We start from the raw sequence: 72089 nt of genomic DNA on the forward strand, positions 1-72089 counted from the left end.
GCCAAAGTTGGGGGTGGATTTGTTCTTCAGGAACAAACTGGGTCCTTTGGCAGCCTTATAGAGCTTGTTAGGGATGTTAGGCAGAATGGGGCCAAGGACTCTGTGGTCATCAAGTGCCTGGCAAACCGCCTAACCATGCCATCGTGCTGAGCCAAACCAACTATGGAAAAGTCCAGAGAGAGAGGGTTTGACGTATAATGGGAAGACGCACACAACAGTGATGGAGGTGTAGGTATGAGACGGAAGAAAGTTGAGAGGCCTGGCTCTCCACCTCTGCCTGGGGTCTGGACCGCAGGATGAGCGGCAGCTATTCATTTTAATAACTACACTTATTTTCTTCCCTGCCAGGAGCCATTACCATAATTCACACTTTCTTCACAGTACCTGGAGAGCTTTAGTGTGGTTTACAAGGTTTGGATTCAAAAAAAGTCTGGAAAAGAGAGAAATGAAGAGAGAGGAGAGAAATGAACCCGAAGTGTTACGCCTATTTAGAGTATAGCCACACACCAAACAGACAGAGGCAGACTTTAAGTTCAATCAACAACAAAAAATAATAATAATTTACTCCCGGATCAGCCCAAATATGTGTAATTTTTTTTTCTCGGATGGACTTAGAAGATTTGTAAATGACACTGATTTCCAATCAAGTGCAATGAACATGCACTTTCAGACTACAGAAAGGATGCAGTAGTTCAATGCAGTAAACAGACTGATCTGGTTTTCAAGGTAAACTCACTGACTTTCATTGACTTGGTTATTCAGAATTTCCCCTTCTGTGTTCCACAGATGAAAGAACGACTTCGGAATGACATGTTAATGGCAGTTCATTCTTAGGAACTATTTCTTTAAATGTGCCATGAACACTGGGGATATTTTCACCAGGCAGTAGCTTTGACAATATTAACTGCAAGATAGCGCATAGAGTCCACCTCCTTTAAATCACACCGTGAAGAGATAAAACAAGGTTTCCATCCATGCTCGTGCAAATTCCTCTTCCCCATCCTCATCTGTTCTGTCACAGACAGAAGCAGTGGAGCTACACCTCTGTAACAGTCACTCTGAGATGTGACAGCGGTTGACAACCACTTGGCATCTGCTTTAATGTTTACACTGAAGCCTCACCCTCAAGCAGCAAAGCACTAAATTTAACAGAAGATACATAGACCAGAAAGAAAAAACGAGGGGAGAGTTATTGCTCTTATCTCAAAATAGAGAAAGAAAACAGAATAACCTGCTGCTCAAATACCCTGGTAAAAATGCAAAGCAGTGTGGGAAACCTCTGTGTAACGTTATGCAAAGCTGAGTGGGAGATAAGCAATGTCCGTTTACATAACGGCAACAAGCAGCCAGAATGAGAGATACAGCTGTCCGCCGTTTAAAAAAAAACTGTCATAAGCACTCTCAAAGTACAGTCTTACAGGTGGCTGTTTGTTTTGGCTTTTGAAAATTAGTTTATAGGCGAACGATATAGATACCAGGCTTCACATGGAGAAAAAAACGGAAGGCGATAGTAAAAAAAAATAATATTACACTATTTAATACTAGAGTCAAACCTTAGATACAGTCATTTTTTGAAACCCATGGTTAAGGCCACATTTACCCTTTAAGTTAAGCAGCACTTAACCCTGGGTTATTAAGCCCAGCTCCAGAACTTAACTGGTAAAGGTATACAGTTAAATGTGAATTACTAACAAATTTCAGGCTGATATATGAACACGTTTAAACATAAGGATTTAAAAAATTACCCTTTTTAAAGACGAAAAGCTTTTTATTCTATGTTTTTTATAAATTGCAAACCATAGCATCGCTTTTCCACTATGCTCTCCAACCTGATATTTCAGAGAAGAAAGTAAGTCATACAGCCTCAAAATGACATAATAGCGAATCATGACTAGATTGCCATTTTAGGGTACACTACCCCTTTAACTAACACTGAATATTAACTAATATACTTTGGTTAATATTCATGAGACATGTTTGCAGAGATCATGATTCACTTTTTATACTTTTCTCAATAACCTTTGTGTGTATAATTAATCTGACTGCCTCGTTTATAACCTTGTGTCATTACAATCACTGTGTAGCATGTGTCAAGATTATAAAAAAAGGTTTAAAAAAGCAGTTCCATTCTGTAAGGCTAAAATTTGAACATCCAGCTGCTCTACTAGCCTATAGTTAAAATGCTTTAAATACAGGGAATAAATAGTTTGAACAAAGCCAGTTTTTCTAGGCACAGCCATTCTGCATCTGTCTGAAACATCCCAACATAAGCGCAGTTGTAAAGCAGGTTTCCCCCACCCATTGTATGGTTTATAAGTACTCTTTCTTCATTTCTAATCTGCTTTATGAATGGATATGAGCCCTGACACTCAGATCTATTCAACATGGGCTACTCTCGACACACCCCTCAAATGCAGCGTGAAGCCATCGTCTGCTCCACTGCACTCTGACAGCTTTGATGACTGACAGGCGTAAAGAATACTGTAGTGATAGCCCTCCCCACTGACTCGGTTCCCATGCAAGACACTTCATTTAACCAGAGCCCTCCTGGGCTGTTAGTCTTGGAGCTGTTTGGGCTGGAGTCTCCGATTGTGAGCCGCTTTGCTGCTTCATTAAGCTGGAATGAAATCAGAGGAACATTACAGAAATCAGACAGAGAGACTACAAACACATCGGCAGGAAATAAAGGCTATTTATGCTTCACCTGCTCTTTAAAGGGTTAGGACCTTTCCATATTTGGAGTGTTGACAGATGATTGGTTGTGTTGCTGTTGGAGGTGGAGTTTAGGTGCTGTGGCATCATCGCAGGCCACACCCACTACAGTCAGGTGAGCTCATAGAAGTGCTGTCACTCCAACCAATGGCGATGAGAGAAGAGTTGCCAAATCGCAATTGAAGGATTTGAGGTGATGTATAATTGCCCTAGATAGCCACAGGTTTTGTTTTTTGGAAAGAATGAACTGGAGACAAGAAAGAAAGCACATATATTGAAAAGCCTTTAAATGATATATGGTGACACAAGGATTAAAATGCATAGTTAGGATTAGGTGACAAAATGCAGTCAAATGTACTAACTAAATGAGCGTGTTAATTTTCTGAAGTTCTGAAATAAATATTGTATAAAATATACCTGTTGTAAGTTGTATAATCAGGCCTTAGGCTCTGGCCTATTGATAGAAAGCAAAAATACCTAAATGGACAAAAAATATTATGTTCATATAATAAACTCTATAGATTCCAACCATTGTAGGACATAAACTGATTTGGATGTGAGGTGTGGACCAGTCTGACACAGAAACACACTTCACATAGCCCAAAGACATCATACTATCTGAAATCTAACAAAACATACCATGTACACTGATACATTTGATACACACTTCATGAAATCTGAGGTAGCAGAATAGAAATGTATCATGGTAAACTACATTTACGGTTGCTACTATACAACTGTGATAACTTGGCATTAGCAAATGCTGGAAACTGATAAGCTTAAAGGAAATCCCATAATAATTTATAATGATTTTACATTCGTAACAATGAGTGTAGCAACTGTGGTTTGTTAGCATTAAGCAAGTTACCTCCAACGCTTGTTGGTAAAGGCTCCAAATCCGGGTTCTGCAGTGGTGATAGGACGCCATCTAGTGGTCAAAGGGCAACATCGCATTTATATATTAACCTGCATTTAACCTTCTCAGTGTAAAATAACAGGGTAGATGATGGTTCAGCCGCAATGAATTAAATGCTTGTTTATTATTATTATTATTAGATTCGATAAGTGTTTGTATAAGAAATGGTTCACATGTTCACTTATTATTTCATAAAAATATGGTGCAGATCAACAAATGTTAAAATCTGAGAATTAATGACAAACACCTATACAGTATGTAAGATTTTGTACTACGAATATTGGGGGAAGAAACGCTCATTTATGCGAAAAAGACGATAATTTTCAGTGAGAACAGCAGTAATATATATATATATTTTAACTCCAAATTTGGTGTCCGAAGGCCCTACCTTTGAATCGTTTGTCATTGTGCATTTTGGGTTTCTTCTCGTGATGTTCTTAACACCATAATACAGCCTCCATTATCTTTGCAAAAATAAAATATTTTTACAGATTTTGTTTTTATTCATATATTAGGACAATGCATTCACCAATTGCGCAATTATCAGAGTATAGGCTACATAGTATCCATATTGTTTTAATGGGTTGTGAGCTTTTATATCGATTATTGTAGAAAAACAAATTATTTGTAGGTCAGGTGTCTTTTTTCTTCTGAAAGATGTGCCAATATATCCAAACAACCACTAGGTGAATGTTCAGACCAGCAGAAAGAGATAAACACGGCCACACTTTGGTCATCTGCCAGGTGGTCATCTTCTCCCAGTCTCTTAATCGTTGTGATTCTACTTGGATGAGAGAAGGATCATTTTCAAGCCTTTTAACAATTAGAACCATACGTAAAACCTTCAGTGGTTTAATGAACTGAAAAAAAAAATATGTTAAATGAATGTGTGTAAGGGTGTTATTTGCTTAAATCACACATTTAAAATTCAAATGACAACACTTATTGCATTCCTTCCGCATATCACATTATTATTGCCTGAATGCACGGCTGTATAAAGAGGTGGGCAGACATGGCATTGAAGACTATCTCCATCACCGCTGTACATCTGTTGATATGGCCTGATCTGTATTATGATGTTATAGAGAGCGATTACAATACAAGAACAATGGCAATGCACCGCTTACAAACAGGAGCGCAACATTTCAAGGGAACAGAAAAGTGCACTTGATAATCATCTAAAATTTATAACTTTGACAATCATCCAGCACTCCAAAGAGACAGGCGTGCCAAACGTTACAATGAACTTCAGAACAATGGCTGAACAGCTACACTGTCAAAGCTATGAACATAACATTTGAAATTTTAATTGCAACTTTTGTATTAAGTTGAGAAGAAGACAAAATAAAGTTGAAAAAATATTGAAGGGAAATTGGACAGAAGATTCGTTCAAAAACGTGTGGGTTTAATACATTTTTTGTTTGGTCAGGAACAACAGAACCAATACAACAAAACTTTCTTGCAAATCCATAACCTGAAATTGTAGCCATGCAGGTAATACCAAGGTGTTGTTGGCATTTTAAATAATTAGCCACAATATTTCTCATAATCTTCATCCGTTACTTCATGACATATGAGAGACGGAGCTGAAATAATTAACAGTGACGTACCTGAGGTCAGTGAACCTATGTACTAGATGCTTTTATTGTGACTATCATCAGATCCCTTAAAGACTCGATGAGGATCTAGCACCAGTTCATCGACACATTTACCGCACCAACTCCTTCTCTCCCCTGAAAACACAGGAAACTGTGATGCTTTTCTGGTTTCAGTACTGAGCACCAGGCCTCTATAAATCTCCATCAGAAAAATGACCACAGAAAAAAAAAGAAGGATGAAATAAATTGTACACAACATTTAAGATCACTCCTGGAAGACAACTTTCATGCATGTTCAAGCACTGGAGTTTTTGAAGAATGTAAAAAAACACCAAATTCAAGTACAAGGCATAGCTTTAGGTCATACAGTATATATACACAATACATTTCTTATATATTATCATGACATTTCTTAACTACATTTTAGATATTAATAAATAACACAAACTAGCATTCAAAAGGTAAGCTATCCTAACAGTTAGTTGCTTTTGCTACTACATATACATCATACACACGGTTTATAATCTAAAAGGACTTTATTTTGAGGGGGGGTGGTTATAAATATCTTTTTGACTCTCTACAAGTGATGTGTTTGTGTTCCTGTTTTTTTGGACGAAGGAACACGAGTCATTTTGTTTGTCCCCTCCCGGAGGGTTGGAGTGGATAGACTGGTTTGGGAGGTGCAGTATGGTGGTAGAGATGGAGGGTTAATTCTCATTTTGCCATCAGCCAGACAAACCTTTTACTTAACAGCTACTCGGCCAAAGCAAGGGCAGTAAACGTAGAGCACTGAGATGGCAAATGAACGTTCCTTCACAAGAGCGAAGAACGCCAGTTGAACAATAAATCAGAAAGTTCTTCACAGTTGTGCTACTGTCTCTGCTGGAGCTGCTCCAGTTGTGTCTGAGCGACTCTTTCCCTGGGAGAAGAGCAGCTGGGAGAGAGATTGAGAGATGTGCGGAGAGAGTCATGGGTGACGGGAGCTTTGAGATGGGGATGGGTGTTGACATCATCCTCAATCCACCTTCACGTAGCCGTTTGTGCTGGTGGCCCCTCGTGCTCTTCGTCCTCCGCCGCCTCTGTCCAAACACTCTTGAGCCTGGCTGGGATCGACGGCCTCGTCGAAGCGCAACCGGAGCGTGTTGCGGATCACTAGGCGTTCTACGATAAAGGAGGCGCAGAACCAAGGCACAGCGTACTCTGCCGTGATCAGGCCCATGAAGTTATATTTAAACTCGGAGTAGTCCCATGGACAGGCATTGAACTGCTGTAGCAGCAAACCCGTGCCAAACTCCCACAGGTACGTCCACAGTGTGTAAATGATGCAGCGGAGCAGCACATTGCAGCGGTCCCGTAGACAAAGGTACATGCGCTCTACGATCAGGATGCAGGTTCCGTAGATGAAGAGCGCCCACACGCTCGTCACGCCGGGAAACTTCCAGTTACAGTTCACCACAAACTCCCAGGCGGCCGTGAACATGACTTCACAGAAGTAACCGTGGATGGCATACAAGTACCATCGAGAGAGGGCCGTAAGGGGCTCAGGGGTCATCGTGTTTGCCATGTTCACCATCTTCCTTTTTGATTTTGACGTGTGAAGTTAATAGGCTTCAAGAGATAAAAAATAACATAAAAATAAAGTGTTACAAATCTGCATACGCTGCAACAGAGACTAGCATACTGTGCAGTATACAGTGTATACTGCCTAGTGTTTTTCAAAATAGTATGTAAAACAGCAGTATCTTTGATCGTTGGCACAGTATTTTTTTTTTTTTTTGACAAACTACCTGAGCAGCAAATCTAGACTAAATGCCCATTCACACCAAGAACAGTAACTGTAAAGATAACTGTAAGGATAACTGTAAAGATGAAGATATTAGCGTCCACACCAGCAGACAATATCGTCTGTCCATTCTAAGCACACACTCGTCTGCTGCTTTAAATTCTCAAGTTTGTTTTAGCAGGATGGATTCTGATTGGGTGTCAGTGTTTTTATCGTATCGTATCATTCGATTCCAACGATATCATTTCTCTGTGCCTTTATCATTATAGCTGTGGTGTGGACTCTGCTATTCTTTAATATTGAGAATGATTTTTCGAATCGTTACCTTTATAGTTATTGTCCTTGGTGTGAACGGGCCTTAGGTTAAGGAGCTGCAGGGAAATAACATCATGAGATGCTGAAAACTGGCTAGTGAGACCATAATAATGCTAAATTAAATGAAAATATACAAAATATCAACTTTAAATATTTAATTTTTAAAGGGCCCTGCAAAAATGGTCACTGGTAAAATATTTGCTATAGTTAAATGAAACATTTCCCATATACATTGCTAACATATTTTATTTTGTGAAAAAACATAGACACTTTTGATTGGCCAACATTGGACAAAGTAAGGGCTAACGGGGTCATGCTAACCAGCTAACCAGTAATCTTGACCCTAAAATTTAGTGAGTGGCATAGATTTATCATATCAAGAAATTATTATTATTATTTTTTTTTTTTATCAAATCTTAAGACATGTGTTAACTTGTGGCTGTGAAAGGTAAAAAAAAAGAAAGAAAGAAAGTATTCTTTATAAGCAGCATTTTCCACGAAAATATTAAATAGCACTACTGTTTTAAACATTCATAATAAGGATAAATGTTTCTTGAGCAGCAAATCAGCATTTTAAAATGATTTCTGAAGGATCTTGTGATACTGAAGACTGCTGAGAAATGGGCTTATGCATCACAGGAATAAATGACTTTTTAAATATTTGTAAATATATTAAAATAGAAAGCAGTTATTATGAATATTAAATTATTACTATATTTTATAATTTTACAGTTTTTATGCTATTTTCATAATATATATATGATCAAATGAGTGCTATGTTGAGCATAAGAGACATTAAAAATAGTACCAACCCCAAACATTTCAACGGTAGTTTATATTGCAGAAAAAGAAAAAATAAGAGAAGAGTATGCTACACCTAACATAGCCAACAAAACACAAACACTGCATGACAACACACAGTAGAATCATCTACTATATACTATTAATAATAAAAATATAATTTCAAGGAGAATATGAGCTGGATTGATGAATGGGGTCACTTGCAGACGTAAGTGGAAAAAAAAACTGATCCTAGTTACATGAGCCAACAAACACTTTCAGCTGTCCTTTGCTGTGAATCCATGTACATACACACACTGTACACAGCCTAAAATACAGTATCATATATCAGAGGGCCTCCGAGGATCTTAAAGTCCTAAAACAGCTCATCTGTGTACAACTAACATCACACTGAAACTGTAAAGATGGCTGATCAATTCTTGGCTGTTTTGACATTCAACAGCCGCTGAAGATGTGTGTGAAACTGAATTAGAGGTGAATGTGATCTCATTATGGCCTATCAATTACACTTTGGTTACTTGCCATTTAGCAGACGTTTCTCTCAGCCAAAGCTGCTTACTGTTGGCTAATTGTGGGGACTGTCATTCAGGAGCACATAAAGGTTAAGTGTCTTGCTCCAAAGGCATCATGGGAACTCAAGTGACTCTATAATTCACACCTCCTGAGATCGAATACAAACCTTTACAAAGTGTACCATCATGTTTAAAATAGATCTGCTAGTCTTATTTGGAAAACAAGAACTAATATAGCCTGTACTGTGATTAAACTAGACTGAGGATTCAATGGATAGAGAGGGAAACAAACAAGAGTGGGATATTATGAAAAACAGTAATATTTGCAAATTTACCCAACCTTCTGTCTGGCAGTCTCACTGTCCACACTCCACACCGTCTGTCAGGGTCCACAGAGAAAGCTACTTCTGAGCCTTGCTGCCGATGCCAGTGCTAATGTGGTACTCATGTACTAAAATGAAAAAAATAAAATGTAAACATACAGTGCTGTTAAACTGAGTGATTTATTTGTTTTAAAGGAATGTTACATGTGCAAAACAACTTTTTTACACATTTTGTAATACACATTAATATTATTCCATTGTATTTTTTTTAATTATAGTGCATTATAGAATAATTCTGTTAACCTAACACTAAGAATGAGAATTCCAAAGTGTTGGAATTTTAATCACACAAAATCCGTAAATATGATAAAAGCCTCACACATCAAAGCTGTCAAAAGTGTAACTGAGAACAATCCAGCCATTGTTTCTATAATCTGTCTAATACTTCCAGCTCTTCTAAAATATCTTCACAAAAAGAAAGAGCGTCTGGTGTTACAAGCATCTCAACACACTATGAAGAAATATACAGCCCTATGGCATAGTAATGGATACAGGGGATACAGTCTCAATTATTGGTAATGAAAGAACTGTGACAAAGCACATTATTTTAGAAAGCCGAGTTAAATTTCACTAGCAAAATCTGCCAGATCTGTTGAATCAAGAGATCACTTAAATAGAACCTGACTGACAACGTGAAGCATGCTTAAAGAATAACACATCATGCCGGGATCTAAAGAAATTCAAGAACAGATGAGAAACAAAATAGTTGACACGTATCAGTCTGGAAAGGGTTATAAAGCCATTTCTAAAGCTTTGGGACTCACAGCGAACCACGGTCAGAGCCAATATTTCACAAAAGGAGAAAACTTGGAACAGTGGTGAACATTTCCAGGATTAGCCGACCTACCAAAATTACTCCAAGAGCTCAACGACGACTCATCCGGGAGGTCACAGAAGAACCAGGAACAACATCAAAAGAACTGCAGGCCTCACTTCCCTCAATTAAGATCAGTGTTCATGACTCAACAATGAGAAAGAGACTGGTCAAAAACAGCATCCATGGGAATTTCTGTTGTCCTGATTAGGATTTTTGTAGATAGTATGATGCATTTATTTTTGAGGATTCTTTGATGAATATCAAGTTTTAAAGAAAGAATAGCATTTATTTGCAACACATTTTTGTAACAATGTAAAAAGTATTCAGTGTCACTTTTGATGAATCACCCGTTCTTACCGTTTCCATTTCTGATTGCATTATTGTTTTTACTTTTGTGACATTGAACAATGCTGTTTTAACAGACATAGTTTTGTCTATTGTTAATTTAAAATAAAAAAACAGAGATAGTGAGAGGTGATACAAATAACACTTGATAAAAATTGCATTTCATACTTGGAAACTCCAAAGGTTTTATCAGCGTAACTCCATGAGAGTGCAGCGCACATTGCTAAAAGGCTGATATTCTGCACTCTAATGGAAAGGCCATTATGAAATATTAATATATACTTTGAGATAAGACCGCTCTTGAGCCACAATAGAAGACACAAGTGCTCAGTCATCCAGACAACCTCGCATTAAGACTTCTGTGGTAAAGCCCAGTGCTTGGTACAGTGTTTACATGTCCCCCATTTACTGGCCTTGCTGTCAGCCAAGCGATTGATTCCCTCCTGTCAAACCTCTATTGACCTTCTCAGCAACCTGAACAGACCAGCCACTGCTGACAGCCCGGTCATCACTGTACCACACAGACACGCAAGCTCAGCTGCACAGAGCAGCATCAAAGCAGAACGATTGCTTTGTGTGACATTGGATGATAAGAATTGTTTCTGTCTAGCCGTCAGGGAATCACTGTGTTATGTGCAAATAAAGAGGAACTGGTTGAAGAATTAGTCTATTAGTAAGAGCAAAGTACATGCAATAGTAGTTCAGATATGTGTGCCAAATAAGTGGAATATTTAAAAGTTGATTTAGCAAATGATGCTCAATCTCAAGCATTCATGGCATTAGGGTTAATTACTTCAATCAGGAATTGTATTCGTCTCATTTTCTTTCTTTTTTTTTTTTAACTGAAAGGCACTTACAACGTGAGTCACTTACAATTAAATGCAATATTTGGTGGATTCAAAAGCAGAAATGTGAAACTGACATTTATTCGTACATATTATGATAAAAGCTTGTCATGGCAATAAATTGGTTGAAAAGTTGAATATTCAAACATTCATATAACAACATTGTGTCGCTACACAATTAAAACATTAACAACATTATTTTAACATATACAGATTGACCCCATTCCCTTCCACCATAAGTGCCTCATGTAACCCAGATTTTTTTTTTTTTAAGAAACTGAGGGACATGTGGAATTTTTTTTTTGGTAATCAACGCCATGCCACAAGTGCTGTTGATTAAGCTTAACTTGTACTGAACCCACAACATTTATTTTAATGTTGTTACTGTTAACTCAGTCTATTCAAAAATCATTGAAAGTTGAAGCACTTAAAAAAAATAAAATAAAAAAAATAAGTCAATCTAAAGCTATACAGAAATATATAAAAATCACAAAATTGTGAACTGAAAATAAAAGCCGAAATATTAATAAACACTATAATAGTATAGAAATAATACTGATTCACTTAAGAAGCACACACAGCATGGACTTTTTTATTTATTTATTTTAAATTGTGCATTTTTCTGGAGGTTGGTTGTTGTTTCCACCATATGGATGAGCAGCTTGAACATTACACAAAATATCTCCTTTTGTGGTTCATGGAACATTTTTTTTTTTTAAATGCATGGCATAAAAAAAATGGTGAACTGTCCCTTTAAGTGCCTATTTGAGTACTATGGGCATTTCAGACATCATAAAGGTTACACTATCCAACTTGCTGTGTTTTTTTTCTTTCTTTTTTTCCACTCTGTCCTTTTTTTGTCAATATCAAGCACACACCTGCCAAGAGAACAAAGACACATCAACGGCAGTGACAATATACTATAACATCCTCCTTTGACGCACTGGAATGACCGGCTCTGATGCATTATTATTACTGCTATTTCTAGAGGTGACTGTGAGAGCTCTGGTCTCTTGCCATGAGTTCACTCCACTCTGCATAAATATAAATGGCAATGGATCAATAGTGCGCACAGCTCAGTTACTGTAGACATCACCTTGGCTCCAGCCCGCACACAGCTTTTATTCTTCTCATCAGGTGCAAGAAGTGCTGATAAGCCTCCTCAGAGCTGTTAAAGGACGATCATGTTTCATGACAGAGGCAGAACCAGTTTCATTAAATTCTTCAGCATGAGATGGATAATTCATCCAGAGTTTCACTCATCAGCGTTAATGAGGCACAAATTAAAAAAAGAAAAGAAAAACAATAGCTGAAAGCTGTTAATAATAAGGACTGGCTAAATAAGTCACATAATTATTGGTTAATTGATATGTTTTTGAAAGGCGGAGAGAGAGAGAGAGAGAGAGAGAGAGAGAGAGAGAGACATACTGTACGTGAATGTCAACATTAAATGCTTCCAATAAATTGTTTAACCTTTATATAATGTGAGTTTTTTTTTATCTGGATTATCATTTTTATAAATAATTTTTGTCTTAAATAATTTAACATGGAAAAAGTACTGTAGTGCTACCAGTATTGTTATTGTGAACTAAAGCTTTTAAATACTTTTTTTTTTTTTACTTTTATATAAAATATTAAATGGAAATGTTCAATAAAATAAATAAATAAATAAATAAAAACATTAGAAATGCGGCCTTGGCAACTAATAGAAATACACTAAATGTTACTAAAAACTAAAAGGTAAAAAGATTACATTAAACTACATTAAACAAACTACTAAAATTAAAACTGAAAATGTAAAAATGAATTCAAAAATAATAATACATACTACAAGTAGGCTATATAAATAATTCTAAAATAACACAAGGCTACTAATATGGTAGTTGAATATGGTCTGGAAGCTGCTTTAAAATACGGTTGGCCTTAGGACTCTCAGGGTGGGCCAAGCTCATGATTAGGTGGATCAGGACCACCCAGTCCCTCTCTGCAATCAGTCCTCATTTACCTTTTTATTTTTTTATTTCAAGTGATTATGAAGCAGCCCAAGAGCTTATCCTTTCAGTTTGTTCCCCCGAAAGGACCTCAAGTATGTCCCAGACCCACCAGACTGCCAACATATGGGTCATCAGCACCAAGAGATGAACAACTTCTGAGCCCTAACAGAGAGGCCAAGCCACAGTGATGTTAAAAAAGACTGACCCGGCAAGTCTTCTCTGAAGAATAAAATAACGACAAACCGACATTTACCATAATTGCACGTCTTATTTTGAGAAGAAAGATTGAGATGTGGGCAAGTGAGACTGCGTGGAGGGCAGTGGAGCCGATCTGACACACTAAACACCAAATCCCCAGATTTAATCAAGTAAGCTTTGAGTGTCTTTGATCTCGCGCTGCTGATGTAAGCAGGGCTTCGGCTTAGCGGTCTGAAATATGAGCAGAGTCAGCGTAGTAAATATCGACCGACCCATCCGAATTATCCCGGAACGACCTCTTAAAGGGCACGTATCGTGTTTCTATAGGTATTGTGTACTGGGTGACTGAGACGGAAGAAGTGAGAAGCCAGTGCCAAAGGTCTGTTTATAGCGAGTGACCCCAATACGTGTCAAGAATGTGAACTCGGTTTATTCCAAATACTGTCTGTTTATGAAGTTTCGTCAAATATAATGATGCGACTTGGTTTGGCACCTGACATGTTCACCATAACACGAAATGTTAGTGATATGTGAATCGGAGGGGTATCCGCGTGAGACCGAATATACCGCAGTCGTGACAGCAGCCGCAGCGCAGGTCTCCATGGTGACCGAGCCCTGCAGCGCTGCGCAGACACACTCCACAACCGCAGGACCGACTCTCAACACTTCGCTCTTCTAGTGAAAACCTTGCATAAAGTTTCCTGTCGTTTTTATATCGAACAACAAAGAAACTGCAAATGGTCAAACTTAAGCAAGTTCCTTTAGAGATTAAAGATTAAATTAAAGATTTGCGCGCAAATTAACGCGTTTAGGATCAAACGTGCGATGGGGATGACAGCGTTGACTTCCTCGTTCGCATGTTTGGGTGATAACTGATAACAGTCCGTCAAACAGCGAGCTGGTGGGGCGAGTAAACAAACGTTCAGAAAGGTGCACCGGTTTACTCTGACTCGAGCTCGTGGGAATTGTGGGGTAGCCCATGCAGGAAACTCGACTGGGTCTAATGAAACATCGTAAAAGCCGGCGAGACTTACCTTATTATTCTTCCGCTGCTGTATGTGTAGAGGAGCCGGGCCTCGTTTTGGTGTTAAACAGAAGAATTAAACAGAAAACCGTTACACCGGTTGCCCCTCTGAATACATTTGTAGCCGGCTCTCTCTGTCCTCTCGCCGCTGTCCGGTGATAATTGACATGTTTTACTTCACTGCAGCAGTAACAGCACATGCTCAGACACCGGCTGCGTTTCAAAACACAGCGAGCAGCCTGCCTAGTAGTGACGTACGATTCGGCGTCGAATGATGCTTTTGAATCGGATCTTTGTGATGTGTCGTTTGGTTTTTAAAATATGTGTTCACCGAAAGCTACTAAGTTCGCAACTTCCGTCGTTACCGATAGAGTTGAATAGAACTTGCGACCATAGTTAGCTAACGATGCTTTTGGGAAACGCACCCCTGGTCAGACTCTGAGCTGCTGCTATCGTTCACTGGCTAAACTGAATCTCGAGTCGACTCATTCGAGCATACCTGATTTGATTCTGAGAACGGGGTGATCGAACGATTTAACTGTAAAATGGCAATAGCGGAACTTTTATTTTAATTCAAAGCATTGGAAACTGACATTTTTATTAGCGGTTTATTAAAACGTGCGAAATCTCTTAGTCAATTATGTAAGAGAATTATAGTATTGTAATGTAATAGGCTACACAATTTACATTGTAGGCTAAAATGTAAAATATATTTTTCTAGATCATATTTTTATGAGCTAAATATCATATGACCCCCTTTACATATTGATAACATTGTTAGGGTGTTAATATGGTAAAAAATGTACCACGGCCATAATTGAAATATTAAGTACTGTGGTATAAGACTGGAAAACAGCCAGTGGGGCCAGTACTCCAGGTTGGCTACTGTTGGGTCCGAGTCAACCTTGTCGAGCCTAGGTCCCTAACCAAATCATGTTTCCATTAATTATACGCTGTTTGTACTTATTAATTTTAATTCATATAAAGTTCAGAATATAAGATTCGGTGTCAGATACGAGTCCAAGTGCCTCTAGCTCGAAGGCTGCAGGCTGAAAAGCTCATGTAACCAAACATGAGGCACAGCAAATGTCAAACTTATAGACAGTGCTTGATTATGTGGCAGGAATACAATAAAACAAATGATCAATTAAAAGTCACAGGTGCATATTAATATCACAATTAAGTTTAATTAACACATTTAAGTATTGGGTGTCTTATGTTAAAATCCGGGACATAAAACCCTGTGGCTGCAGGACCATTATCTATCTTTTCTAGAAAATATAACCTCACTTAATGGGAAAGCTCACCCAAAAATCAAAGTTAATTAGCTACGTCATGCCAAACCCACATAACTTGATTATTTCAATGAAATACAAAAGTGGATACGCTTTTAAAGAATGCTGATAAACAAATGTTTGGTACTATTGACTTGCATTGCATGGACAAAAAACACTGAAATGTTTCTTAAAATATCTTTTATATTCCACAGAAAAAAATACAGGTTATACAGGTTTGGAACAACATGCGGGTGAGTAAACGATAGCTTTTTATTTTTGGATTATATGTCCCTTTAATAACAAATGAAATCATTAAAATATAGTTCGCCTGTTATCGGTTATAATTTTTTCCCCCACCACAAGTGACTCCAAATTGATGCTATTTTTGTAAGGAATGAAATAAGCCTATATTCTACCCATTTCATTTGAGATATTATGGCAGTTCATGAAAACGTAACTATAAAAATATCATTCCCCAAAAATACATCCTTTAAACTGCTAATCTCTGTATCTTTGGTTGCAAGTGTCAAATTACAAATAACTGTTTGAGATTTTCCAAAAATGTTTACAACTACAGTCTGTTGTGTGTGTGTGTGTATATATATATCATACACACACACATCCATGTCATTGAAATTTGTTTTGTTTGTTTTAAAGGAAAATGTGTGAAGAGTGTGCGAAACTCTGCATCGGTCTAAAGATATCAATATTTGATAAGCCAACTGCAGAGTAAACTGGGTTGTATCACATATCCCTGGCCTGAAGCAACACTGTTTTTTGCTGCATGCATATACATGAGGAAATACCAAAAACACCACTGCCATACAAGCTCATTCTTAAGAAGGTGCATCATTGTATTAATAGGGAAGTACCTTTTCAGAGATCCCTTGCATCACCTCTCCGTGTATGCATGAGAGAGCTGGGGAGATTTCCTTACAAAAAGACATTTCAAAGAATACGCTGTGTGCATGGCAAATCCATTACAACAAGCTTTGATAACCACCAATGGCCCAAAATGCACCACTGTACAATAACGTCTCCCTCCTTTTTTCATTTACATATTCACAAAAGAGAAATTACATATAGGAGCAGTCGCAATACTCGTGAAAAAGGTAGAAAAAGAACGTTCTGTTGTCGTTCTGAATAATTTAAACCACTGTGGCAGGACGGTCTAACAGAACCGGAGAATACAAGCATCCAAACGAAGAGAAACGTCATATAGTCCTTCACGTCGGCGTGGAGCTGTCATGTTACAAAACAACGCAAGAGACAAAAATGACAGTTCATTCCACCTTTACATTATGGTTTGAGAGCCATAGAAACGTTCAAGATTCTTACATTTTCTCAAGTCATTAAAAAGAAAATGGTTATACTTGATAAAAAAAAGAACAGTGATAATAATTGTAATAATTATAATAATTATAATTACATTGAGAGAAGTAACAGCCAATGGTAAATAATAATAATCAGTCCTGTACAATCAGATCAGTCCTGCGATTGGCCACAGGCTGTTTTAACCCATGGAGACGTCAGGGCTTTGCAGTCATTTTAATGGCTTCAGCTGTAAAAATGGGCCGCCTGGACATGGCTTTCTGACCGCAGATCCTTTCTTAGGTCCATCCGTCACTGAGAGCTGAAAAAAATCTCTCGAGTCACCTGAGCATTAAAGAGATGCTGTCAGAGTTTGTAGTACAACACAAGACACCAATTATTGCTTTAATATATTGGATTTAGAGTATTAAAAACAATATAAATCACATTTTATTCAAATTAAGTCATTTGCAGAATTGAAAGTTGTAAACAAAATTGATACATTAAAAATGTAATTAATTAACAGCCCTAGTTTGAAGGGTTACATTATTTAAAAAAATATATATATGGACAAGAATTAAGAAAATTTAGGAGGGTTTTTTTGTATGTTATTATATAGTAATGATCATTACTAATGTAAAAAAAATAAATAAAAAAATAAATAAAAAAAAACACTGCTGCTTAAAACGTTTGTGGAAACTTTTTTTCAAGATTATGAATGGCATTTATTTGAAACAGAAATCTTATGTAACTTTATAAATGCCTTTACTGTCAGTTTTGAACAGTATACATATTTTACATCTGATGCAAGTTTTTTTTTTTTTTTAAAGATCAAATTTATTAGAATAGCTACTAAATGTACCGGTTGAGAATATATGCGTTAGAAATGGTCATCAGCTTTACCTGCTCATCTGGTCAGAGTGTAGCAGTCAGATGTCAAAGCAGAGGTCAGTCCAGCTCATGAACCTCATCCTGCAGGCCAGAGGAAGTTCGGCTTGGTTCAGACACCCTTTTGGCCATTATTTCCCACTGAGGAACCAGAACTTTAGGTTTGGACCCTGACACACACATAGAGAGAAAGAAAGGAAATAAATCCATCTATACATTTTGGTAAAATGCATTTACACCTAACAATTTACATTAAGAGCCGGGGAGGGGGTGAAAACTTTTTGCATTTGAAGATCAGGGTAAATTTAACTTGTTTTGTCTACTGGGAAACATGTAACTATCTAGCCTCTGAAGGGCAGTACTACATTTAAAAAATATGATATTTAGGCAAAATAAGAAAAATGTACACATCCCCCAGCTCTTAATGCATGTTTTTTTCCCTTCTGGAGCGTCAGTGAGTGTTTGAACCTTCTGTAATAGTTGCATATGTCCTCAGAGTGAAAAGATGGATCTCAAAATCATGCAGTCATTATTGGAAAGGGTTCAAATATGCAAAAATGCTAGAAAACCAAAGAATTAGTTGGACCTGAAGAACACAGTATTAATAATTCAAGAATATATATAGAATAGAGAGATAAAGGTACAAATAATGATGGAAGAGATGTGTATTTAGTCAATTCTTAAAGATGAATAAGCACTCAGCAACTCGGACTAAGTTGGGCAGGTCATTCCACCAGGAGGGAATATACATATGTATATTGATAAAAAAAAGAAGTTATTTTAACAACTAATTAAAATCATAAAATGTAAATAATTGGTTTAATATGAACATACATTTGTGTCGTATATGGTATATAGAATATTTGGTATTTGTAAATATTAATTGTGATAGAGGATAATAATGAAGGTGAATCTCTAGTGTGCTTAAATAAAGAGAGCTTTTTGTGCGGCACATGGAGCTGCTGCCTATGAAGAGCACACAAAAATAGTCTCCTATGATATTTCATTTCCATTAGGATGCTACCTTAGAAGACAGCTGCCCATGCGGCAGGAAGTACATATCAGAGCAGCTTACCAGGTTTTGAAAAAAAAAAAAAAGCTACCGTCACTGAGGCTCCAGACACTGCTCCATTCTACAGTTTCACCTGTCTCCTACTGGTTCTAAGAGGTACTACATGCACTCTTCTGCTAACCCCATCCTTTACATTATAATTGAGGCTCACACCACCAAAGAACAAGTGCATTAAGACCCCAAATGTAAAAGCAATCTGAAAAAGCAGCATGGGGGTGAAGAAAAAAAGGATTTGCTGCTTTGGACAGAATGGTGCCAAGCTCATCAGGATTTTATATAACAGGCGAACATTGGTTTCCCTCCAAAGCCTTCACAGAGACTAGAGGGTAATGAAGCACAATGTGACAGGGGAGCATACATAAGTGTTCCTAACATCTGCGCCACGTGCTCAGGAAGCCCTCCTTTTGAATCGACGGTTACGGTGCCTTTAGTCTGTGTTTTGGGATCTGACCTCCCGCAGGACTAATGATCCATGTGAGTCACTGCTGGTCTGTTACCATGACAACCATGAAAGCCATTCAGAGATTAAAGTAGTGTATGTGTGATTTCCTGTATGAGGGCTGGTGGAGATACGAGTGGGAGAGTTTAAGACAAGTGAATAAGACATTGCAAGAAGAGTAGGAAGAGAGTGTGTGGTGTGGGCAGCTCAGAAACCCGACGATGGCTTACCATCCAAACCGTTGTGCTGCTCGTAGCTGCGTTTGCCCAGGATGGTTGGGGAGCCGTTGTTGAGGATGGGTGTGGATTTAATGGGCGTCAGGCTACCCATGGAAATGGTGGGTCCTCGTGGAGGATCTGATCTGGGTGGGAGGGGGTGGGCCTCTGGAACACGGTGTGAAAAGACATGATTTAATCGAGTTTGCTTGAAAAAACACCTTTGGAAGGAAAGACAGCTTCACTTACCCAGATATCGAACCACCGACTCTAAAGGCTTCCTTACAGTCTGCTTTAGAGATGGAAGCTTCTTGGACATATCTGGCAACCTAACCGCACCTGAAATATGTAAAAAAAGAAATGCTATTAAAAGAATGTATTCTACTCAGGGTTAAATTGCTGTGGTAATTCAGTACAGGGTCAATGACACAACACTCTTTTAATAAAAAAAAAAAGCAGATTGATTATTGTATGAACATGTTTTCCATTATATGTTCAGTTTTGGGTGTTCGTCAGGGGGTAAGAAAAAAAAAAAGCCTGTTTCAAAGAATGCAGTAATAATAGTTTAGCATAATTTGTATCTTTTTATTCACATATAAAATTTCTTTTTTTTTTTTTTAGAACTAACACTTTAAAACGAAGTTCCACTTGTTAACTATATTTAATGGATTAATTAACACTAAGCAATACATTTGTTACATTATTATTTTTAATAAAAGTACAACTGTTCATTGTTAGTCCATGTTAGCTCTGGTCCATTAACATTTGTTTACCAAATCAGTCCTGTGGTATAACGACTATAAGGAAACATGAAGGAAAAAAATTATAATAAAGACTTTTTATATTATATTATATTATATTAGGATCCCTGTATATTCTCGAGACTGTGACAGTTGTAATAAGTATCTTATATATCAGATATTAATAAACATTAAAATGAAATATTTGATCTTTTTGAGACATGTTAAGGTTGCAAAAAATAAAATAAAATGTCATATGGCACTACCTCCCAACTTAGTTAATTAGTTGAAAAAAATGTTTTGCCTTCTAATCTAAATATTAAAATTAAATTTTTTTGTTTTTTTTTGTTTTACTCGTTTATCAAATTTTTGAGCCTTTAAGTATAAACTTTTATTTAAATAGTTATTAAATGCGGTATTATTCTTAAAATACCACATTCATATCTCACAGCAGATACTCACACTCTGCTTTGATAGCGGCAGTGTTGACAGGAGTGTACGGGTGTCTGGCCAAATATCTGGATCTCAGCAGGTCCTGGCAGACGCGGCGTGCAGCTTTCGTCAGCTGAGACGTCTGAAGGTAGAAAGCCTGTCTGGTCTTCACAGCAAACTTTGGGCTTCCGCTGTGTCTCATGGGCAGACCGTGAGGACTCTGAACACAGACAGAGAGATGAAAGTCAAGTCTTGGGTGACAGCGAAATCTAAATATTGCATTTTAATTCTGTTAAAGTCCATGAATTTCACTTTTAAACATAAATGAAAGAAAGTTTCACTCATTCACAAAGAGGCATAATAAAAGAGAATTGCACAGCACAAGAAAAACAGACTAAATAAAACAACTCAATTTCATGTGAAGAATTGACTCGGAGCCCCGTGGAGCATGTTCGGAGAGAATTCACTTTACACCCACCATGTTGCGGTTGGGTCCGGGCCTCTCTCCATCCAGTCTGGTTGGCATCTTCAGACCTCCGTACTTTTTCCAGTAAGTCCAGCAGGAGGCACACAGTCGGCACTGCATGTTGGGCGGCCCCCATGAGTACCACTGATACGAGCTAGTGGCTGCACACAAACAAAACACATCAAGCTCCTTCCAATTCCACTCTGCTCTACTCGCTGTAGTTTAAAGGGATAGTTCACACAGTAAGTTTTAGGAGCTCATTTTTATTCCATCTTCTATCCTGAAAAGTTTGTCTTGCATTACTGACTAAAAATTAGCTCCTAAAACTTACTGCCAGATTCTGGAAGATAAATTCTTCAAACAGTGTTACAGAGGATGTCCATAAAGCCTATAAAATATTAGTCAAATGTATTTCATCATAATTCAGAATGTAATGGGTTTCTTCTTCACCTGTGTTTTTTTCTTACCCCAAAATCCCAGTGAGCATTTTGTTGTCCAACAGTCATGTCTTGTCTTTGCAATTTCTGTATTGCATTAGTTTTGAATATTTCTCATGGGGATTTAATCATTCTTTACGTTTCAGTCCGAGTTAAACCTCTTTTTTGGCTAAATTTATCAGTAAAAAAAAACATGCCTAATTATTCTGCGCACCTGAATACAAGCAGTTTTTCACTTCCAGTCTTCATGGATTATTATATTTAACTTATAAATGATAAAATACAAAATCAATAGTACTTACGATTGATGTGGTTTGGAATTAGTAAAATGTGATTGAAAAAAAAAAACATCAGAATATCAACGTGCATCTGATACACGAATGTATGTGTACATATATATTTATTTTTCATATTTAAGCTTTATTAAACTTACAGAACACATTGTAACAGTTTTCATTTGAGGGGACGTTTAAACAACAGTTTTCTGTTCACTTGCATGAAAAGGCATTTTTGGGGTTTGAAAATGTTACCTAAAAAGCAGCACCATTAAAGCACCATTGTGGGTAACGCATTACGAATTACATAATCAGATTATGTTTTTCAAGTAACTAGTAGAGCATTACTTTTTAATTTACAAGAAAATATGAGAGTTACTTTTTAAAAAAAAGTATTGTTTAAATGTTTTCCATTTATTGACTGACAAGTCTTCTGTCCCCATATTGGGAGAAATCAGAAGTACAGGGGGGTTGTGTGCGCTGTGTTAACTAAATGTGAATGTGCATTAATTCATTCCCCTTGGAAAAAAAACAAACTGATTTTAGTATACATAAAAATTAATTAAAACAGTGAAATGCAAACTCAGCATATGACGCAAAAATAACACAGATAGATTTATCCCATGTTATTAACTACTATCTTTGCTGCTGACCTTTGATGATCTAGTTCAACCATGATAATAAGTGAAAATGACTTTAGATAAAATAACACTTGTGCTTCATTGGGGTTTTTTTTTTATCTGAAAAAGATATCATGAAAAATGAGATTCCTGCAAATATTTTTCTGGGACTGTCTACATTCTCATTCTGTCTGTGACACTGTACACTGCAAAACCATGCCATTTTTTTACTTCCAAGACATAGTTTCTTAGCGTGACTCATTCCAAAAAGGACGCAAACAATTCAGTCGCTCAAGAACTGAAATGTAAACGAAGGAATTATGATCCATATTACAACGTTATTGCTTCGTTGGACTAAAAGTGCTTCATGAGATGTCGCTCAGTGGACCCTAACCTTTCTAACTAAACCTGTGGATGTGTTTATGACTCGTTATTACGACGGATCTGGTATGTACAGCGTTTTCATTTTTCATGTTTTAATGTGTACTGCTTACACAAATGTAGCAAATACAGTCTTTATAAGCTTTCCATCGAAAAACAGCGATCTGTCGTCGATGCTTGAGGCTTAGATCTTTATAATGATATATAGTGTCAAGATTAAATTTGTCCTGTTTCATTTAATCTATTCATAAACACTGACACGTGTGAGTTGAGGGGAGTTGAGGACGCGGGCGTCAGGGTGCAGGATAACAGGTTAAGAGTGTTGAACCTATTTCTTCTGTGTTCTACTGTACAGATGAAAATGTACGTTTCCTTCAGCCTGAGGTTATACATAATGTTTTGGTTTGAAAGGGCTTTTAAATTTGCTATAAATAGAACTTCTTATATTAAAAACAATCAAGCCCTGCTCATATTTAAAAAGTAACGCAGTGTAACGCGAAAGTAACAATGTATTACTTTCCATAAATAGTAACATAGTAACGTAATTAGTTACTTTTTAGGGAGTAACACAATATTTTAATGTATTACTTTTAAAAGTAACTTTCCTCAACACTGTACATGATACTGTCAATTGTCACTGAAAATAAAAAATTGTTTAATAATGTCATTCGTTTAGTTTTCTTTGCACACAAAAATATTCTCGTAGCTTCATAACTGCAGTTGAACCAACTAACAATGTCCTTGCGACCTTTCTGGGCCTTGAACATATCCGTTGTGTTGCTGTCTATGCAGGGTCATAAAGCTCTTGGATTTGAACAAAAATATCATAATCAGGGTTTCAAAGATGAATGAAGGTCTCATGGGTTTGGAACGACATGAGAGTGAGTAATAAATGACAGAATCTTCATTTTTGGGTGAACTATCCCTTTTATATCTATGTCAGAGAAAACTACATGATGACTGTTTGTGATGGGAGAAATCTTGACTAAACATTATCAGGGGATAAAAATAAAACTGGTCCTTTAAGTTTAAAATCTCTTTAAACATCTGAAGTCCTTGAGAGTGTCTCAAATACTCACTGTAACAGCTCTCGCATGCTCTGCCCAATCCGACAGGCTGGCCCGGTGCTCCTGGAAGTGCCCCTGCTCCATTCACGAGGCCTGGCTTCACGCTGTTCATGCTCAACTGGTTAGGGTTGGGCTTGTTACTGTAGGAAAAAAAGCCCATGACAGTTACTGGATTTCATCTGGTCAAAGTGCAATCACTCAAAGCTTATGGAGAAATGCAAAATCCAGGGTTGAACTTCAACCTTTTGAAATACTCACTAGTTTGGGATGTAAACCTGCTTTAACTTGCTCTCAGCCTCGGCTGCTTTTAATCGTTTCTGTATGAAACAAGATCCAGTTAGTCTCAATGTGAAAGCTATCTAGGTTTTCTACTTGAGACAGCCGTGTTGGATTACCTGCTGAACATATCTGTCTGTGGTCTTCCACATGTAGTAATACTCAATGATGCTGGTCAAAGACTTCCAAGGAAGCTGGAACAGGAAAATAAAAGATCATTTAGAATCAATACTTCACTAAAATCATTAACAAATTGCTGTTTATTATATTTTACCCCATATTTACAATGGGTAGGTTACCAGGTCATGATAATTTTGTTATCCTCATGTCTTTTCAAACTCATAGGACATCCACGCAAACCAAAACTTTGACACTTATAAAGACATTGTAATAGCAATCTCTATAAACTGAGCAGTTAAATTAAAGTCTTCAGAGGAGACATAATTTACAAAATTAACAGATTTATTTTAGGCTTTTTTTTTTCATTACTGCAATATTAATTTCTCACTAAAAAGTGTTGCTCAGAAACATACATTTACACACAAACTGACCACCGACCGCAACTTTCAGACGTCATCTTTATTTTTTGGCTTTACTGTCACAGAATGGAACGCACAGGATTGTGGGATATCAAAGGCAGCGAAGGATACATCTATGCTGCCTTCAAAAACCGGCCAGATGAAGGCATCTCAGGAGACAGGAAATTAAGCGGACATTGATTTCGGACGTGCCGTGATGCCTCACGACCTTGGAATGTGACCTCCGAACTTCCGAAGAGAGCATTTTTCAGTTTTCGGATGCAGCCAATGTCTTCCTAATGTGCTAGAGTTTTGGTTACATCTTTTGACTTTCAATAAATGGAGAATATTAAAAAAAAGTATCTTCCTTTATGTTTGGAATATGAACAATAATCTATGTTTGGAATGCCATTTTAAAACCTTTTAACTCCCAGATCACGGAGTCAGATCATAAAGTTGAACTTGAGAACGGATCAGTGAACGAATGAGTCTCACACATTATAATTGTTTGAATCACTCAATGATGGAGCTTGAGTTGGTGTAGATTATAAATGAATAATAATTAACATTTTGGTCGGTTTCATACATAGTTTTTTATATGGTTTACAAAGATTTGAAATGAGTCATATAGACTCTTATGGAGCTCTTTCTGTTTTTGTCACTTTTTGACAAACGTTTTGGCATGAAAATTCTTAACCATTAGAAGGAAATCGTATGGATTTAAAAAGCAACATAAAAAAAAATGATTAAATGTGACAGTTTTCCTTTTTGGTGAAGCTTTTTAAAGCAAATCCGCTCATGATGGCAAACAGAATTCCAGCTCCATTCCCCATCCTTTGTGTCCCTGAATGATCTGGTTGACTTCTTTAGGGTGTGCCCATTTTCCATGGCTGGCTCCTCCCTGTTTCTCTAAGTAGAGATTTCTGACTGAACCACAGAGCTGAAACACTCAGTACTGCACATACACCCATCGACCAGCAGATGGCAGAGTTAAACGCACACTTGGCACACTCGCTGTCCCCTGAACAAAGGCAGTTTATCAGTCATTACTGCCACAATTATCTAAGCATATGCTGTTCAAATCTTTTCAAAGCCACGCTATGCTGTAGTACAAACTGAAGAAATCGCCCTTCTGCTTGTGCAAACACAAACTCACAAAGTCTTGCTGGATGTCAGTGAAGTCCTTGCCGTATTTCTCGAGCGCTTCCTCGAACAGATTGGCTTCGGAGGCGCTCCATTCCTCCATTTCATCCCGGCAGAGCACCGGCCCACCCTGGGGTACCAGCGCCGCGATGGCCCGCGTCATGTCGTAGCCGTTCTTATGCAACGTATCCATGGCGTGAAACTGAAAAGAAATAAAAACACATCAGAAATGATGGCTCAAATCCAAGATTCATCACCAAACGGTCCATTGTTTTCAGCTGGAAATCTGAATTGCTCAATCCTGGGAACAACACAATATTGAAACTAGATGAATTGTGTGGGCAGCATGAGAGTGTGTGTGTTTATGCGTGGGGATGTTGCCCTCGGGCATCTTTCCTTCATCTTTTGTACACAAAGGGCAGAGCTGGGTGGCTGGAGAGTGAAAACAGTGCTCTGATGTTCTTCTCAAACTGCCTATAGGCTAAAACTGAACATTGAGCTGGCAATAAGCCTGGCGCAATTATTACATGATCGCCTGGTGGAGATTATTTGATCTGTGATTATTTGAGATGATAGTGATCACTGTGCACATTAAATTCTAATAACATGTTGCCACTCAAATGATGAGTGGCAATGATTCAATGGCTTGAGTTTGACTGACCAATGGCATTCGTGAAAGCTGTGTGTAACAGTTCTTATTTTGATCATTACTGTTGATGAACTTTGGCACACTTTACCTTTACGCAAAACGAAAAACGCTGAGACTGACGCCAAAACCAAAAAATGCTAATTTTAAAAGTAGGCTTGAAATATCTATACATTTAAATTAATGAAACTATCCATTCTAATGTATTTCTATTATTCATTACACGTTTTGTCCTTGAATTTGTGTCAATGAAAGTAACATTTAGACTAAACTTCAAAACAGTACCATTAGTCATGTATAATTATTCAGTCGGGGTTGTTTAATATGATTTCGACTTTAAATAAACGATTACAAACCCGAGTAGAGGTTTTTGTTGACCATTATGACAGAATAGTATCAACAATCTGCAAATCTTAAATTGACTTTTGACTGATTTAAACACATCTGTTCTTACACAACAAAAGGTTTATTTTTCAGCTCTAAAAGAAAGGAACATGAGCTGGTTCCTTTTTTTAATGCAACACAAGATGTTGGTTTAAATGGCCTTTCACTCTCTGCACTAGCTCATGGATACAAACTGAATTTATAATTGCATATGAATTTTGACTGCAATATGCTTCACTGTAATCTCTTTTCAGTCGATCTATCATCCTAAAACGGTCATCGTTTACACAAACTGTGACTTTAACAATAAAACTGGATTTTTTTTTTCATACACCCCTGCTTCATCAAATACTGTTATTAGATATCTATTTTCTCTTTTAGACAAAAAACAAACATGAGTTTCCAGTGTCTGATATTCTAAGATATTCTAAGAAGTGTTAGAGTTTTTTTGTACCCTCATATTTTCAAATAGTTATATCTTCCAAATATTGTCCTATCCTAACAAACCATACATCAATGGAAAGCTTTTTATTATATTATTACATATAATACTGTAAAATTAGGTATTACAATCAGTTTTAGAAGTGGACTAATGATCCAAAAAGGTTCAAGTTTTCTTTTTTCTATCTATAAATGTCTGCCATTAACTAGTATGAGGCTGCTGAGCTTAACTACAGTGTGAAGTCTTCCAGCAGCGTGTGGAGTGTGCGAGAGTGTGAGAAAGTGAGATGTGCCGCACCAGTGTGATGTCTCTGGAGGCTGCCGCAGCGCTCATGTGCAGACTGGGCTGCCGAACTGAACTGCTGCAGTCTAGAGCCCGCGCAAACGTACCCACAGACCTGCAGGGGAGGGGCGTGGGGGAAGTTTGAGAAAGAGAGGGAAAAAATGTGAAAGAGAATGAGTGAGTGAGAGCAAGCAAAATATGCAGTTTGAAATAACAGGGTATAGAGTGGTTTAAAAAATTGCTATTATTTGGGAGGCATCATCAGAAATTTTGTTGTTTATTGTCTTTAAACCGCAATGTTCTCTTCGCTACAAAACAGCAAATGTGTTCCCGCTGTGGGATCTCACCGAGCCACGACGAGGAACTGGTCGATCTGTTTCTCGGTGAGGGGGCTGCTGGGATCCCACACTTTCTCCTCCAGTTTCTCCAGCTCCCGACCATCATCCTCTCCTGACAAACCAACACCCACACATAACATTCACTACATTTCTGTTTCACTTTCTTCCTGAAACCATCCTTCATCTAATGAGGGCTGTGTAGCATCATGACAACAGCATCACGACCAGCACAGTTTTCTACTGTCACCGGCGGTTGTGCACTTGACGTCACACACTCTATAACAAGCATGATACGAACTAGTGTAGACAAGTATAACAACAGTAATAGTTGCAAATTGTTTTATTTAGACTATAAGTCTAGTCTATGGTAATTTACAAATTACCTCAAAACCCATACACAGTGATTCATTTAGATTGGCAGGTTTGAGTGCAAGAAAATACAGCTTATTTTGTATTCAGAAAATTAATTTTCTGTTGGGCGATGGACCTTGTTGGGAAACCAAATACTACATCGCCGATCTGGAGCCATCTCCATTCACCCATCCACGTTTTTACAAGTGTCTTCAATTTTCGGTGATTGCAAACGCCTGGTTGGTCAGGTTTGGTAAGGCTTTCTCCAAACTGGCCAAATACAAACGGGATAAACTGAAGAAGTTAACAAGAAATGTGGCAACGATTCCCATTTCAAAAAGAGCGCATACATACGTGGAGTTATTGCGAAACAGTGAACCGTGTTAACACCGGACACAACAGCACTGTGTTGCAACAAGTTGAGTCGGTCTTGTGTCTAAAGGACATTTGAACTCTGTCTCAGTTCCTCATTAACAGAACGAGGCAGTTTACTGTATGGGATTTGTCGTGTCGTGCTGCATCCTGTGTAGCATCACTGATGAGTTTTATAGCTTAGCATTTTGTTGCGTCGCACCACATTTCTCGCGTCCTGTAGACGAGGTGGATTTAACCTTTTTATTCAGCCTCCTCTTTTTTTTTAACTGTTATTTCTTTGATATTTATTTTAGTGTTTTATGATGGAAATAATAGATGGAGAACTACAGTTCTATGGATGTTCTGACCTCCAAGTCTTCAAGCCGCTCACGTGACTGAAAGCTATGAATTGGGTTCTATCTGGCATTTTGAGATGATTCTAATAGGGCATTGAAGTCGACATTAAATTGTAACTTGTGATCATCTTTTTTCTGTATTATGACATACAATAATAAATGAGTAAAGAAGGAACGACAGTCAAGGACGGGACTTGATTTTGTCCATCACTAAAGGAATAGTTCAACCGAATCATTTCTGAAGGATCATGTGACTGGAGTGATGCTGAACATTTAGCTTTGTAATCACTGTAATAAATGATATTTTAAAATATATTCAGATAGAAATAAGTTATTTTAAACAAAAAATATTTCACAATATTACTGTTTTGCTGTAATAACATTCCAGGCTTTGTGAGCAGAAGAGACATCTTTAAAAACATTAAAACTCTTACTGATCAAAACCTTTTGACTGGTAGTGCATTACAACACATTTTCTAAAGTGCCTACATGTCAAAATTAGTACAATATATTTGTTGAAAAATTCTAAAACTGAACACACAATTGAATTATTAGGCTGTGACTAATAATTAGTTAATTACGAATTAATTGATATTAAAAATCATTTGTGTTTTGTTGTCTGCTCTAGCTCCCTCCCTCGCTGTAGAATAAATCCATGTGAATATCTACTTCTGCTACATTTTATTTATGTTACTTTACAATGGATATTGATGTCCTTTAGCACAGCATTCTGAATAATGATCATAATAATGGGATGCTTATAGCCTAACAGATACTAACAGTTTAATACTTAACTACTTTAATAAACAAAGCTCTTTAGTGTATTTACAGATGAACCTGAACAGAGTCCCCAGTGGCCAGTCCGGGCCTGGTTGTTGGTCCCCATCAACTTCCAAAGCAGGAAAGAAATACTATTACATCAGTGACGACCATCAGCTGTTTGATTACCAGCATTCTTCAAAATATCTTATGTTCAACATAAGAAACAATTTGTATCTATCTGCAATTGATTGTGGTGACTCATGATCAAACTGTTGCTTTGAGTTGGATCTTTTCAGTGGATCAGTTGATTCAGTTCTCACAAACTGCTCTAAATGATTTGTGAACAAATTAAACCGATCCGAGCGGTGTTTTCTACAAAGCAATGGGTGGCAATGGTTTCTATTATCTATTTATTTTTATGATGCTTTTGGGAAAAGCAAGCTTGGTTTCCCAACGGTCTGAATAATTTGTAAAGTGGAAAGCTCCAGTTTCTATTCAGTGCAATTGAACAGTATTCAGCAACCAGTATGTTAAAGAAAGTAAATGTCTGTGTCCCGTGAAATAATGTTTTTGTATTTAAAACAAATCCTTAAAAACCACTAGTACACTAGTATGTATTAAGAATTCAAGTAATGTTTGCTATAAAATACACATTACCAAAAGTATCAAATAACCAAGCTTTTTGTAAAAGATGTCTCTTATCCTCAACAATTTGACTAAAATAAAGTAATATTGTAATAACTTAAATATATTTCAAAACGTAATTAATTTCTGTGATGTCAAAGCTGAAATTTTCAGCATCCATTACTTCAGTCTTCAATGTCACATGATCCTTCAGAAATAATTTTAATACGCACATTTCCTACTCAAGAAATGATGTGTATTATTTTTAAATGTGAACACACTTGACGAGTGATACAAGAGAGAAAAACAAGATGAGAAAACAGCTGCTGAATATGTGGCGTGTTAATGGTCTCATCTGAAGAGCTCAGAGCTTTGACCATGTCTAACTCAATAAGGCGAAGAGACATCTTACCCTCTTTGAGGAGGTCAGTGATGTCAGCCTGGTACTTATTTCCCACTCTGATCTCTCCTTTATCAGCCAGCAGAGTCTTCTGCTGAGGGTCGTATACCAGAGAGTAGAAAAAGGCATCCTGCAAAGAGACACTTGATTATGGCCAGAACATTGCACTGCATTAAAGTACAGTAACAAATGCTAAGCTTAACTTTGTGCATTGTTGCATCAAAGACAAGAACACACACCAAGTACAGCACGTTAGTAATGTGGTGAACAAGCTTGTGCATAACGTATGTTCCTGGCCTTTAGTATAAACACAGACAAATGAACCGGAGAAGGCCAGTGTTTGAGATTTTAGAGGACCGGCTTCACTCTTTGTAGAGTCTCCAGTCTCCTCATTACTAAATATGAGGAGGAACATACTGGGTCAACACACTGAATTATTCATTTGGATCGGGACTCAAACTAGCTCTCATACATGCAGGCGCGCACACACACGTCAGATAAACATTTCCCTCTTGCAGACATACTGTGAATGGAGATACAGAGAGTGAAAAGCAAATTCATGCAAACAAAAGCATTTGCACATGCACAAAAACACATCGGCATGCTTTGACACTCACCTCTCTGTCCAGATAGGACTTGAGGGCTTCCGTTTCATTCAGAAGTGTAACGCAGCATTTCCCTCTAAAAGAACAACATAAAGCACAGTTTTAGTGGTGGACTGAATCACATATGCCTTTAAATAGATCTGAATTGCTTCACAGTACTGACAGAATTTTGCTGTTTGGCTCAGGTTAAGAATTTACTGTATAATGCCGCGTTTCCACCGCAGGAACTTTACCCAGGAACTAGGGACTTTGGCCTGGTACTCGGTGTGTTTCCACCGCAGGAACCAGGAACTAAAAGTTCCGGGTAAAAAATAAAATGCCCCTCAGAAAGTCCCTGCTGGCGAGGTGGTACTTTTTCAAAGTTCCGGAACTTTCGGGGGTGGGACTTGGGCGCTAAACATTCTGATTGGTTGAGTTCACGCAGCATTGATTGGATTCAACCACCATTTATTCGGATCAACATTTGCTAAATATTACTGTTAATGTGTCATGAAATTAAATGTTAAAATATTTCAGGCGAGAATGTAGTGGTTTAAAACTCAAATCTGTGGTTTATTTATAAAGACAGCGCCTATTTAAAAATGTGTTCGCCGATCTCGGAAATGAAGCATGATCAGCGAGAGCTCAGTCCTCATGTATCCGCCGTGCATATATACACATATCCCTGAATTAAGAACATTTCTGCAGCTGTTATTATGTTTAAATGAAAACGAAAGGAGGCAGTGGTATTTGATATCCCATTTCGTTTTATTGTAAATATACAGAGAGGAAAATAGCAGTAGCCATGGTCAGCTGACTGAAGTTATCAAGTACACTGTTTGCAGATTTACCGGACTTGCATCGTCGCGGACATCACACTCCCGAGATGAATGCACAAAGTCTGAACTACCGAGGACGATGCACGTCCAAAATCAGCGTACTTTGTATTGAGGAATGCGCGCAGACCTACATCACCAGACTATTTGCCTAATCTTCCCGGTACTTTACATCGTGGTGGAAACGCAGAAAGCAACAGGTCTGGGGGGAAAAAAGTTCCTGGGGAAAAAAGTTCCTGGTACAAATGTTCTGGGTAATTTCGGTGGAAATGCGGCATTATAGTACTTATTACATTTAAAAACATATTACACAATTTAGAATGTTAAAACTCGTTTCATGGACTCCCATTCAACATTTGAAGCCAAACGTATCAGAAACAGACCATTGTTCCTAGCTGGTTGTAGTTAAACAGGTGTATTCATTCACAGCAGCTCATTTAAATGTCGCCAACTGCAAGTAATGATTATTTGATTTTTTTTTTTTTAATAATTTTTTAAGTATAAATTTTTTTTTTTTAAAATAAACGTGGTCTCCAAGATGTTAGATATAAGAACCGATGCTTAGAATTTCTTAGAAGTTAATGGTTAATCTTTTTTTTTTTTTTTTTTAACTGTATTTGATTTAGTTTGCATGAATTAGTACCAGAGCTAAAACGGAGCTAGAAAACATCAAACCAACAAAGTTACACAGGAAATTAGAGCTGTTGTATATATATGGAAATTTTACATCCTGGCCTCTTTCCAGTATATCAATTGTGGCAAAATGGCCAAAAATAATATTTAAAAAATATTACACTTTATAAGTGTTTTTTCTTATTTAATATATCTAATTATCCTTACAACAAGATCAATTTACAACATCAGAAAAATGACAGAAGCAGTTTATAAGGGAAAGCAGAGAAAATTTGTTTTTCCTTTTAACTTAAATACATTTTTCTAACAACCAGACTTAACCCTTTAACTGCCGCTCGACCAAATGGTTGAGCACATTTTGAGTCACTATATCTTATTGAGAGGAGTACCTAACTTAATTCAAGATGATTGAGCCATCTCTACCATCTGGTAGAGGTATGTTAAGCCAAAAAAAAATCAACAGCATTTGTCACAACACTTCTTCTTTGATGGATGTCAGAAAGAAAGAAATCACTCCTGCCATGTAAACTGTTTTTGGTGAAATTTTGCAAGGTAAGCATATTTTTTTGACAGATTACACAGTAAGAGCCCTAACTTTACAAAATTATTTTACTTGGTGCCATGAAAAAACTTTAGTATGTTTTCAATAATTTTTCAAAAACGTGCTCAACCAAATGGTTGATTTGTCACTTTATGGTAAATGTAGAAAAGCTAAGCTAATGTTTTAAAAATTATGGGACGTGTTGGAAAAAAAATGCATTGAGTGTGGTAACTAATGACATAAGGAGATAAGAAATGCAAACAAAAAATGCTTTTTTCTTGGTGGGGCAGTTAAAGGGTTAATATCATCTGTATCTTGTTTTAATTATAATTCGATATTTTCTCAAAAACAAAACAAAACGCTGAATAAGAAATTATTTTTGGCAGTATATCCAAAGCCCTCGCATGAGATCTGAGTAAATCCTGAATTTGAACTTATTCTGTTGTTGTGTTTAATGCCAGTTACATTATAATAACATTTAAGAACTATTAGCTCTATTCTGAAATAAAGAGGCTTCCAAACATAATCCTTTTCAGTGTTTTTGAGTCACTGCAAATGAGTAAAACAGAAGGAAAATTCGTATCACTTGATGAATCGCTTCAACCCCTGAGAGAGTCGATGCTGACCGCCCACCGTCCATCACCAAACAGTGAAGAACCTGTTCATCCAGAAAGGTCAAGCTCGCTCCACCCTTAAGTCCGACTTTCTCCACAAACTCAAAAGACGATTTACATAAGTCAGACGTGACCTGGCCAGCACCTAGGTTTGTAAGTAGGACACGAGCGGATGTGGTGGTTTAAAGGGCAGCCTCATGCTGAATGGGCGCTTTCCTGAGAACATCGATTTCATAGCGACTTCCAAAATAAATGTGGGCATGATCCTCATTAAATGGTTCTATTCACGTGTATAGATGACTTGACAAAAAATACAAGCTCTTGAGAAAAAACGAGATAGACTCAAACTTCACTTGCTCTCCTCTGAATTCGTAGCGATGAGAATGAACGAGAGGTTGATACTCTCCTGTGCTGGAGATTCCATTAGGCCAGAACATGAAAGAGACTGAAGGGAGCCGGTATGTGCGTGAGATGTGTGACTCACGCAGACGCTAATAAGAGTGAGGCCGGTCGGCTGCTAGAGAGAACACCGCAGAATGAAGCGTATCCACAATATCGACAAAGCTTTTTGTAGGTTACCTGATGTGTGTCGCGGGCAGAGACTCCAGCTGTCTGGAGAGGAAGAGCTCTCGGTGTCTCAGCTGATGCTTCTGTTTCTCTGGGAGATCCACCATTTCAGGGTTCTCCATCTCCTCTTCTATTTCTCCTAAAAATATAAACAACCTTCATTTGTCCACCCTTATTGATAATCTATTACATATATGCAAGCTAATTGCAAAAATCGTTTTAAGTATTAAAATAGTAAGCGTTTTTAGTATTGGCCATTTATTGGTTATTGGCCATAACATTAAAAATTATAAATGGCACCGGAGCCAGAGTTCTCTTGACTCCCTTCTACTGGAACATTATCGTTTTTAGATTTCAAAATGAACTCACACTATTTACTCAAATTCATTTACCCTTGATACAATTTAAAGGTGCAGTGTGTAATATCGACAGCTAATGGATGAAAATAGTACTATGGTTCAAATCCAAAATACTGAAAAGAGCGATTTCTCATTATTCCACATCTGGGTTGCCAGATTGGGGACACGCAACAGGAATGAGCAAATGTGGCAATGGAAGATAAAAGTGATTTGATTTAGCCATGTTCTGATATGATTCTGGTCATAGAGCTTTTTAGATGGATGCCAAGGTTCTTTAGGTCGGTAGAATCTGTGATAAGATCCCTGAAGTTGCAAAGACTAAAGTCTCAAACCCAAACAGATATAAAAGTTTAGACTTGTTCTCGCCCCCCTAAAACACCTCGTTTAAACACGCCCTCACATGTCTACATCATGATGTTGGAAGATTTGCATAACACCCCCCACGTTCACACAAAGAAAAGAGGCATAACCTTGATTCTTGCTTTTGTGAAAGCGAAACTACTTACTTTGGCCTTCCAAAAGACAACACGACTAAAAATTAGTGGTTAAAAGGGTTAGTTCAGCTAAAAATTACAATTGTGTCATTAATGACTTATTTTTGGACCAAAATTTTTTTTCGATGCTTCAACAAATTCTAACTGACCCTTTGATGTCAAATAGACTACTTTGATGATGTTTTTCTTACCTTTCTGGACATGGACAGTATACCATACACACAGCTTCAATGGAGGGACTGAGAGCTCTCGGACTAAATCTAAAATATCTTAAACTGTGTTCTGAAGATAAACTGAGGTCTCACGGGTTTGGAATGACATGAGGATGAGTCATTAATGACATAATTTTCATTTTTGGGTAAATTAACGCTTTAAGTTGTATTTACAACACTATTCCAGAACAGTTCAACCCAAATATTCAGATGTGTGCAGCGCATTTTACATTATTTTTTTCGTCTTGTCTTTTGTCTTTAGTATGTTAAGGGCCGTAACCACTGATCTATAACATAGAACTGGATTGCTCATGACGTCATTAAAGTGAAGCCGCCGCGCCGCCATATTGGTAATCCCTAGTGTGCGAAAACGTTCCATTGAATTAATAGGAAATTGTATGATTTTAATGAGAAAACATCACCTAACAAGTCAGTGTTTATAAATATGAAGTATCACTGTACATTATTACAATGCGAACACCCTATGCATGTAAACGGTTATTTTTTAAATGTTGGGAATATCCCCTACTTATAAAAAAGCTATGTTCATTACAGTAGTGAGCATCATGAACATGATAAACATCAGACGGACACGACCTCAACACATATAACAAACTACAAAGTGTTTGTGCTGAAATCTGAATTTATTCAGAGAAATAACTGACTATATACAGTACGGATTTAAGAAATAAATACAAAGCTTTATTTCCCAGATAGTAAATTATTATTTTTTTTATTTCATTATAGAGAAATATTAACAACATAATTGTAAAATTCATTGTAATATATTAAAATCCATTTCTGATACTAATACGTTCGTTTAATAATTCCTGAATAATCTAGTTCATAAAGAAATAAGCCATTTTTGTGTTTGATCAGTTTGACCTGTGTCGCCAGTGCGCAGCAGACACACCCACCAACACAATTTAAATATATCGCTTATCCTGTCCCAAAAGACCGTAAACACTGCAGATAACATCTGAAGTAAACATTACTTTATTACAAATAACAAAAAAACGAGTCCCGTTTGATTGATCAGCTACAAATCGAGTTATTTTAGGACAGCGGTTTGAATGTAACTCAATGGTGCTCTCTGCTGGTAGGGATTAGGAAGATGGCGGATCGAACACTTCCGGTGGCTTCACTGCCTGTTGGCAGTTTAGACCGTGATGAGCGATCCAGTTATATATATATATATATATATATATATATATATATATATATATATATATATATATATATATATATATATATATATATATATATATATATATATATATATAGATAGATCAGTGGCCGTAACATTTCAGTCACACACTTGAGGTATTCGGCCAATCACAATGCACTGGATAGCTGGCCAATCAGAGCACACCTCACTTTTAAGAACAATGAGCTTTTTTTATAAAAAAAAAAAACGACAGGTTTCAGAAAGACAGGGCATAGAGGAGAAACAATAATGTACAGTTTGTAGAATATGTTTTTTTTTACCTTAAACCGCATAAACAACTTTCATTACACCAAATACACAAAATAATGTTCTTTTTAGCAACATCTTAAGACCAGTTTAATATGATTCGAAAAAATAAAAAAAAACATGCAATTATTAATTTTATTTTTTTTGTAAAAAAGGTTAATAAAATATATAATTTCTAATATATAAAATAAGTTATTTTATAAAATAAATATATAAATATATTCTGATCATTTAATTTCAAGCACTAAAAAGACCCAAATCAGACAATCACACCATCTTTACAGGACTGAAGAGTTCAAAGTGGGGTGCGGATAAGTTTGTGATGGCTATTCATCCAACTTAAATCAACATCTTCAAACAGAGACTAATCAAACACTGTGTGCAAACGTGAAAATGACTGCAAACAACCAAAAGAGAGCAAGATGACACAGACGCCTTTTCTTAATTGGGTTTACGCAAACACATTATCACCCTTCTCTTAAAAAGATTACTGGGGATGTACAGAGAAAGAAGACGTCTCTCTTGACAAACCCCACATATATGTGCTGTATGGAGGCAGAGTGCAGCGGAGAATGATAAGTGGGAGAGAGTCGGGAGGGAGGGAGGGAAACCAGCGAGCGTGCTCCAATTCATTTGGAGTTTCATTAGCAAAAAAAAGAGTGAGACAGATGGAGAAACATGACGATGGAAGGAAAGGCAGCAGAACAAATAGAATCAAGGGATTTCAAATGAAAAAAAAAGACGATTGTGTGAAATCAATAAGTATTCCCTCCTCTTCCTCAACCGCTACTACATTCAGCATACATGTATGCCATTGCTTTCTACCTGTCACAAGCTATGTCTTGCTATGAAGAAATCTGAAACTCTGGTGGTCTCTTTACAAGAGCTGCACATCAGTAACCGTTCTATTACAGCTGTGCGTGGAGTATCGACAACCCCTGCTGAGAGATGAGGTAGAGATGGAGCCTGAAACAAAGAGAGTGAATGGAATAAGAGAACAAGCGAGAGAGGAACAGCCCTGTGGCTACGAGCAGCCAGCCGCGTTCTTGAGAGCCGTCGAGAAGAGAGGAGCTGAACTCAGTAAACTCTGCTTGGAGTTCTGAGAAAGAGAGAGAAAAAAGCCAATCATCGGGCCCTGCCTGCACCCTGCCTATACTCAACAAATTACCTCTCCATTTCACCTGTCTTAACCAATTATCAATTATTGATGAATGAATCGCCTTACCAGGTGGAGGGGAAGAAAAGAAAAGGAGGTCGAGCTGAGAATCCATTTTTACTCACAGCGCTTATGTTTTCAAAAGGCGTTTGGATCAGTTAACTGTAATCCAACTATGGAAGCTTAAATGAGACTAAATTTGTTGGGTTCGAATTAGAGCTTAAAGAGCACTAAAATGGTAATGCTTGTCCATGCAAAACTAGGGTGTTGTGGGTGGTTCTTGACTGTTGCTTTCTGGTCCAAGTCGAAGGAGTCTTCCCTCATATGTCTATGATATTCTGGTCTCTAGATAGGATTGTCTGTAAATCTATGAGATTTTTTTTTTTAATGACTTTATTATGTGCCAGATTAATTCTTTGTTTTATATCCAAAAAGTAATAGCACACCTCTCTTAAAATAAAGGAGCTTGAAAGGCTCTTCACAGCGATGCCACAGAAGAACCATTTTTGGTTCTACAAAGAAGCATTCAGTCAAAGGTTCTTTAAAGAACCATCTCTTTCTTTCCTTTTCATAATCTGAAGAACCTTCTTTCACCATGAAGAGACTTTTGTGAAACAGAAAGGTTCTTCAGATGTTAAAGGTTCTTTATGGAACCATCTAGACAAAAAAAAGGTTTTTCTATGGCACCGTGAAGCTTTAATTTTAAGAGTGACCAAACCAAACGATTTATGTCCATAGCAGGGCAGGGAAAAAAACTAAGCACAGTTAAAACTGAGGTAGGTTTGGCGATCTAGAAATCCCGTTCAGCTTCATTTACAAAAAAAATACTGGATTTTCTGGACATTGGATTCTGTTAATTGTTCTTCAACGTTTGGATTCTTGCTCTAATGTAGACAGAACGATGTACTAAACCACTGTGACAGTGTTTTCTGCACTACTACTCAGCGGTGGCACTGCAGCACTACTTAATCTACCACTACAGCAAAAGAAAAATGTAACAAGAGCTGTGAATATGCAGTCTGAAGTGAATCCGAGGAAAGATGAAATGGAGGAAATTCTATTTTAAAGTTATCAATGCTGGGGGACACAGAAACACAAAAATAAGTGAAAACTACTCTAAAAACCTATATTTGGGGTCGACATTAAAAAAAAGTTTGGATCAATCTTTTTGAGTTATGACATCCTCTAGTTAAATTATGTTCAACCAAAAAAACTACATCGAGTTTGAGTAACTTAATTTGCAGATAAACACAAACTAAGTAGATTATCCAAAAAGGTCGCTACTAATTTACAAGATAATTGAGTTGTGGCTCTGGAAGCAGTTAATTTTATCTATTTGAAAATGAAATGAGCAGTTAGCACAGCACATGGTCAATGTAACTTATTTAGCATGCAAATTTAATCAACAAGTAAAATATTAGTTGTCAATGGCATTAGCAGTCATTGCTCATATGGTCAATGTAGTGTATTCTCTCAAGGAGCCACTCACAACCTAACCACAAGTTATTAAATATAACAGCTTAGAACATAAAATGCATTTCCTTTTACTAAAAACACATAATATCAACATTTATTCACTGCCATATTTTAAAAGTTGTCAAAACCAAAAAAAAAAAAAAGTTTGACTTACAAAAGCAAAAAGTCAATACTTTTGCAATGTCCAAAATGACATGGCATTTGAATCCTGAATCAGTATAACACACTTAACAGATACACTTTCACAATTTATTAAAATAAAAAAATAAAAATGTAGCCTTGCCAAAATATTTGTTTATACACTTTAGACACAGACCGTATATATACTTTTCTTCCAAATAAATAAATGTTGTTTTGATCTTTCTTTTCTATCCTGAAATAAAAGTTGAACAGTTTCTATAAAAATATTAGGTAGCATAATGGTTATCAACTGATAATAATATGAAAAGTTTTTTTTAGAAGCAAATCAGCGAATTAGAATAATTTCTGAACAATCATGTGACACTGGAGTGGAGACTGCTTAAAATTCAGCTTTGCCATCACAGCAATAAAAATTTGAAACTATATTAAAACAGAAAACACCTCAATCATAACATCCATTAAATCATAATATTCCAAAATGTTATTGTTCTACTGTATTCTTGATCCAATAAATAAAGTCAAGTTGAGCATTAGAGACTTCTTTCAAAAACACTTAAAACATACAAAAACGATAATTAATGGCATCGCATCCTTAAAAAGTTTAAGGCCATACCGAAACGTCATATCTGGAGATCCAGAGACTTTTTTTCATTCAACTCTCAAATGCACACGCACTAAATACAATAGATACAGCCTCCATCACCACACTCTATAACCTCCATCCAAAAAGCTGTGGACACAGATACACACATTTTCTCTTTGTGTGTCACACACACGCGCATTTCTGTTGATAAGGACATGAGATGATACGGAGATAAATTCCGGTGCCTTTTTCTGACCGCTGTTTGTTTATTTTGCCCTTCCAATTCAGGAAGAAATGTAAAACACACAAACACAGCTCACTCTGACAGCCGTGACTCAAAGCGGTTGCGCTCGGCACCGAGAGGTCGAGCAGAAAGCTCAAACAAGTGCAGCGGCTGAGGCTGACGAGTGAGGTGATTCCAGTCAGTAGTTCACAGCAGGGCCAGGTCTCTCTCGGAGCACACATGGCGCCTCACTGCCTCATGCGCTCAGGGCCCAGCGAGGTGGAGCCAGCATCACAGAGACCTAAATATTTCATCTGTGAGTCACAGCACCCGCAAGCTGCTGACTCCTTCAACGCTCAAGTCAAGTTTACACACCACAAGCTCTGCTGGGTTACATCAAGGGTCAAAGAGCACTAGAAAGTAGACTTCTACAATTTCGGGAGAAAGCTAGAGTTTTACTTGCCCATGCAGAACTCAGAAAATAAATAAATAATAAAAGAAAGAAATATGAAAATAAAATGTATGAAAATATTAAAGAAAAGACAATATAAGAAAAATAAATAAAAAATAGAGAACATATTCAAATAAAAAGAGAACTAAAATGAAGATAACATAATAAAAAGAGGAAACCATTTACCAAAAAAAGAAATAGATAAGAAGAATAAACTGATAAATGCATGGATAAAAGAAAAAAGAATGAATTAATTAAAAAGAAAACATAGATAAAATAACAAATGAATACAGATAAAAGAAACAAAAAATGAAGAAGGGAAGCAAAGAGAGAGAGAGAGAGAAAGAGAAAAATAAAGATAACAATTCTAATAGATAAAAATGACAAGGAAATCTTTTAGGACAAAAGGAGACAAATAACAAAGAGAACAAATAACTTGTCAAAACATACATAAGGAAGAAAGAAAAAACTATGCATGAAGGTAGGAAGGAAGGAAAAGAATAAAATAAAGAGAATACATTAAAGAACAAATAATGACTGAATGAATGAGAAGAATTTTAATATTAATTCTTTAATATAAATATGTGCAACAGCAAAAGTGATGATTGCAAGCAACACTAGTAATGCATGATGGGCCAAGGCATGAAGGCACACGAGACCACCTCCAGCCGACACTGAACTTGTGTCCTCCCTCTTCTCACTGGTTAGTCTTCTTCCTCATCCTCCCTCCAATTGGTGACCTCTCTTTTTCCTTGCACTCTTCCACTCATTCTTCCACTCGCTTTCCCTTTTCCAAAAGGCAGAGACAGGATGTAGCCCACACCCATGTGGTGAACAACCATTCCTGCCATGCATTTCTCACATATTGCAAATGTCTGAAGGTCCACGGAGAGACTGCTGGCATTAAGGAGAGGTCCATAATACACACACACACATAGAGAGAGTTCCTCTTGACTGCATCGGTGTGGTCCACATGAACAAATAGGCTTCACGGTCTCAGATCAGACTTGTGTGTTGCGGACCAAAGCCGAAATCTCTTTTATACGCAGAAGCAACTGTCTAACCCATGAACTTACAAACCTCTCAGATACCTCTTTGCTGATAAAGCTCTACAACAGCCATTGGAGGAAGGTTCTGCTCACAGCAGGAACAGATTCTCTTTTAAAAGACTCACAACTACAGTTCATTCAAGAGAGGAGGGTGTTTTAAGGGCTGTCACTTATCTGAACATGACATAATGGATGACACTAATATCTTATTGCCTGAATCTCTAACAAGATTTAAAGAATTAGTTCACTCCTAAATGGAAATTCTCTCTGTCTTTCCAAACCCACTTCCTTCCATCGAACAAAAAAGGAGGTATTCTGAAGAATGTCTAGGCTGCTCTTTTCTTTTCTTTTACTTTAATAATATGCATTTCTGGTGTAATTACAATTACTACACTACAGCAGAAGCAACGCTTCGGAACACACTGCCGGACAGCAACTATGTTCAGTGTGCACACTTTATTAATCTGTTACATGAAAATGGAAAAAAATATCCACTGCAAACAAATTAATGTGAACCTGGCATTATGTGTGTAAGCTGCGAGTGTGCATGAGCGTCTGAAGCCATTTGCGTATTTTGAGAGTGAGCTTGCGCGCTCACACTGTTTGATAGATTACTTCTGTCACAATGTTTTCAAATTACTTTATAAGTTCCTCACTTCAGTACCTCACCTTCAGCATTATAATTATTTTACCTGTGCGGGACTGAGATGGCACCACTGAATGTCGTGCCAAACCTCTCACCACAGTGCCCTCAGCTTGAGATCATTTATTTGATATCAGCCTTTTTAGAGACTGCCGATCAATCATCCCTACATGAGTATCGTTCGATAGTGATCAGTAGGAAAAATAAATTATTTACAACAAAACAGCATTTTTGTTTTTTTAAATAAGATGCTGCACAAAAGAACTGTATAAATTAAAATATGGATGAAAAAATATCTTGGGTGAAATATTTCTTAACAACAAAATTATTATTACATTGAGAAGTATACATTAGTATACAATAGTAATATATTTCTTTCATAACTTTTTCATGTAAAACCAAACATTTATTTTGATCTTTGGGTTTCAGTTTGCGTTTGACAGTGGTTTTCCTCAAATTAAATGGTGTAAAGCTGATGAAGTTATTCTCAGAACAGCTCATGTGAAGTCACATAATGAAACGACAAGTTGCTAAAAAAAAAAAACATTGCAAACGCATGCGTGTTTGAGTTTATGGTAGGCGAGATGCACTGACGGGCTGCTGTCACCTTTATTTCTGCTGTGTGATCGTCACTTTAATCTAGTGTTGGGCGATATGGTTATTTTTCAAATCGTCATATCGTCAGCCCGTGAGATCGACGATACACAATATCATCGTTCCTGGGTGGAGCAACGGAGAGACTCTTTGTTCCTGTCATAGCAAATATTTGGTGTTTTAAACCACGCAGGTGCACAAGAGAGAGAGCCTATGGAATCACCAATAATAGAAAAAATATACTTTCAAACATACAGATAAACTAACGTTAAATATAAAAATACTGTATTTAAAACAGCTAGTTCATATATAGTCGGACGCAATCATTTAAAGTCCAGCAGTTTAACACTAATATTGGGCATAAATGAACACATTAAATATAAAGTATTTAAAACAGGTAAGTTCATATGTTTGGAGTAAGTTGAATTGAACTGATGCATCAGTCATACAGCGCTCTGGACCACGCGCTTTATGACGAGACTGACGCACCACCACAAAAACAAGAGATGCATTCTATCATAACTGTGGCATTGAACTCAGTTAATGAGGACTCGTTTAAAATATTGCACATATATAGGCCGTTCAGATTACTTGTTAAAGTGCAATAAAATACCTTATGTCTGCAGACGATGTACGTCTGTTTGTGGATGAAGACATTGTAACGCCAAAACTATGTATTTTCCTTGCATCACATTATAGTGCGGTGTGCATGAAAATAATAACAAGGCGGCAGAGCGAACTTTCATCCATAGTGGTTACCACTATGGATGATAAGTTCGCTCTGCCGCCTTGTTATTATTTTGTCTTTAATTAATTTGTAATGCCAAGAAAGAGTTAATCTCTCATGTTTGAGAAGAGCGCGATGCCGTGTAGCAGCCATTAAATGTGTTGGACATCAACTCCATTTCTCTTTCATTTCATGGATTTAATGAGTTATCCGAGTCAAAGCGGACCACTTCAACGACTACAGGCTCTAATCCTCCTGCGCTTGCGCGTGCGGTGCGTGGTGTGTGTGTGTGAAATGCGGTGATGAAGTGAAATAGCTGGGCAGTTTGATCGCCGAATTATAATAAGCAGCCTAATAAAAATTATAGTTATTATTATTATAATCTAATACATTAATAGGAGAATGAGCCTAATATCGTCTTTATTATCGAAAGAGAAATCTGCTTATGTCGATATCTCTGACTATCGTCGATACACGATACAATCGTCTATCGGCACAACCCTACTTTAATCCATATCAAGTAAACTATCCAGAGTTTATCATCTTTATCAACACAAATTTCATTGTGATCTCGTTATGATATCTGCCCCATCTAGCCCAACATGACAGCTCAAAGCACTGTGGGTAATGTAGTCTTTGACAGCTACTCACGTGCATGTTTGTCAGCGAGGGAGATGAGCGTTGTAGAGATGTCTCTGCGTCGGTAGAAACACACCACTTTGGCCTCCACATTCCCATTCGCCGTCTGCAAAATGGAACAGAGTTGTCACAGCAACCGCTTATAGACCAATCAGCTCCTGGGGAAGCCTCAGTATGCAAATTGAGGATCAAATCAAAACCATGACCTAAACACCTCTGCACTTCCTGGGTGATTTGAGAGGGTTTCGTGATGCAGAGAAGACGAGGAGGGCAGACAGGGTGGTGCAGTGTGATGTTAGAGGATGTTAAAGGCTTACAAGTGTGAACACAGTACCAAAAAAAAAAAGATAGAAAGCTGTAGCTTTGAGATTTGTAAGTCAATTAGTTATGGGTTTCTGCCAAGTGCTCACTACTAAAATGAAGCTTGTCATCCTTTGCATATTTAAAGGGATCACTCACCTTGGGATACGAAAGGTGAAATTTTAAATAATGTTCTGGCCACTATTTTCAATAAAATAAAAGTGAATAAAGGACTGGGGCTTGTCAAGTTTAAAAAAAACACCATAAAATAATAATAAAAAATGAATTAGCTGAATTAGGTACAATGCTTGAATGGTAAACAAGGTTACCGATAACGATACCAATATAACGGCAAAAGGCTCATATCGTCCGATAATTCAGGCAAAACTATATATCGGTAGGGCACTATTAAGCATTTCAACTTTTTATTTCTGTAAGTAGTCAAAACAACATTTTGTTTACATTTTTAAATGCAAGTTCAAGTTATAGTTAAAATATATATAGTTTTAGTTAACAAAAGCATTAGTAATTGCTTCATGGGATTTAGAATATAGCACAAAAGCCGTATGGACTTATTTATTTAACTCATTTTGGAGCCTGAAAACACCAGTCCTTGTTCTTTCATTACATTACAAAGATTTTTCCAATCTCTCGCAATTGCATTGCAATTTGTTCGGACCTGCCACTCACAAGTACACACAAAATGAACGCTGCGACTTGGTTACAGTCCGGGCTCTTTTTTTTCGCAAACTTAAAGCATTAAAGGATGACCGGCTTCAGTCTTGTAGTGTTCGATTGGCTTTCAGCAAACACACACAGACTGATCTGTCACTCACCTTGTTGAGTTCCTCTATTCGCCTGATCAGCAGTGGGTTACTGGAGGAGTTTTCAAAATAAACATAATCTGTGAGGAGAGAAAGAAACAACCATTATTGTTCACACACCTACAGTCTGTCAGCGACAGGCAGCATCTCCTGTCACGCTCCCACACCTGCTGAGGCTTACCGGACTGTTTCAGAGACTAAACAGAGCATTCTCCGCCGGGATACATGACAGAAGCGCCGCCGCCTTTTGGCGAGCTCCCCAACAACAACACTTAAAAACAAATGTGTTGACACTGTGAAAAGCTATGGTGTTTGTAACTCCACCTCAATGATAACCTTCAGTGGCCACTTTTGCCTGGCACCAAACGACAAGCCAGTATCAGGACTATCAGAGAGAAAACAGACCATTAAACCCAAACAAGACCTTTTTTTAAAAAAATCAAATACACAATTTGAATAAATCTCTTCTATCATGAGCATGTACTTAGCTTTTGAATTAAATTCATTTTGAATTTCAAAATGAAAATCAAATAATTTACTACGCCAAAAGTGTCAATACAATCATCCTGATAATGTAATAATGAAAGAAACAAATGAAAATCTTGAAAATAATGCCTTAAGTATTGTCTGAAAAACACTGTCTACCAAATCAAGGTCATGTGTTCAGACCAATAAAGTCATGTGGTGCCATCAACAAGCAGAGAAACATAAAAAAAACAAAACCTAAAACAGGAAATTGCCATTGAGACAACCCCTGTAGAACATCATGACTGTGTTTCAAGGTCAAAAAACCTCTTAAAATGTCAGATAATTTGACTTATGACAAGACCAGGTTAGTTCCGGTCCTTTAACATCATGTGCTGCAACAATATTTATGAATCAAGTTCAAATGTGTGTAAAAAAGAAAATTAAACTGAATGTACAACACACACATGTACACACTTCCTAAAAACTAAAAATCAAAAAACATGGCATATGGGTTTTAAACATGTTTTTTAAAAGATTATTTTATCATAGCCCCACTTTGCCATTGACCCTTCTACCAATTCTCTCAGTTCCTTCTTTCTTGTGTCAACCCTCCTTTTCCCAATGTATTTGTGTGTGTCTGTCTTTTGTGCGTGTGCTGTTGGCCTTGCTCCAGGGTGTGTGGGCTCTGTGCAGGCTTACAGCTCTGTGGGACGTCCCCCGCAGGCCTCAGGCTTGGTGGGGTGCCTGGTCTTAACCCTGTGCATGCCAGGACCTCTGGCAGATTACAGACGGCATACACACACACACACACACACACACGCACAGTAATTCCATGGTTTGGTGGCGGGGGGCGGGGAGACAGAACATCAAGTCTGGCAAAAACACGTTTGCAAACTCGGTGTTTGGTAACACAGCCATGCGAGCCTACAGTTCCCGTTTCAGAGAGAAGTCTGTTTACTAATACATCAAAAAGGATGATTTTCCTGAGAATCTAAAGGGCAAAAAACAAGTGGGACTAAACTTTCAGGACAGACGGCTGAGATTTATAAACATTGGTTTTAGTTTTTTATTTTTTTTTTGCCACTTTTGAGAATAAAGAGATGGCATGAGAATGATGGCATGATACACGAGGCAAATCAAACTGGACTTACAGATGACTTCTGTCATCATTTACTCACCCTCATGTCGTTCCAAAGATATTATGAAAAATATTGATAACCAAACAGTTTCAGTTCCCATTTACTTCCATTATATTTTTTGTCTATACAATGGAAGTAAATGGAAAGCAAAACTGTTTAGTTACCAAATATTTTTCAATATTACATGTGTTCATCTAAAGAAAGAACAGGTTTGGAACAACATGAGGATGAGTAAATGATAACAGACCTGCAATTTTTGGGTGAACTATTCCATTCCCAAATTACAAATGTGACATGTTCCATATGAAAAGAGATTACAATATCAAAGTAAAACTGCAACATAATATGACTCCAAGGTAATATAATCAGTCAATTAATTCAATCCAGTTAGAATATATTTGACGCTTAATGTTGAGCAGAATTTTCAGACCAATGATATTTCATGCTGGATGAGCTCCGTGCTGCCCAGCTCAATATCACAGAAAAAGAAACACTCCTTATATCCACAGCTGATTAGGGCAAAATGTTGATTTACATGTAACCGATAGCTTTTATCACCCGTCACATTATACCATCAGGCCTAGAGCGGACACACTGCTGGCCATAAACATGCCCTGTTCAAAAAAAAGCTCAGTGATCATTTCTATGCTTGTTTTCAGATTTTGAATGCGTATTTTTCTATAATCTAGAATTATTAAACTACCACTGAAAGTGCTGAAAGAAAATAATTATTTTATTTAGCAATGTTGCATTCAACTGATCAAAAGTGACATCAATGATACTATTTACCAGTATCATTACTTTTACCATATTTTTAGTAAAAAAAATCTAAAAATTTTTTTTAAAAAGCAGACTTGGTAAATAAGACTTTTGAAAACAAAAATCTTGAAATCATGAAAAAATCTTATCAACTCAAAACGTTTGAATGGTAGTAGTCTATACATTTATAAAAAAAAATCTATACATGTATACATAAACAAAAAAACATACCTATATAAAAACAACAGTAACATGAGCACAAAAGCAAACTGGTAAATATATAGCATTGCTAGTCAAGTGCCCTAAAAATGCAGAAACTTGAGCAATCTGATCTTGTCTGCACTATGACCAAATACTGATCTAAATTTCCTGTAACAGGTTTTTTGTCTGCGAGATCCAGTGTACAGCTAAATTCGGTGATATAACTGGGGTGTTAAGATTTCAGGAACTTTGGGCCCTGAAAAAAAGTGGTCAACAACCACAAAAGTTTGGGAACCTCTGACATTCACAGTCCTGAATCGTTCACTCCATCTGAGATTCATTCAGCCATGTGTGCCTGACTATATCTATTGGAGTGTATGCGTAAGACTAGGACCACACCTCTTTGCTGCTTATTTAATGAGTACAAGTTCTACCAGAGGCCTCAGGGTCCGGGGGAAAACCCGACATGGAGTCAGAACCTCACACAGAACCTGGAAGAAAAGCTTGCAGAAGACCTGGAGGCATCACCACCGCTGTCTCTCACAGCTTCTGCCAACCCTCCTGCCATCTCAGGCTGCCTGTGCCCACAGCGATCGCTGTGCCCCCATCCCCCCACCAATCAGCACGCGACAAGCCTGTGACATCACAGTGCAGTCAAATATCCTGCGATCCAATCCGTGCATGTTGCAGAGCCTTACTCAGACTGAGGGTGAAAGAAAGACAGACAGAAAGAGAAAGAGAGAGAGATTTAAGTGCACTAGTCTAACCAGGCCAGAGGAAGTTGAGTGAAGAGAGACAGACAAAGAGCAAGAGATACAACAAACAAGCCAAAAAATTATTCAAATGGTTGAACACTCTTAAAAATGTAATTTATTTTCATTAAAAAAAAATAATTCACAAACATGTCGATCTCATTGAATCAAAGAAATTGCAAAAGCACATATGCAATCAAGCTGGACTTCAGGAAGTGTGGGCTGCCCCGAGTTGGACTCGGAGGAAGAGGTCTCCATGGCCCAGCCTGCACAGGTCCTGGGAGTGCACAGAGGCCATTCAATCCCCGTCTTAGGACAATCAGACTGGGACCCACGAGACATCCGTTACTATGGCAATACCAGTTAATTCAAGCTTATGCGCCAAACACATACACAGAGCATTAGTGCAGCTCTTAGGTTATTCTTGCTCTCTGCCTCCAGCTCAGGGATTCGGGTTATACAACACCTTCTCTCAAAAATACAGAACCACTGCTCATCTTTCCACCTAGGAACAAAACATCAATGGGCCGGGACACACAGGATGCTTAAACCTGGTTTTAAACGATGATCAAATATGATTGGGGTGGGCGATGTGGAATAAATATCATAGCAAGATTTTAATCACGATTCTTTGTTATGTTGCTTTTACTATTTATCAAGTTGTCTGAGCAACTAATTTCCCTATTATAAAGACAAAACCTTTCAAGGTAACAAAATAAAAAAAGAATGGCAGATTTTTAGGTCAAAGTGGGCAAAGATAACAATTGTTATCATTTTATCTGTTATAAAAAAAAATAAGAACAAAAAACACATTACAACTATACATAATATACAAACAAAACTTGCTTTATTTTCAGGTACAATAGGTGTATTTAGCAGGAGCATTCGAGAAATTGAATGAAATAAAACACTAAATAAACTGATTCCTAAAGCAACTGTATTAAAGTTCTTCAGTCAAGAATGTTGATGTTTGTTGTTTTATGTTAAAGAAATAGTAATAGTAAAGGAGCCCTAAAATAAAAATGCTGTCATCTGTCTGTCAATTCTGTCAGTTTTATTTTTATACCATTTACTCACTCAAAAGTGGTTTTAAACATGTATTTCTTCTGCCAAACATAAATGCTATTTTGAGGAACGTGGAAAACCAAAAAATTGTTGATCCACAGGAAATTCCATAGTATTTTTTGCTACTATCAAATTCAATGTGGACCAGCAACTGTTTGGTTACCCACATTCTTCAAAACATCTTCTTGTGCATTCAGCAAAAAAAAGAAATCAATACAGGTTTGGGACAACATTTGAGAGTAAATAAAGAACAATTACATTTTAGGGTGGACCGTGGACGAACCCTTTTAATGACAGTTGGCTTACTTTAATACTGTCTCTTTAGACCTGCATGTATCTAATATACAGGTTCATATCCTTTTTCCCCCCTCATATGTTTACTTTCATTTTAGACATAACCAGCTGAAGTCTATATGTAAACCTTGTGTGTTTTGACAGTATTAGCACAAAAGATACCTTAGTTCAGAAACCATGTTCCTTCTGGTTTCACTTTTGCCGCAAGCCCGTTCATTTTCCGACTCTCATATGCACCGATCTATATACAATGTAGTCGACAGAAATCCACCATAGTGACAGAGAACTTTATTATTGTTTAATGCGTCATTAAGAAATAAATGTATACTGTCATTTAGCAAAGTCTTACTGACCCCAAACGTTTGAACGGTATATCAAATTTACACATATTTCTTTCTATTTATTAATTCTAAGATTAAAGAATTAGTTCACTTCCAGACAAAGATTCTAATAATTTACTCACCCCCATGTTATTCAAGATGTTCACGTCTTTCTTTCTTCAATGGTAAAGAAATTAAGTTTTTTGAGGGAAACATTCCAGTATTTTTCTCCATATAGTGGACTTTAAAAGGTTGAAGGTCCACACTGCAGTTTCAGTGCAGCTTCAAAGGGCTCTACTTGATCCCAGCCAAAGAATAAGGGTCTTATCTAGCAAAATGATTGCTCATTTTCTTAAAAGAAAAATTGACACTACACATTTTAACCACAAATGGTCATTTTGCACTAACTTTACATCCCTGACTTCACGCATTTGAAAAGTCACACATGGCGCATTGGGGAAGTGACTGCAGCAAATGTGCAAATAAAGTCAAACGTCCTTAAAAAAAAAAAAAAAAAAAAAAAAAAAAAAGGGAAAACCAATGATGTCAGACAATTTTGAAGTTGGAAGAGAAAATTAAAGTTTTTTTTGTCCTACCCTACCTTTTTGAACCAAAGTAGACAGAGAACTGTCTACAACATGTGTGACCTTTTCAACGTTATTGCGTAATGCGTGAAGTCACACATCACAGAGCTAGCGCAAGATGAACATTTGTATGTAAAAAGTATATAAAATGTTTTTTTGAAATTGACCATTTCACTAGATAAAACTCTTAATCCTCAGTTGGGATTGTGCAGGGGGCAGTTTGAAGTCCACTATATGGAGAAAGATCCTGGAAGGTTTTCCCCAAAAACCTTCATTTATTTTTGGCTGAAAAAAGAAAAACATCTTGGGAGTTACATGGGGTGAGAAAATTATCAAGATTTATTGATTATTTATTCTGGAAGTGAATCCTTTAGATCATTTCAGCATTGAAGGTCCATTAAAGCAACAATCAGGCCTATGTGTAAAACATGGTGATCACTTTGGCCTGTTTTCTTGAGCGTCCCACCCCAAAAGAGGTGTTAAGATATTAAGTAAAAAAAAAAAAAATAGCCCAACCTTTACAAACACGTAGGCTATACTAGAATGTTACTAGGTGTTTTTTTTTTTTTTTTTTGGACTAGTCTTTCAAGTAACCAAGCAACTTTTCTGAAAATACACTTTTGGAACAAATTTGAGAAATGTCCAAATGTTCCCTGGCTGAGCACTGGCTCCTGGACCAGTACCAGCAACTTTTCAGTATAAAAGGGATATCAGAATTTTTATTAAAGCACTTAACTAGTCTCCAGACTATAAGAGCTAATAGATTTCTGCAGTGATATTTGTGTTTATATGTCTCTGTGGTTGTTTAGACCAGACCGTTCTAAAGGAAAGAGAACAAGGCTTTTTGCAATAAATTGCAGGGTCTGTAATTGTCCCACCTACATATACTGTACACGAAGGTCCTGACACAACATCCCCAAAATAGAGAGGTATTCAGTAGCAACCCGTTTTCTGTTCACACTAAAAGCAAAAAAGCTGAATGAAGGGACAAAATTAACAGCTGATGTCAACCAAAAAGGAAAGTTATTTCAAAAGTACAGCAATAATGTATTTCTTTGAAATAATATGACCAGGATTGTGCAGTAGAAAATAAATGGGATAAATTTTGACTGGCATGATTTGAACCAATTAGATTTCACCATTGTTGGAACATCCCAGTGCAACATGATAGAAAGACATCTAAAATGTATCATTGTTCATCACAGTCATTAGGACAGAAATTACAAAGCACTGAGCTTCATAAGCTCTTAAAGTAAGACACAGGTGCAAATGCTGTCAGAGCTAAAAAGCATCATGAGCAATGAATGAAAACTCCAGAATTAGTTTGCTAAGAAGGCAGTAACTGCTTGGAGACATTTTTTATTTTTAAAGGATGTTAATTTCAGTTAATGGTCCTAACTGACATCCAATGCTCGTTAACAGATTATTAACCGTTAACCAACAAGATTATTTTAGGTTAGAAAGGAAAAGTGTCTGTGACCCATTAAAATTACTAACATTTGTTTCCCGAGGATTCATTTTACATGTGCAAAAAGCAACAAACAACAGAACATTCGGATTCACATGGTCTTCATATCACATCACACACCTGCAGCGCTTCTGTGAATGGAGAAAAAATATTAAAGCTAGGCTATATAGCACGAATAAATAGGCCTATACGAGAAATATATTTTACTTGAATAATAACTTACGAAAAAGAATTTTTCTCAAAAAAAATACAATAAAATGATGCGTGTAGCATAGCCTATTTAAACGATGCAGCAAACCTTTATAAATATTTTGAAAAATTACTGACTTTTTAAACCGTTTAACTGATTGTATTAATCGGTCAAAATTCTTAACGGTCGGTTAATGGTAAACCGGTTAAAATGAACATCCCTAATTTAAACACTTTATCATAAAATAAAGCTACCACAAAAGTAATGGATGGTTGTTTGTCTTTTTTTTCAATCATATTTCCCCATGTTACAAAAACAGCATTCTTCCATCTAAGAAACCCTGTCAAGCTACGAAAAATGTTACCTGTTTCTAGACTGCTAGGTGGTTGTCCTGCATCTTCAATAAACAAGCTGGTAGTCCAAAATGCAGCAGTTAGAGTCTTTACCAGGTCAAGAAAAAGATAATAATACCCCAACTTTACAGTCTCTGCACTGGCTAGCAATTAAGTTCCGTATCAGTAACAAAATTATTACTTACCTATAAGGCACTTAATGGTTTAGTTCCTGTGTAGACAACTAGCCTTATACCACACTACAATGCATCATGCTCTCTAGGGTCTCTAGGATGGCAAAGTCCACTAAAGGAGGTAGAGCTTTTTCACATTTGGCTCCCAAACTCTGGAATAGCCTTCCTGATAACGCTCTGTTTAAATCTAGATTAAAAACACATCTCTTTGGCCAAGCATTCAAATGATGCATCTCGAAATCTTGGACTGCAGTTATATCTTATCAAAAGCACATTATTATTCTTTAGCTTGGGTTAAACAAATCAATTTTGCTTGGTAGGAACAGCAGTTACACTAATTATGTCTGTATTTGTTTTTTGTTTTTGGCACTAGGATTTACACAAGCTTCAGTCTGGATCCAGAACACCTGAGAAGAGATGATGCCAACCCCTCAGAGGACCTCAGATGATGCCAACCCCGAAACAACATACAGAACTAACAAATATTGCTATTAGTTTAATTGCATCATATAATAATTGCTGTAAATATTGTTCATTGTCTGATAATGTCTTTAATAGATTTTTTCGCACATTTCCGACATGTACATTAACTGACCTCATCACCACTGATAAGCTACTACTAAATATTGTAGAAACTTCATTTTCTGTAAAGCTGCTTATCATCGATTTGTATCGTGAAAAGCGCTATACAAATAAACTTGAATTGTATTTTAGAAACTGGTTAGTTAGCTAATCCTCCGAGCATTTTCTCAGAAACAACACCATTCCACTCATCTCGTTAAAAAGTCTCTGCCAGCTAAGAAACTATTGAATAAATGATAATTTTGCTGTTTTAACTGTCAATCACACAACTGTACTAGAGAGATAACTGCTCCTAGGGAGGTGCTTCTCCGCATTGCTCAGAGCAGCCTGGACTGATGCTTTGCTCTGCAAAGACAACTTGCACATTCTGTAATGACATCATTACCTGCATTTAAATATTCCAGAACTCGGAACACCGAATGAACAGGCCCGGGAAAAATCTAGGAACTTTTTTTCTGTTTATTGCGTCATGGCGAAATTGATCATCAATACACATTCTCAAATTAAGAGAGAGAGAGAGAGAGAGAGAGAGATATGGCCACAATAAAGCAAAACACTTTTCAAGAACATTTTGTATAATCATTCTAAAAATTTACTAACACCTTGCATACATGTGAACATACATTTTAATAATAAAAAAATAATAATAATTCATGGTAAAAAAAAAAAAGTATTTTTACAAATATCATCGATTAGAATTTATTAATTAAAATTAAAATTCATTAATTTGATTGGTAGTCAAATCACATCTCTTTTTGTTCACACATTTTTCTAGTATTTTGAATAGATTCATAGAAAATATGCATCCTTCCATTGACCCTTTATGAAAGTTCTGCAGGCACAGATTGCTGGCCAGTGATTTACAGAAGATTCTAGATTTCAAAACTTTAAAGCAACCACATTTTCCCCAAGGTAGATGGGGAACAAATGCATTTTCAAACTACACCTCGTAATAGGCTTCAACTGTTGTACCAGACAGAAAAATCTGAAATCCTCTCGCTTTGTGGCATCATACATCAAGTACTCCCATGACCAACCACAGGCGAACACCCGCACGGATCAGACACATATTAGAGATAGCGAACACCTGGCAAAGCTTCCCAAATACTGTATATCTGCTAACTGCGTCCTGCCCATTGGCTCACATTTCTCATTCATGTCACCACACTCAAATCTGACCCATCCCAAGTTCAACGCCACCGATCGCAATGTGATTCAGCCCATTTCCATCGTCTCTGTGGCCGTTCATGGTGGTCTGTTTTGAATTTTTTTTTTTTTCTCTGATTTTCTTGGCACATTTATTCTACGCTGGAGTCTGGGAGAAGCCTCCCTTCTGGGAGAAGAAAAGAGAGCCAGAGAAAAGCCGTTAGCTCAATGAGAGAGAATTTAGGCCGACTACCTTTTCCAAGTGTGAGGGAGGACAAAGGAGGAAAAAGAACGCTAAGGCTTTGCTCTGCTTCCAAATTCAATACCCCAAAATCCACTCAAAGGAAAACGATGATTGTATTGGAGGTATCAGGAGAATTCTGAACGCTTCAACGCGGGAAGGTGTATGGGCTGCTTTAACGAGATCCAAATGATAGTCATGCCGCATTTCAGCAATCAGCTATTAGTACGGCTGCGCTAAGTGTAGGGTGCACAGCAGAGGTCTGAACTTGGAGGTGTAAAACAGTGCAAAACTGGCTTTGTTCCAATCCGAGGTTGGTCAATGTGCTTCTTTTGGTCCACGCTGGAGCAATGAAAGAAAAAGAGAAATGGAGAGAGAGCGCAGGAGATGTCGATATGTATCAGGTGATGCAGTAGCCAGAGGTATGGAGGCCCTTGGAGACACTGTGTTGGATGGAGCGCCTGGGGTCATTTTCAGCTTCAGCAGCCAAAAAGATGTTGCAAACACAGGGAGGAGCGTTTAACAGAGTAACAGATATTTACACAATGATTTTAAAGTCCTGAACGAACACTCACAAACACATGATTCATCTCTGTACAGGATTTCCAGCCAGAACAGTGGCCTGTTTAGAATATAGTGCACTGCATACTGAGCAGTACAGGCCCAATACTGGATTTTAGTTTTTTTTGTTTTTTTGTATGCGTTATTTAAAGCCAACTATTTCATAACATGGTATGATACACTGTTGTCACATGACCATGTTTAATTATGTCTAAATTAAATCCTAAAAAAAAAAGACAAGAACATTCTAAAGGGATAGGCCTAGTTCAACGAGTAAAAAATTTATAAACAATTTACTAATTCTCGTGTTATTCTGAATGAGGTTAGTTCAAAAATGACTGAGGTGATGTGGTGCATGTATATTCACTGATCGATGTTTTTATATAAACCCTAAATTAAATTTGTTCATCTTCAGAAGGATGTGATTAAACTTCTTAATTCATACGGATTACTTGTTCAATGTTTTTAGGAAATTATTTGACGCAGCAAAACATTGGTTGCAAAATGGATGGACTTTCAATGGATGGACAAAATTTATGAGAGAATCATCTTCATCTTCCACAAAATTCTTTGTTCGGAGCAATATGAGGATGAGCAGATAATGAATTTTCATTTTTGGGTAGACTCCTTTAAAAGATGGTAAAAATGTTGGTAGATATTACTCTACTCATTTGAAACACTGCAAATTAAAAGTTCAGTCAAGTGCATTGCATTGCAAGATGGATACTGCATACCAGTATATTGCACTTTCATAAATATAGTAAACAACCACAATACTCTTTAAAAACAAACCATTTTAAAGCTGTATTCAGTACACTTCATACTTGAGAAAATGTTTAAAAACCGAAACAATTAATTTAGGAATGCCTGGGCTGTCGAGCAGATCTGTGAAGCAGAATCGCTCCTGATCAAAGATCAGCTTTTCTTCAGGTTAGACCAAGTTCATCAGCTCTCCTGCCTCAATAGTAAACTTCCCAATACTCTCATTATACCAATAAATACACATTGGACACTGCAAGCACACATTCATTCTTACTGAATCAGCATAGCCGGGATCCTAATGGATAACTGATACCAACAGGGAATCAGTTTCTGAGCCAAATGCAATCACTGGATGGGATAGATAACCCAAAAATGAAACTTCAGGCATCATTTACTCAACCTCGTGATCTTTCAAACCTGTATGATTCGCTTTCTTCTGCAGAACACAAAAGGATGCAGAACGACAGCCTCAGTCACCATTCACCTTCACTGTATAGTGACTGAATCTGTCATCCTGCCCAAAATCTCCTTTTGTGTTCTGTGCAAGAAAGTCATACAGGTTTGAAACATCAGGGTGAGTAAAAGGCAAGGTTTTTTTTTTGTGAACCGTTCCTTTAAATAGCCTAGGTACCTTAGCTTCTGCATTAATAGATTATTCAGGTAATTACAGATAATTGTGAACCCCTTTTTAAATGTGACCCATATGTATAATAAGAGCAGTACATTATTGCATCTTCTTTCTTTATGAAAATAGACCAATTTGAGGAATATACAATCTCAGTTAATTTCATTCTTTGCCACAATGCATTATATATATATATATATATATATTTTTTTTTTTTTTATATCCATCCATACACTAAAGCTTCTCCATGACCACTGGACTCAATCTAGGTTTGACGTCTATGCCAAAACTTTCTCCCTCCATCGATTACATCCAATATCTATAAAAAGTCAATTACAAGACAAAGATGTGACCCCGTACAGCCCTATCCAGTCCAAACAGAGAGTTTCCGACCCGTCTGAGTGTCTTAAGTGTGGCGTGCTGCCCAAACTTCAACTTTAAAAGCTCAAACGCGTCTCTTCTGTGTAAATTTCAAGAGTTACCCGCTTGTTACGAACACAATGACACTCGCACGCGCTGCATCATGCTAACGGCAATAATTGTTGCCCGAGTTAGTACTAAAAACATCCTCGGGGTCCCGCAACGAGATTGTTAATCTTCATCTCGCTGTTCGCTATCACCATCATCATCCTCACTATGTAGTCCTACAGTACTTTAAAAAATAAAAGAGGAAGGACATACCTAAAACTGCTAAGGCTTGTTGCGAAAAAGCGTCAACAAGAGCGACACACAAAAAAGGGTACGACATTTTTTTTACCAAGCGTGATCTCTTACCTCCGACCCGGTACATGTTGGCTGCCATGACTGCCCCGGTCCTGCCTGGCGTCTCCAGGTAGGGCTTTCTCTCTCCGCCGCCGCCGCTGAGTGCTGCGCGCTGGAAAATGGTGGATTGATCAATACGACGCGGACCAGTGAAGGGATCTTAAAGAGACAGTGCACATATTTTTCTGCGGCCGCGTTCTACGGGGCGGTGTGGGCGATCGCGTTCAGAAGCACCCGCGTGTTTAGGAACACCTTCCCAACTGAGCGGGATCCAGAGACTCGGGCCACGGGGCTGGAGAGAGCGCCAGAGGGAGGGGAAGGGGTCTGAATGGGCAGCATCACTCGCGTTTCCCCGCCTACTTCAGATGACCGAACCATTGCTGTACTACCTTGGACCCACTAGAGGCGAAATGAAACAAATAAACAACTGTTGCTCCCGGACTGAGTTTGAAACAAAAATATAGCCTAAACTAGCATAACAGAACAAGGAAAGACATCCTTCTCTATGGAGAAACATTTGTCTAAATAACTAGAAGAAAATGTGAAAAGTTGCTACCACAATGTTGCGTTAGGAGCCGAAAGAGCCCATTCTCTAATATTCTGGTGCTGAGATTATTTTCTCTTTAGATAAGTTGTGTAGTTTTTGCAGTTTTCACATTGATGCATGGTTTGATAGGACAATATTTGGCAGAGATATTTAAAAGAAATATGAAACCTGAGGGTGCAAAAAAAATTAAAAGTGCCTTTAAAAGTGTCCAAAAAAAGTCATTAGCAATGCATATGACTAATCAAAAATTATGTTTTGATGTAATTACCGTAGGAAATGTACAAAATATCTTAATGGAACATTATATTTACTTAATATCAAAATCATTTTTGGCATAAAAGAACAATTGCTCATTTTGACCCATACATTGTATAACTGGCTATTGCTATTTCCTATAAAAGGTGAAAAATATATGAAAAGAATAGTAGGCCTAGGTATGAGTTCATGGTACTGTATATACATTTGAAAAAAATAACTGGATGACCAATACTTATATCAAGAAGTGCATATCTAATTCTTCAGTATCCCATGAGGCCAGAAATTTAGTATGAATTTCATTCATAGCCCCACATTCATAATATATCACATACTTTTTTTTTTTACAGTCACAAAGTAATTCAGTACTGTACCTGTTCGGACAGTATGATTTTGAATCCAGCTATAGGGATTTTTACATAAATGTTGAGAAAATCAGTTGGTTGCCAATTGGTTTGAATGCTATTCTCCAGTAGGCCCCTTAACTATTTTAACTAGCGAGTCGTCTTTGGTCAATCAGCTTCATCAGAAAAGTTTAGCTGGTCAACCAGCTAGACTTACGCCAAGCCAGCCATACCCAGAATAAATTAGCTTGGATGAGAGTGGAAATTGATGCTGATCTTCTCATCAGTCTTATTCCACCTGAACAACTCACTTTACAAAAAATATTTATTATCTAACACCATCATTATTAACTAGGCTTTTCTGAGCTTAACTGTGAGTTATATTTTATTAATCCCAGGTTAAGGCCACTTTAACCCTGGATAACATTTCATTAACATTTGTAGCAACCACTGTCAAGGTGTACAATGTGATACATACCTATATGATTACATTAGCCAAGGCTTAAAGTGACTCTAGCTTAATTGTTAATAAGTGAGAAAAGCCTAATGGAAAGGTCAAGGTTTTTAATGACTACCTAAAGATTATACAAAAGCTGTCTTTCAGCCTGAAGTGTCTTCTGGTACATAATAAAGACATGTGGTAGTTTCTAAGTCTGTTTAAGTTCTGAGCAAGTAGTCTAAACACTGGTTGACAGTCACTAAACCAGATTTTTATAAACTGAAGTCCGAATCCTGTTTTATTTATTTGTTCTCTAGCCTTGGAATACGCTCAAAGTTTGGAAAGCCAGTTTATAATTATACTTTCCCTGCATACACAACTACAAAGATTTCGCCTCTTCTAAGTTTGGTCTGAGGGAAATGTGAAACACTGCTTTTCAGAAGTCGTGGGTGGCACGTTCCAGCATTTGTACGCATTGAGTGAGTCAACATGTGAAAAACCTGAGCAATATACACTTAAACCAGCAAGAGACACTAAAATTATGAGACCTCTGTAGCACTACTGATGCACAGAAAAGTACTGTATGAACAATAAACTGGGCTTTAATTAATCTTAAGCAAAATAGGAAAATTTGGCCTCCATTCCTTTTTATTATTCATAATATATTACACATTCTTAAATAAAAATATACTTAAAAAATATATATATATATCACTTTGTGCCTAATTGATATAATAAAACAAACAAAGTAAAAACGAATTATTTAATCTAATAATTTAGATAATCATCTAAAAATCAAATAGGATTCCTATTCCTTTCTTTCAGGTTATTTAACCAAATGTTAACATATTCAGTCAGAAATATATAGAGGACTGTCAATTAAGATATTTAGGATTAGTTTCCGAAGTATCACTGAAGTTCATTTTATTTACTAAATTTTTTTAAATCTATAATGCTGAAAACTAATCATTGACGTAAGTGTTAAGTAATACTACAAAAGGAATCTGTAATTTCCGTAAATTTAAAATCTCATATGTCCATGTCTGATGTATCAAAAACATACATTTCGTGAACAAAATTTACCCAGATCTCAAATTATTCCGTTCAATTCTCGGGTCAAAAAATATGAACTCATACTGGTACATATGTGATGTTCATGAATAGGTCATGAATAAACAGGACCCTCTTTAGGGGGACAATCGTGATATACTGTATCATATAACCCACTCATCAGGCCCAAAGCAGGGGGACCCATGAATATAAGCATACGTGTACATATATACATGATCATGAATCGATTAGCAACACATATGTGAATATGAATCCTCCTGACACTGTAGACGAGGCCTAACACGTGACAAGGCGTTAATAATGTCATTTTGAAGGAGAAGATGTTGAGGGAGCTGAGTGGGATCTAGTGAGCGCTGGTTTTGGCAGGGCATGGTAAGGCACCTCATCATGTTTGGTGGTTGTTGTTAGTGAAGGCTGAGTGGAATGCTGTGGTGAGCAGCTGATTTACACCATATGAAAACCTTACAAACTGAGCTCTGCCTCGAGCTGTAATCTGCAATCACGTGACCGGCCTCAGCCAATGGCAGGCTTCCACTTACCCTCAGTGGAGACTCACAACAAAGCAAGTCCGTACTGCTCTGATTTGTGTGTGTGCCTACATGTTTTTTCGTAAATATGTGTGTTTTTGGGGTCCTGACTTCAAACTGAAGCCATCAAATGAATCTCAATTTTTTCTGAAGCTGTTATTATGTGAGGATGTGAAGTTGTAGCCTAAAGTTAATTTGCTGCAGTCTGTCTATACACAGGACTAGAAGCCTCTAGTAGAAGGTAGAGGGTTTCAGGATCCTTGTACTGCATCTCTCGGTCTTCCTCGCTTTCGGCAGAGCCCCAGCTGGCCTTCTCCCAGGGCCCTAGCACAGCAGGCAACTGCTAGAGAAACAGAAGAAATCAATTAAGGCGTGCGGCCTGATCAAGCTCCGTCTTTTCTTGCGTTCTTTTTATTACAGACTTAATTACAGCCGAACACAGTTCACAAGTAATATAACCATTGTCCTCACTCTTTGGATGTGACTGTGAACCGGGGTCCATCAGCGCAGAGAGAGGACTGCTGATCAGTTTCACCCAATTTGCTGTATATACACACTGTCGCCGTGATTTTGCCAAGTAAGACATGTTCCTGGACCAACATTATTGTCCAAAAATATAGTCCCTACCCCTAAACCTAACCCTAGCCATCATTTATTCACAAAATCAGTGGGATATGATAGCTGATTAACAAGGGTGTAGAAGCACCTAACTCTGGTTGTAAGCCTAAAACAGATATTTTCTGAAAAGTTACATTTCAATTCTGATTGGTTGATTGGAATGTTGTTCCAGGATCAATAAGGATGTTGATCCAGAAACATGTTGTACTTGGTGAAATGACCCTCGCCATATAGATACATGCACTCACACAGATGAATCTCTGCCAGGATCCGGTGTAATAGGACTTTCCTTCAGAAAGAAACAGAAAGAGACCCAGAAACACTTGTGTAATGGATGCCAAGATTTATTGGTACAGAACATCAAAGCAGACAAACGCATGTGCGGATCAAATGAGCAGACATCTGATCATCTTATAAGTCACGCAGCATATTAAGCATGAAGTGACAATTACAGTACATTATTGTCTATTTGGTTGCAAGCCATTTAAAGCAGAAGTAACATTCTCTGCTAATCTGTATGTGGCTTGTTGCTGACTATTATTAAATCTGCTATTTTTTTACTTTATAAATATTAGTCTAGTTATTCTTTAATCATTTGGTACCTTCATGCAAATTATATACTACAGCATAAAAGCAAGATTTTTTTGTATTTAAATAATTAGATTTTCAATTAAATCTTAAAGACTGAATGATGTGTACTGAAATAGTTTATTGCTTTGTGTTTTATCAAATGACTTTTGACATATAAAATCATATAGCCTATGAAATAATTATATTGTATTTATTACAAAAATAAATGCTAACTGGTAGTTTTTTATATTGTAAAGTAAAATAAACAGACTGTAGGATATTGGTGCATAAACATAATGCTTCTAACTGAAAACGGCAATGTCCGGCAATTTAAATATGCACTAATTTGCATATAAAATATAAAAACATAGAATTTCGGTTAATTTAAAAAATAAATTTGACAGTGAACACATATTTAGTGACTGCAGGTAAATGTAATATCTGTACAGCCAACAAATAATGATATAAAAAGTATATATATATATATATATATATATATATATATATATATATATATATATATATATATATATATACTGTAACATTTTCCCCAGATATTTCAATATAACTAAGCCATTTTTCTAATGTATAAAGATGCTCACAAAATGAATGATCTCCTGTCACATTTTATAAAAACTATCTAAAACAAAAACATAAGCCTCAAAATAAAAAAGGTGTCACTGTGACTGTCGCCTGATGGGAGCAATATACTTTATATTTTGCATTAGAAAGCATATCTTGCCTTAAACTACAACGCAAGAATGATGCAGTTTGCATGTCAGAAATTACTTCAGCTTTCTTATAATCACAAAAAGTATTGTTTGCGACTTCTGCTCGTCTTCTGTGTGCAGATGCACATTCTGCTGCTGATCAGCAGGGGGCGCGAGGAAACCATCTTTAATCGCACGTCTTTGTCCTGAGCTCACGTGATCGCCACAGAACAAAGTGTAGCCTACAATGTGAGTCCTCAGAACATAGCAGCACTGACATCGCTGACAGAGGAAAGATACTCAATTAATTGGCTCATTTCGCCTCTTTCACAACACATCAGGAGATCAGATTTGGGCCTGGTGACAGATATTTTGACAAAGCTATTCTTCCTGTTCTGTGTGTTGTGGCGTATTAGATTAGGAGAGAAAATTGTGTAGTAGAGATGTGATGAGTGTGCACATGTTTGTGGCTTTCATGTTCATGTTTCATGCTGTCTGTGAGCACACAATCATAGTGTGCTCTATAGAAGCCATTACCTAGTGCTCTTAAACTAAGTAGTTGGGACACTTAAAGGGTACATAACATACAAAGTTTAACCTAATCTCATGTTAATCTTGAGTACCTATAGAGTAGTACTGCATCCTTCATATATCCAAGAGTCCTTAGTTTTATCATATTTATAAAAGAAAAATAGCCTACAGCTTTCCGATTCATCTCCGGGAAAAGCCGAGCTCCTGGAGACGTGCCGTGAGCGGAGCTATAATACTGATGTTTCGTGTAGTTTCCATTAACATATATTCACTTACAGTATGTGATGATTTCCAACAAAAGACAGAAATCTGATGCAATTGTACTTGCATGAATAGGGTCTTTTAATCACAGGGACGGCTCCATGTTTTAATAGCAAACAATGTGCAAATCCAGCGTTGACTTAGGCCTTGTTTAAAACATTCGACACTCAAATGACCAGAACACACAAAGGCACTTGATACACTCTCGGAAAAACAAACTGCATCCACTTTTCATGTAACGCTGGGTTCTTGGGGAAGCTGAACACAGTAAACTTTCCCTCACATCCAAAAATTCACTTATTTGGAGGCATTCTCGAACAAATCCTATGCAGCGCTGCCGACGATTTTGAAACGCGTTGATGTGCGCGGTCTTGTCTCCTCTGGTCGACATCATGTGCTCGGGTGTGCTTTTCCAGGAGAAATACTCATATAAGGACTTCTGTTCTCGTCTACGTCATTAGATCCACGATCGAAAAAAAAAAACTGCCGAAACTTACAAACTTTCGGCACAGAAATTCTCAGTCATTCTTCTAAATTATTTTTTAAAACTTTGGCCATGTTGAGCATGAGAATCCATCTCTTTAACACTGTGAACAACTCTGAATACATGAAACACCATTGCTCACGCCAAAGAACTCCCCGCTCAAGCTCGCCGTCTCTGCAAGATTAACGATGGCAGTTTGCACACACAGCTACTAGAAGATTTACATCTGTCAGACAGGTTGCTGACGTCATCAAGCTTCGTTTGAGTCTGCGCATCAGAAACGGAAGTGCTAAAAATAGCTAAAAATGGGCTTCACTTGTCTCAATTGAGTTCCAATGGGGTCGCTGTGTCGGCTGTGTATTTCTTTTACATGGTCTCCACTGTTTCTTGAAGTCCATATAAGTAGAATTAGATAGAGAGAAAAAAATACTGTACTTTGTTTTAGCTGTATGAATAGAATCATAAAAATAGCTACTGTAAAATGAAATTTACACTTTACTGTTTTTCACAAAACACATTTGTCATTGAAATTTTTCATCAATTCTGGGAATTCCTTTTTTGTTTAACGAAAAACTCAATTTCTAATCTGAAACACATTTCCATTACATCTTCAATGATAATGGAAATATCAGTATCAATATTTTAGAAATAAACCAAACTTGCCCACTTGCCTGGCTAATACGATAGGAATCAAAACATAGCCTATTGTCACACTTTTTGCATAATTTGAGAAAGTTACAGCTTGATTAGACGTGTCTCAAAAATGGTATTAACTTTGATTTTCCTGTGTTATCTTCACATGTTATAACTCATATTTCAAGCATGTGAAAATGACACCAAAACTGTAAGACTGTCATATTAAACAACAGAATAAATGGAAATCGGTTTTCACAAAATAAGAATTAAAATAATTGTATCCTTTTTCTACATTATTATGGTTTTATATAAGCAAGTACTTTATATATTTATACTTTAAGATTGAAAGTTGGGATCTTGGACAAAGGTCAAATAAAATCTACACATAAAATCTTTACAAGAAATTGATATTTTTATTCAGCAAGGATGCACTACATGTATCAAAGCATTTCAAATAAATGCTGTTCTTTTGAACTTTAAGAGAATCCTGAAAATATATATCATGGTTTCCACAGAAATATTAAGAAGCACAACATTGATAATAATAAGAAATAGTTTTTAAGCAGAAAATCTTCATATTAGAGTGATTTCTGAAGGACTGCTAAAAATCCCATCCCAGGATCAATTCGTTTTTAAAAATATAATATAATAAAAAACAATTATTTAAAATTGCAATAACATTTTGATCAAATAAATGCAGCCTTGGTGAGTTAAAATGATTATTTTTAGCCCCAGAATTGTAGAAAAGTATGCACTGTATAAGGTTTCCATTACTTTTTTTTATATAAATACATTTATTACATTTATCAAACACTTTTATCCAAAGTGACTTACAGTGCATTCAGACTAGACATTTATTTTTTACCCGTATGTTTGTTCCCTGGGAACTGAACCCATTACTTTTTGCGCTGCTAATGCAATAATCTACCACTGAGCCACAGAAACAGAAGAAATTGGTTTCAATCGGTTTCAATAAAAAAATAAAGCTGAAGAAACACTGATAAAAATACATACAAAAAAATGAAATGACTTTCTTTTTTCACAAACATCACAAAACCCTTCTGATTTCTTTTTGTTTTTTCACCAACCCCTCCATTTCACAATTCAATCAGTTTGCAACTGATAAAATCAGTCTTGGCCTACATTTATCATACAAATAAAATCACACATGAAAGCAGAATGCGAATACCATTTCATGTTGACTTTAAGTGCAGCACAGAATGAAGATAAACCATCTAAAAGCACAGGCCTTAACAAGAAACTTTACAAAATAAGAGAATGCAATAGTAAGTGCAAAAGTAAGTGAATGCAAAAGCAAGTGAAAGAAAGAGATAAAACTATACTCTTCTCTAGCCAGAAGCGACAGGATTTTTAAACTCTCAGCTGCTGTGGATTGGCATTACAGTCTCCGTCTGCCCTGCCCTGCTGGAGAATTACACTAAAACCTCAAAGCGCCATGCATCAAGGGTGCAAGGCCCTACAAGAGGCCAGCTGTCCGTGTTTTAGCCTGCTATCTGTTCTACCAGCCATGGACAGTTGGCAAGAGAACAGTGGAGTCATCCGAATGCCAAAAATCTTGGGGGAAAAGCAGCAGCTGACCCCAGAGACCGCAAGGCTGGGTCACTGGCTCCACTCACACGGATGTACTGTATTGCTTGCAAAAGTGTTACATGTACATACATTTTTATGAACAAATGCACATGTGTCAGTGCATTTCCCCACTTTGCATGATATACAGCAATATCTGAATAAAAGTAAGGCAGTAAATGGCTAGAGTGACACTTTTCCCTATAGGCAAGACTGTCAGTTTAACAGGAATGGACCATTTTCTGCATCATTTTTATATGGTACATGCATGAACTCACATGTATGCGCATATATACGCATGTACAAATTGTTAATCTTGTCATTTACAATCACTGTGGTTGTGGTTTGTTATATAATGATGTACAGTAAATGACAGCCTACTTGTTCCCATGACCTTTAATCAATCACAGCTTAAAACTGAATTCGTTCCTTGAATTCTGCAAAACTTTTCATTCTGCGCCAGGCAAAATTATAAGCGTGTAGATCGTAAAGTTCATTTTGAGCACACAAATTATACTGCAGGGAAAATAACTTGCTTTATTTAGTTCACAAACATTTTACAGTTTGAATGACATAGTTTTATATATCCCAATGTGTACTACCTATGAAAGACAATGAATTTCCATTTTGAGAATAAAACAATTAAATAAATAAAATAAAACTGACTTTAAACGTCACATATTGCTGTGTATAAACTCTCACAATCATCTTTTTTATACTTTGATATTATATTTTTTTTATTTTGTGTACTTTTAGAGCATGAAAATGCTTTTTCACACAAAACAAAAACTGTTGTGATTTCTTTTAATCACTTTTCAAACTAAAACTGTTACTTTTTTACTTTTACAACGAAGGTCTGTTTGTACAGTTTTTCTTTACTGTACTGAGTTATATACTTCAAAGGCAACATTACAGTGAACTGTGAAGTACTGTTTTGACCCAAACCTAAAGACTTTATTATTTTACTAGATTATTTTGCACAGGTGAAAGGAATCTGAAATGTATGCACACTTTCAAAAGTGTCCTGTGTCAGGGAGACAAATGAGCCTCTGGTGGCAGTGTGTTTGAGGAATGGATCTGTAATCGCTATGTTTGGTTTGATTATGTCAAGTTTCGCGATTCTTGCTGTTTTGACAAAGTGTGTCTCTGGACAGGTTCAGTTTGAAACATTGTGGAGGTGATCTCATATATATGAGAAGTTGTATCAACTGTAAAAAGCAATATTATTCTTAGTTTTATCTATGCAGAAAGCTTTAAGACAAAGTTTAACATGGATATATATATATATATATATATATATATATATATATATATATATATATATACTTCATATTATGAAAGTGCAGTGGTTTAAAACAGCCTTTAAGCACAGCACCATTTAGTGGCAGACCAATCATAGGTTAAATGCTTTATTTTATTATTATTTTTTTTTTTTAAAGAAATTTAATACAAATAAAATGCATTTTGATTAAATAAAATACATTGAAAAAAAATTGTTTTTCCTTTTTTTTTTTTTACTGAGTATTCCTTTTCACTTCAAAAGGTAATTTATATATATATATATATATATATATATATATATATATATATATATATAGTGTATATGGATATAAAAATAACTGCAGGGATATACACAGTACCCATTTAATAGAGAAATCACTAACCAAGTAGGTGAATTGGAACTTTCTATTTCCAGTAATATCCATAAAACACATTCAAACCAAACCATTATAACCAAAACGACCTCCACAAATTTCCTTCTTATGTAATCAGCAGATTAACAACTTACAGGAAAGTACTTTAGATCATCATAATAAGCTTTAAAGCCACGTGACATTTCCCTCACTCTTCTCCTGTGACTTCTTGTGGTTACATCACCCGTTCAAGTGACAGAACGCATTCATTTTCCACTTGAACTTAGACAAACAATGATTCGACGAAGACGTGAACAATGTGTAAGCAAACCAGCTAAATAAAGTGCCACTGATTAGATAAAACCAAGATACTCCAGAGAGGAGGAACGTCCCAGAGGAGGACTGCTGGAAAGCGGAGTACATCTTCCCATCACTCCAGTCTCAGAGAGTGTGCTGAGTGTGGAGGACGAGGTCATTCACTGTTATCTTAGGCGGAGAATCAAGACAAATACCAAGGGATGTTTTGTGACATTCCTCTGCGTCCATTTTCCGACTTGAAGTATATGACAAAGGACCTCTAACACAATGTAATTGTACCATGTTAAGGTCACTTTGAGTTGTTCTCCAGCTCCTGCTTCTGACCTGCAAATGTCTGATAGTAAAGTTTGCTTGAGTTGCTTCGAGACTAATTCGAGATAATACGGAGTCTGTGCCTTATCGGTCACCACAGACACCTGCTGTTGATTCCCAGACTGCCGTCTTTAACTGTAGACACCCTTAAGAGGTCTGATACCAACCGCTCTCCTTCAGTCTCATGCTGTTAATAATATCCAGAACCACTTTAATACAATAATAGACCAGTTCTGCTTCAGTACATCTGGATCCTCATTCATATTTGCATATGCAATAATAGCTACATGACTGGGTTCACTTATGCGAGAGGATTCCTGGCATTTCCCTCAGAATATATTTCATTCCTGCTGTTTCAAATAGTATTATTTTATTAGCGGTATTTTTAAGGAGACTTGTACCCTGCCGAGCAAAAGGGTCTTAAACCAGCTTAGGTTGGCCTAAGACCAATAGAGTGGATTTTGGCCAACCCGCTGGCTGGCTTTAGTCGAGCACTTTTTTTTTTTAGCTTATGTTGCAGAAGAGGAGACCAGCTTAAACCACGTAGGACCAGAAAACAGCTTTTTTTAGGTTTACTTGGGATATTTAGCAGGTTATAAGGATCATGAATACTTGGTGGGCTCTTATCAGAATAGCTGTATTACTTATAGTTTTTATTAATATTTAGAAAATAGTTTTAATTTATTTCTATTTCGGTAAGTACTGAAACTTATTTTCAAATTAAATGTCTTTCAGTTAGTTGCCAAGATATTATTTAAAAATATTTATAAACATTTTACTTCAAGGCTGCAATTATGTGATATTGTAAAATATAAATACAATTTGAAATGTCTATTTTTTTTTTATTTATTCTAATGTTTTTAAATGTAATCTACGATGATGGCAAAGTGAAAATGGCAAAGTGGCTAAATAATTTTTTTGCTGCCATTACTGCATTTTCCAGTGTCACATGATCCCTCAGAAATCATAATATGCTGATTTGGTGCTCAAGAAACATTTCTGAACATTATCAATGTTGAAAACAGTTGTGCTGCTTAATATTTTTGTGGAAACGTACTATTTATTTTTATTATTTTAAAATATGAATACTTAGGATAGTTTTAATTTCTCTTTTTTATGATTTTGTAATGTACTTTTGTCATAGTTATTAGGTTTTTGGAAAATATTTTAATTTATCATTCCTATTCAAATTTATATTCAACTTAACCTTATTTCAGTTAGTTAAGCAAATATTTTTCTTATATGTTTTTCATGTTATATATATTTTTTTCATTTGAATTCAGGTTTATTTTAAATAAAAATCAAATGTTTTTAGTTAACAGCAACCGCATAGCAACTATTAACAATTGTGGTATCATGTAGTATAATAATTCTATTTTTTTTTACTATTAATATTATTTTGAAAGGAAAACGTACTGATCTCCTAATTAAGGGTCTAAATACTTCACCACACCTAGATTATGTCTTGAAAATCTGCTGCTATTTTTTTAACAAGTCTTTATTAATGCAGACGTTCCCACATGAATCACGACAGCACGTGTGTGAAGAGTCGGGCTGGTTTTGGGTGTGTTTGAAGGGTGGTGTGGGTGTTTGGGTGGAGTGTGGACTAAAGGCTACACACTTGCTTTGGGGAAACATGCCTCTGAATTCATCCCACGGGAAATGGGTGTGAATGGAAGAATGGGTATTTATGGAGGCGAAGGGCCTTAGGCAACTGTTCACCACTTGTCCCGATGGATTTGCACAGGCTTGAGGTGAAAGGAATCTGAAATGTATACACACTTTCAAAAGGTTGGGGTCAATAATATTTTAAAATACTTTTCACCAAGGCTGCAACTGTGTGATCAAAAATACAGTAAAAACACAACTATTGTAAAGTATTAATAGAATTTAACATTTAAAAAAATATATTCCAATATATTTGAAAATGTAAATTTCTCTGATTGCAAAGCTGAATTTTCAGCAGATATTACTTTATTTTTCAGTAACACATGATCCAATACTGATTTGGTCCTGAGTTTTTTGTTTGTTTTTAGATTTTGTTTTGTTTTGTTTCTTTGCATTCATTAAGACAGGACAGAAATTTCAGACAGGATGCAAAGTGGGAGAGAGAGGGGATACGGGATCGGGAAAGGACCACAAGTCGGGACTCTAATTCGGGACACCCGAAGCGCAGCGGCGCATGAAGAAACATTTCTGATTACTGTCAATGTTGAAAGCAGTTGTGCTGCTTATTATTTTGGTAGAAATGTGACATTTATATCAGGCTTATTTGACGAAATAGAATGTTTTACATTTATTTGAATTTAAATTTATTTGCATTAATTTGACAGAAATTCCAAACAGTGTGTACTGTAGGAGGTGGCTGGGGCTAGTTGTCACACTATTTACTTTAGGGAATAATTCTAAGGTTTGTTTTTAATAAAAGGTTTGTTTTTAAAAGGCAATACTTGCACATAAACGTTGCCTACAAAAATGCCTGCCATAATACAATAACTTTTATTTTAACAGCAAAAATGTAAGTAAAAAATTATGAAACAAATAAAAATCATGACAATAAAAATTTATAACTATTAATAACCATAATTACTAACTACATTTGGAAAGAGGTAAAATTTTTAATAATTTAGCTGTATTACAAAAAACATAGAGCAAAAATGACCCAGGAGTTTTTGAAGATAAAAAAGTGAAATATTCTGCAATGGCCAAGTCAATCTCCTGATCTCACCCTGATTGAGCATGCATTTCACTTGCTGAAGACAATATTTAAAGGCAGAAAGACCCACAAACAAACAAAAACTGAAGTTGGCTGCAGTAAAAGTCTGGAAAAGCATCACAAAGGAGGAAACCCAGCCTCTGGTGATGTCCTTAGATCCAGACTTATGGCAGTCATTGCCTGCAAATCTTTTCTTTGAGAGGTTTTGAGCTAAATTGCTCAAAA

General features: G+C 36.8%; 2 protein-coding genes across 4 annotated transcripts; both read right to left on the bottom strand.

The window, feature by feature from the left end:
• Positions 1-5012: 5012 nt before the first annotated feature.
• tmem229b (transmembrane protein 229B) lies at positions 5013-14504 on the bottom strand. Of its 3 annotated transcripts, none has more exons than XM_052579761.1 (3): positions 14254-14504; positions 8973-9088; positions 5013-6834 (listed from the first exon to the last, which is right to left on the bottom strand). In XM_052579761.1, exon 3 carries the CDS (start codon positions 6797-6799, stop codon positions 6242-6244), a length of 558 nt encoding a protein of 185 aa, XP_052435721.1. In that variant the 5' UTR covers positions 6800-6834; positions 8973-9088; positions 14254-14504; the 3' UTR covers positions 5013-6241. The 3 variants fall into 3 exon arrangements, with proteins under 3 accessions (XP_052435721.1, XP_052435719.1, XP_052435720.1); XM_052579759.1 differs by having other exon boundaries at positions 8978-9088; positions 14254-14501; XM_052579760.1 differs by lacking the exon at positions 14254-14504 and adding an exon at positions 9868-12614 and having other exon boundaries at positions 8978-9088.
• Positions 14505-16353: 1849 nt separating this feature from the next.
• Positions 16354-58618, bottom strand: mta1 (metastasis associated 1). The gene is made up of 18 exons (XM_052580806.1): positions 58317-58618; positions 45872-45939; positions 44748-44841; positions 34527-34653; positions 31357-31420; positions 30752-30869; positions 27902-28004; positions 27570-27669; positions 25814-26002; positions 24259-24333; positions 24122-24180; positions 23876-24003; positions 21096-21244; positions 20648-20837; positions 19695-19784; positions 19461-19613; positions 17735-17889; positions 16354-17176 (listed from the first exon to the last, which is right to left on the bottom strand). The coding sequence occupies exons 1-17, from the start codon at positions 58342-58344 to the stop codon at positions 17780-17782; spliced, it is 1845 nt and encodes a 614-aa protein (XP_052436766.1). The 5' UTR covers positions 58345-58618; the 3' UTR covers positions 16354-17176; positions 17735-17779.
• Between the last annotated feature and the right edge of the window lie 13471 nt (positions 58619-72089).

Source organism: Carassius gibelio, chromosome B17 (assembly GCF_023724105.1).
Source record: "Carassius gibelio isolate Cgi1373 ecotype wild population from Czech Republic chromosome B17, carGib1.2-hapl.c, whole genome shotgun sequence".
Taxonomy (NCBI): Eukaryota; Metazoa; Chordata; class Actinopteri; order Cypriniformes; family Cyprinidae; genus Carassius; species Carassius gibelio.

What these genes read in the sequence shown, in the direction of transcription:
- tmem229b (XM_052579761.1), bottom strand. Translation starts at nt 6,799, where the DNA reads ATGGTGAACATGGCAAACACGATGACCCCTGAGCCCCTTACGGCCCTC.
- mta1 (XM_052580806.1), bottom strand. Translation starts at nt 58,344, where the DNA reads ATGGCAGCCAACATGTACCGGGTCGGAG. An exon ending in CAACATGTACCGGGTCGGAG is followed by an intron (nt 45,940 to 58,316) that starts GTAAGAGATCAC and finishes CTCTCCTCACAG; the next exon opens with ATTATGTTTATTTTGAAAAC. An exon ending in GCAGCACAACGGTTTGGATG is followed by an intron (nt 17,890 to 19,460) that starts GTAAGCCATCGT and finishes TGTGTGTGTCAG; the next exon opens with GGTCCAAACCTAAAGTTCTG.